Source organism: Oreochromis niloticus, linkage group LG3 (assembly GCF_001858045.2).
Source record: "Oreochromis niloticus isolate F11D_XX linkage group LG3, O_niloticus_UMD_NMBU, whole genome shotgun sequence".
Lineage (NCBI taxonomy): Eukaryota > Metazoa > Chordata > Actinopteri > Cichliformes > Cichlidae > Oreochromis > Oreochromis niloticus.
In genome coordinates this window covers 26,662,999-26,723,946 of record NC_031967.2, presented here as the reverse complement: position 1 = coordinate 26,723,946, position 60,948 = coordinate 26,662,999, and the positions used below count along the sequence as shown (strand labels likewise).

Genomic DNA, 60,948 nt, shown 5'->3' with positions numbered 1-60,948 from the left:
AGATTCAGTCTGTTTGACCCTGGCTCCCTTGAAGTCTGACTCCTCTGAACCAAAATATAAATATATGAAGTGTTACTGAAGACCTCTGCACTGTACTGTATTATATAAAAAATATATAGGAAATATGTATTAACTATTACCTATTAATATCTATATAGTATTTTATCAAGGGTAAATAATAGATTAGATCTTTATTGTCTATGTTAAAAGAACAATGAAACACAGTTTGGCATCTCTCTGTTAGCAACATGTAGATTTTTATGTTAAAATTCCTTTAGAATAAGAGAAAAAAAAGACTTAAAGTTTGAGAGGTATCTACACAGGGAATGTATGTAACAACGTAAGTATCTACACAGATATGTACAAGTTATATACAAGTTATATATGTAATAAAGGAGCACATGCTATATAAGGTGCAATATGATCAGTGGTAGTGCACGTTGAGTTCTTCCTATAAAAATTTTTGCAAACAACATTCCTTCCTCTAGTCCTACCGATTGGTAGGACTAGAGCAGGGGTGGGCACCGAGGGCCGGTGTCCCTGCAGGTTTTACATGTGTCCTTGAACCAACACAGCTGATTTAAATGGCTAAATTAGCTCCTCAACATGTCCTGATGTTCTCCAGAGGCCTGGTAACGAACTAATCATGTGATTCAGGTGTGTTGACCCAAGGTGAGATCTAAAACCTGCAGGGACACCGGCCCTCGGGGCCTGGAATTGCCCCCCCCGGACTAGAGGAAGGAATGTTGTTTGCAAAAAAAATTATACTACAATAAATATGGCTTATAAATGCAGTGTAAATGTCCATAAATATTAACAGCACAGTTAACCTTCACTCAGGGTGGAGAGGGTTGGAGGAAACAATGCACATTTTGTAAAAGTAGAAAAAAAACCCAAATCAGTTTCTCACCATCAGCATTTGTGTAGAAGTGTGCACTGAGAACTAAAACAAAGACTGGAATCTCATCAGACAGGTTTATTAAACATTTCCAACTTAGACAAAAACAGAGATCAGATAATACATTTCTTATTCATAAATGACTTGCTAAACATAATATAGGCATTTACAATCCTGAAAAAATAAATTTCAGAACATGTTCTTGGACATCTTAAATGTTGCAGCTCGTCTAGTCTGATTTGATGCACTGTATTTGTGATCCAGCTGAAATACAGTAAGAACAATTTAAGAATATCATAACCGAATTGCATGAAATCCCACAGTTTTCATTTATTACTTTCATGGCTCATCATTGTCATACTGTACCTGGTCCAGCATCTTCAGATCCTCTCACTGTCTCATAAACACAACGATCACCTGCAAGTTAATAACAGTTAATAACATCTCCAAATGATCTAACATTTAATCATTCTTTAACAGTGTAAGGTGACCGATCAGAGCACGTAAACAGTGTTAGACCTGACCGTGGGAAAGAGCCGAGTACACTTGTTGATTTTCTTCCTGGTTGATTGTTTCAGACTGTGTGAGCCTGAAATAAGTAAAATATATTATTATTAGTAGAATAAAAGTATTTTTTATATTACTGCTGTTGATGAGATTCAACTACTGTCACGTCTGCTGTGGCAGATGGCGTGGAGTGGAGAGAGTGTAGACCCAAATGCAGACAACGGAGATGGAGAGGAATGTTAACAGAAAGCAAAGAGAAGCTGATGGGAGACTGTGATAAACTAATGGAAACCTAAACTGTTTCAGTTCAGCGTTCAATACAATCCACCCCTCACAACTCATCAGGAAACTGACAGACCTGGGCATCAGTTCCCTCATCTGCAAATGGTTACTGGACTTCCTGACAAACCGCCCCCAACATGTCCGACTGGATAACCGCTGCTCATCTACAATCACAATGAACACCGGTGTACCACAAGGCTGTGTGATGAGCCCTTTCCTCTACTCCCTCTTCACCCACGACTGCAGACCTGCCAATGGCTCTAACACCATCATTAGGTTTGCAGATGACACCACGGTGATTGGCCTCATCAGTGACAATGATGAGACCGCCTACAGGGAGGAGGTGGATCGTCTGGCTGAATGGTGCGACACAAACAACCTGATGCTTAACACTGAGAAGACCAAAGAGCTCATCGTGGATTACAGGAGGAATGCTGACCCACATCCACCTCCACCCGTCTACATTAAGGGGACGGCTGTGGAGCGTGTGAGCAGCTTCAAGTTCCTGGGAGTCCACATCTCCAAGGATCTCATCTGGATGACCAACTGCTCCAAGCTGGTCAAGAAGGCTCACCAGCGCCTCTTCTTCTTGAGGACTCTGAGGAAGAACCACCTGTCCTCAGACATCCTGGTGAACTTCTATCGCTGCACCATTGAGAGCATCCTGACCAACTGTATAACAGTTAACAGAGCAGGTATGGGAGCTGCTCTGCCTCGGACCGGAAGGCGTTGCAGAGGGTCGTGAAAATCACCCAGCGCATCGCCGGAGCACCACTTCCCATCATAAATGACATCTATAGGAAGCGGTGTCTGAAAAGGGCTGGGAAAATCATCAAAGACCCCAGTCACCCATCACATAGACTCTTCACCTCTGGGAGGCGCTACAGGAGCCTCCGGACCAAGACCACCTGGTACCGGAACAGCTTCTTCCCTACAGCTGTCAGACTCCTGAACTCTGCCTCCTGACATCTGACCCACATTAAACTCATGGACTGAACATACACACACCCAGAACCACCTATAACTGAACACACACAATGGACAAAAACAAACAAATGGAAAACTATACCCTAATACACACAAAAATAACATGGACTGAACCACCACTACTGTAAATGCTGTATAGACAATCATTCTGTACAACAGAATAATTATAATTCTACAACTGTTTATAACTTGCATAGCTTATATTTCTGTATAGCTTTATATTTCATATTTCTGTGTAGTTTTCATATTTATATCCTGTTCATAGCCTGTACACTCACTACAGCCTGTACACACTTATAGTTATAGCATATTTATAACATACCTTCATACTCTGTACATTGCAACATACCCATAATAGACCCATATTTTGTACCCTCATACTTATAATAATATATATCTATATAATATACCGTATATCAAGGGCGTAGATATGGTTTTGGTTTTGGTGGGGACGGATGATTCAACCACCGAACCCTGCACGGCTCCTTTTTTTTTCCCTTTTTGTCTTTGCTTTTTGATAAAAAAAAAAAAAGCAGAAATATACTTGCCTACATATGCTATTCTACATGCTTTTAAACCATTTAAAATTACAATTCATAGTTTTTTTATGTGAATTATATAATCTTAAATTACTATTAAACAAATGACTGACTAAGTATTTTAGACTTTAGTTTACTTCAGCCATATTCCATATAAATCAGGTATCATACAAAAATAAAAATAGCTTCAAATAGAGTCATGACAATAAAAGAATATGACTTTAAGGACTTAACACCATTACTTCAGTCTTAGTACACCAGCATCTCTTATACATTAGCACTAAGGGAACACTGAATGACCTGCTGGGTTTTGTCCATAAAACTACTCATCTAAGATTACCACAAAGTAAAAGATCTCTCAGCAAAATTATGCAACATTTTAGGCACTATTGCCCCGATCAACTCAGTGAGCTGGGATTTTATATTCTAAACATGAACTACTGTTACAGCAACACACATGGCCTACTGGTGCCCCACACAACTCAATGTCCACTATGTGAAGGAGCCAAACACATGCCTTCTCCTCTCGTTAACTGAGATAAACTGCTGGCATATTTGTTTTACATCTATACTGTCCAGTCTCTCCTGGTGGACATGGCAACACGTTATTTATGGTTAAATACAATTTTAGACTGATGTGGGCCAAAAGCTAAAACGATGTGCTGGGAGTTTGCTGTTCTCGCCGGCTCAGATAGTTGAAGTTTACACAGCTACATTCTCGCCTGAAAATATGTTAAAAGTTTATTTTGCGACCCAGAAAGAGTAATAAGAGTAATATTAAAACTAAGTAGCTGCAGTAGTAGTAGCCATTGTTGGAAACTGGAATTGGCTGGGCCAATCTGGGATATGGTTTTTCAATTTTGTTGTCCGGGTGGAAAAACGGGAGAAATTCTCGAGAATGGTGGCTCCGGGAGATTTTCGGGAGGGGGACTGAAATTTGGGATTCTCCTGGAAAAATCGGGAGGGTTGGCATGTATGGCCTGGTATTGCCTGTAACGTTATTATGACGGACACATTTTATGAGTGAACTTGACTTTAAGTGACTTACAGGTTTCTTTGAAAAATACTTTCTTATATCCAGGTTCTTCCTTTGTGCTGCCATCCTCCTCTCCTCCTTGCAGGTCCTCGCAGTGCAGGATTGCCGCTGCTAAAACTAAACAGAGCTCCCTGAAAGGCACAGCCAATCACATTGGCCATATTTGTCACATGAGGTAGGACTCCAGTAGAGAACGTAATTTAACTCTTTCTGCACCGCTGGGTGAATGAGACGTTGATAGATCGTTTTTTTTCTTTCTATCGGTTTTTGTTTTTCTTTACTCGAAGAGATCAAATTATTGGTGGGGACATGTTCCTTCTGTCCATGCCCAATCGACACCCTTGCCGTATATGGCTAAAGCACTTTCTGGATGGATGCAAACTGCATTTCATTGGCTTATACTTGTGACATGTGCAATGACAATAAAGTTGAATTGTGTTATATTCTAACTGTGGAAGGTTAAACGTAAAAACACAAGATGCATAGAAAAACTACATAGAAACCTGAAACACGAAACCTGGAACTGGGAACGGGGAACTTGAGACCTGGTAAAACCTGGCACTTGGGAAACATGAGGGAGGTAAGCAGAAAGAGAAGAAAAAGGGACTAAATACATAAGAATAATGGGGGGATTGGAAACAGGAGGGAACAGAGCTCATACTAATCAGAAACAAAGAGACGGGGAGGAAGCAAAACTGAACATACTAAGGGAAAAACAACAGAATTTTTTATTTCGAACATGCAAATATAACTGAAACAACAAGAGAAAAGAAGAAAAAAACTTTTAAACCAACAGGTTTTAATCAATATCTCTATGTCTACACGATGTGTGTGCTCGAAAAGGAGTAGGATGAAGTTTACACTTTTTCTTTTCCTACCCCCTTAAAAATGAGGAACTATCAAAATAAAACAGGAAACATAAGACACAGCCTGAGACGTGGACTTGAACAGACATAAGAACGTAACTGGGTCGATGTGACACATAGAAAACAGGAGAGGCACAGTAACAAAATCTAAAGACTAGAAATCACAAAATACAAAAAATATGTAAGGGAGGTAGAAATACAGAAAACGGAAGCATGAAAAAACACAAAATCAGAGTATGAAAAAAACAGGAAAAATTTCATCCCCACACCCAGGACCATGACACTGACCTTTTGTGACATAGACCTGAAAAAAAAGTAAGAAAAAAGTATTATGAGATTAGGAGATTAAGAGAACGTTTTTAGTAGTAGCAACAAAAAATCTTACGCTTTATGCAGTAAAGCAGAAAGAGCAACAGTAGAGTGATCAATATTCCAGTAAACAGCCCAGCAATGAACATCACAAGAGAAAAGGATCTGCACTCTGAAATCACAAACAATATTAAAAAAGAATATTTAATTATTTTAATAAATTATTAAAACAGAACAGTTACATTGTATTCACAACTACAGTCACTTTCCACATACCTGTTTCTTTTCTGTGTGAATGATCTTTGCTGCACTTCACAGTTTGAAATGCAGACTTCTCACTGACATGATTGGAAACTGTGCAGGTGACATTGGTCTCTCCATCCTGCTCCCTGATGATGTATTGTTGACTGGGACCAGTTAGTGTTTGTTTTCCTACAGTCCACTTGTAGCTGACATCACCAGTTGCGCTGCACTCCAGCAGAACTTTACATGATTCATTACAAGCCTCCCAGGTAGAATTGATTTTTATGACAGGCTGTTTAGTTATGGGCTCTAATGAGAAAACAGAAGGAGAGAGAGAGTGTGTGTCACGTCACATTTTACATCACACATATCTCTGTGCAGAGTTCTACAAATGTATTATACAGTGTTTTATATATAGTTAGTCCAATCTGAACCCAAGTGATGTTTTGTTGTTGGACTTCTGTGCAAACCACAGTTTGGCCATAACTAACACCTTGTTCGAACATAAGAGTTTCCATAAGTGCACGTGGCACCAGGATGATCTAGGACGCAGGTCAATGATAGACATTGTAATCGTATCACCAGACCTGCAGCCATATGTTCTAGACACTTGGGTAAAGAAAGGGTCTGAGCTGTCAACTGATCACCACCTGGTAGTGATTTGGATCAGGTGGCAGGGGAGGACACTGGACAGACCTGGGGCACCTAAACATATAGTAAGGGTGTGCTGGGAACGCCTAGCAGAGGCTCCAGTCCATAAGGTGGTTTGTTATGCCTTTTGGTCAAAAGTCAGTAGTTAGTGCATAATCTGATTAAGTTACGTAAGCGAGGTGATAAATAAGTTCAAAGTTAAGAAATATTATAAGTGATTCATGCTAAAAACAGTTAAAATGTGTGGGTTTGAAATTTGCTCAGAGTGAGACATCCTTATTGCAAGCAATCTTTGTGTTGTATGTGCGGAAATGGGAGCGAGGGAGCGCTCTGATCATTAACCTATCTTTGACGTATTTTCTCCGTTAATGCTGTGAAAAGTACTTCGGCAGTATTAAAAGAGTGAATGAGTTCATGTACACGCCAAGAGTGCCCTACACGCTTGTACCTTGGAAAACGTTCGTCTTTGTGAGTATTAATGTGTTCCGAAACAACTTTTATATGTGTTTACATGGAGTTAACTGCGATGCTAATGTAACGCACGTGTTAAGCTAGGCTAACCATTAAGTTTGTCATTAAGATGTGTATTAGCTAGCAGTTTATTTTCACTTTCTGTATATTTCAGTTACAAATAAGAAATAGCAAGGAGAAGCCTTGAGAGAGATAAGGCTTTAAAGGATCTTCATTAAAAGCAAGAAAAGCAAGCGTTGTGTGGAAGATCTCGTCTATTTTGTTCGCTGGCTGTCTAGCTTCACATGGTCACGTGTCGTGAGGGCAGCACATGGTTGGTGCCTGTCCTGGTGGTAACCAACCAGAGGTGACACCAGAGGTGAAAGGAGCCACCAAGCTGAAGGAGTCCTTGGCTTGGTTAGCCCGTGAGGCAGCTGATAGGTACTGACAGGCCAAGTGGAACGTGGCTCAGCAGTGGCTGAAGCAGTGCTCTACCTGCACTGTGTATAGTGTTCCACTTGGCCTGTCGGTCAGCACTGCTGACTTCAACTGAGAACATTTTCTGGTGGTGGAAGGAATACTTAAGGACCTCCTTAATCCCACTGGCACGTCTTCCCTAGAGGAAGCAGAGTCTGCTGAGTGTAAAAGCGCTCAATTTACTGGTCGATCTACGTGCCTACCCTCACCTAGGGTCACGAGCTGTGGGTAGTGTCCTAAAGGATGAGATCACGGATGCAAGCAGCAGAGATGGGCTTCCTCCGAAGGGTGGCTGGCCTCTCCCTTAGAGATAGGGTGAGAAGTTTGGCCAACCAGAAGGCACTCAGAGTTGAGTTGCTGCTCCTCCACATCGAAAGGAGGCAGTTGAGGTTGGTTATGCATCTGACAAGAATGCCTCCTGGGCGCCTCCTGGGTGAGGTGTTCCGGGCATGTCCCACGAGGAGGAGGCCCTGAGGCAGACCCAGGACACGATGGAGAGATTATATCTCTCAGCTGGCCTGGGAACAAGTTGGTGTTCCCCTGGACAAGCTGGAGGAGGTGGCTGGGTAGAGGGAGGTCTGGGTTTCTCTGCTTAGGCTGCTGCCCTTGCGGCTTGGCCCCAGATAAGTGGAAGAAGATCGATTGATGGATAGTTCAATCAACAACAACAAACTTCATTAAATCCAGAGAAGTACTGTTTATTGCTGTGTCTGTTGGTCACATTTAGCCTAAAATGTGATAAATACATTTTAAAAAAGCAGAAAATCAAAAATCTGCTCATGCAGGGCAGCAAAGATGCAAACAACACTGCAATTTTAGAGCCACAAGATATAACAGGCCCACTGTTCATGTAGTTATAAATACTAGGGAGGACACATTTGCAACGAACAGTTAGGACAGTGAACATGAGACTTATTTTAATCAGAAAAACTAACACTCTTACAATATATAATCTTTAAAATGTTTTTATTTTTTCTTTGTGTAGATGTTCCAGTTTTAGAATTAACATATTTTTATGACTTTAAAGCCACCACTACCTTTAGTAATACCACATTTGAGAACCCACAAGAAAAATACACTGCAAGCCTCTTGACACGTCCCTTTCTTAATATGAGAAGCACTCCTGACCTCTACTCTACCCTAACCATGTATCAGAGTCAGTGAGGCAAACAAATGCAACATGTCGCAAACATGTGAAAACTCAGGTGGAGTTACAACGGAGGCAGAGCAGCAGCACAATGATGTGAATGAAGTAACTACGATAACATAGTAATCCACCAACCATCTCTGTGGAGAGAGGAACAACGTCTGTTTCCTCTTGTTGTCTGTCAAACTGTGCTTTCATAAGTAAGTGCAGAAAAAGAACTGAGAGGGTGGAGAGTGGGGGGAAGTTTCTATTAACACAGAAGCAGAACAAGATCCATCGCTGGTCTGATAGACACAAGATTAAAGAAGACACACTATTAATAATCAAACTAAAATGCTATAAATCTCTAAACTATAAACTATATATAACTAAGTATAACATAACTATAAAGTTACATACAAAACTGTATTACAACATTGCTTCTTATACTCTAAATTTTCAAGATCACCACAAAATGCTACTTGCATCGAACAATAGCAATCTTGACCCTAGTTATTAAAAGTCAGTCTTACTCTGCATTAACATTAGAAACTGTATTTAATGATCCAACTGTATGTGAGCTATGTGAAAGTAACCTCAGAGTTTAGAGTGTCTATCTATTAACATTTCAGAAGGAAACATGATTTTTTCTGAATATCCACCACCACAGATTCCTGTTTGTATATACTGTATGTACATACTGAGAATAACAGTCTGCAAAAGTGATGATAAGGTGGATAAAAATGACTTGCATGCAAGATGAAGTGGACGTCTCTTCCCCTAAAAAAGGGGTCATGGTTATGCATGGAGAGTAACAAGAAAATGTGCATGTTTTCTACAGTCTGTGCCTCTGCTTGCATGATGAGACTTTTAATGGCGTAGGTTGTGGTTTGTGTGGAGACTTAACACAGGAAGAAGTAAATTAGCCTGTCAAAACAGACAAATGATACCTTTTAAAGGCAATGTGCAAACTATCCTGACCTGCTGATCTGACTATCTTCATTTGAGGCAATCAAGGTAGAACTGTTTTATATGACAGGCTGCTTAACAGAAGGAGAGAGTCTGTGTCAGGTCATATTTTGCAGGTTAAAGTAGATGTTTGTGCAGAGCTCACCAAATTTAATGTATAAAATTAGGCCAGTTTACCACTGTGTCATGTTGTCATGGTCGGTGGGTTGGACCCGGGGTTGGGGTCTACTTGTGTGATTCCTATTTTTTCTGTGTCATGTTATATCCTTCAGCAGTCTGCATATTAAATATGCAGTTTAATTTATAAATCGCCAAATCACAAAAACAGCACCTCAATGTGCTTAATATTGTAGCGTAAAGACCCTACAATATAGATAATAATAGTTTTCCTTCTCTGGTTAAATTCTATGTGAGTCCAGGTATCTTTGTTTTGTTATATTATGCCTGTGTTATGTCTCTGTGTCCTCTTTTCAGGTTTATTTGCCTTTCTGTATATGTGTCCAGTTGGTGGTTCTGTTTCTTCCTGTTTTATTTTAGTGTCTGTTCTTCCTCGTGTCTTGTGTCTAGTTCTAATTCCTGTTTTGTCATTTGTAATTAGCCCTGGATGTACTCTAAGTTCTCAGCAGTAAAGCTCAGAACTTACAGAATTAGGAGATTACTCCTCATTTTCCAAAGAAGAAAAACAAACTCATAAGCCAACAGGGAATTCTTTTCATTAACAGTAATCAGGAAATTTGTTTAATAAGAAAAGAAAAACAAAGTCTCTTACCATGAACTTGCAGAGTGATGGTGACTGAAGGCCTTTGCTCATCATTCACCTCTGAGACTAAAGTGAAATCACCAGAATCTTGAAGAGTCAGTTTTCTCACTGTTAAAGTAAAGTCTGTGAGGTTCAGCTCTGATCTGTTCTTAAATGGAGATTTTTCAAAAACACCCACATCTTTGTCTGCAACATTTATTCCTCCATATCTCCACGTTGCCACGGTCACCCCTTCAGTTGGTAAGCCTGACGAAAGCTCCACAGTATCTCCAACTTTTTTGTGAATGACGCGTTTTCTACTGGAAGCCTCCACATCTGAAAAACATACAAACGATTGAGTATAATCCTAATTAAAGGTCAAAGGTCACAAACATGTGAGTGGGTCCAAATTGCCTGAAACCTTATTGTCGAAGTGTGATAGTTAAAGTAAAAACAACCAAATCAGAAAAAAAATAAATAAATCTCTTTACAGAATGAGAAGATCATAAGTGACATCTCTGATATGACTGACTTGGCACAACAAAAATGTAAACATAGCAAAAATATTTACACACTATCCATGATATGTTTTTAGGCGCTTCTCTGTGGACAAGCATGAATTCATAATGTTGTCATTTTCATATACATAGAACAGCAAATGAATTAAAAAAAATGAAATAAAGTATCAGGAGCTGTTTCCCAGGAATTCAAAAAATGTCTGTTAAAGATAATTGTTGATTAGTAGCGGTGAGAACAATAATAAATACTCTAGCACAACAATACTCAGAAATGGCAAAGCTGCAGCTATCTTCCATCTTCTGAAGTCACTCATGCACCAGAGTTCATGAGGCAACAAATACAACACATGTCACAAACATCTGGAAGCAAAAGGTTTACTTACAGTGGAGACAGACCCAGAGCAGCAGCACAATGCTGTGCATGAAGCTACCATAACGTCGTCCACCAACCATCGCTGGTACACAACCTCTCTTTCCTCTTCTCATCTGTCAAACTGTTTCTTTACAAGTAAGCACAGAAAAAAATAACAGAGAGTGGGGGAGGTTACCATCAAAATAGAAGCAGAAGAAGTGGTTATAACCTAGCCTGATGTACACAGATCAAAGCAATCACACACTTAATAATTCAACTATTAGACACCGAAGTCACAGTTAAATAAAATATATTTCAGAGGATTTTCTAAAACACTGTTAGGTACAGTTACAGAAAGTAGCCTAAATGTTCAAGGTAATCACTATAAAATCATATTTACATCAAACAATAGCCAGTTTTACTTTGCATTAACATTACAAACTCTGTATTTACTGTTACAAACAACTGCACCTGAACTAGAAGTAGAGGTCAGAGATTAGAATGTTTTAATATAATAACATTTCAGCAGAAAGAACATAACCACATCCTGTCATCAGATATTTTAAACAGGTGTCCTAAACTTTTTTCACTCCTGCATGTCCACAATAGAGTACAGCATGTACTGAGATAATGAAACAGAAAATGAGGGTGTTTATTGGTTTGAACTTGACTTAAACATTTAAAAAAGCAGCAGCTTTGCTCTGTCATACAAGAGGAATCATCAAGCACTGGCTGCAGCTGACACGTTTGAGGTGAATAAAGTTGCTCCCACCACAGTCACTGCTCTGTCTGTATATACTGCATGTTAATACTGAGATGCATGAAGAAATGACACAGATAAATATTAAAGAACAGTGAGATGCACAGACGGGGTGCTGCTCTCTTCAGGGGAAGCGTTTCTTCCCCTGAAGAGAGCAGCACATGATCAATCCTGTTTTTAAAGGAAAGTTTTTAAAGGAAAATCTGTAAACACACAAGCATTAAACATAAGTCATGATGCTATGTGTCAATCAGATAGCTGTGTGATGCTCACACAGCAGGTTAACATCATTGTGACTAGTGATCAATATGAAAAATGTAACAGTATTTTGGGTTAGTGATGCTAGCAGTGGTTTTATGGTTGGAAATGTTTGGTTAACAGGTCAACGCACACATATCTCACCAATTCTAACTTTGTGCCCAGTACAAATTTGTACTGACTGCATAACAATGTTCACCCACATGACTATTTTATTTCTATGCCAATAAACCGCTGATGGTTCTATTGCTCTGAAACATTGTACACCAATCCATTTGTCTCACAGGACAAAATGGCTAACTATTTTGAAATATGAAGAAGTGGAGAGAATGACACTATTTCTTTCTGCTCATACCACAAACACCCCCTTTCTCTTCTCTCTTCACACGATTTCCAACATCAATTTCAAACTGCTCTACATTAATTTAAAAATAGTCCTTGATCATTCAGCAGAATCATCTGAGTTGTTCGGATGCTTTTTTCAGGCCTTTCAGGAAAACACTTGTCGAAACCCTGAGACGTCACAGCACCATCTTTGGTTACATTTCCAAAGAAGTCATGCAATCCTGGTTTAAGTAAACTCCAGAGGACAGGACGTGATCGTCTGCTGCTGTAGGTGCATTACTTAGAGATGCACATCCCTCTTATTCACCATCAATTATGGATTTCTTTTCAGTTGAGGTTTCTTTTACAGTTAGTAACGCCCTTCAGATCACAGTTCAGTGTCACACTGCCCCCTGCTGGTACGGTTGTGCTGTCTGCTGTTACAGTGGCTCTGGTTTCAAGTTCTGTTAATAAGTAATTAAATGAACGAAAAAGTGTTGCTTCAAAGAATATGATGCAAAATAAGAAAATACAATACAAGCTTTTTGGAGTCTATCATCATAAAAAAAAGTTTAATTGGGTACATGCACATGTTGGCATTAAAGAAAATGAACTGGAAGACAGTGAGGCTGAAGAAGTTAAATGGGACAAGATGGAAGTTTGGGCGGCACTTTGGAAAATTGGAGTTTTGGAGCAGAGCAAGGCAGTTGGTAAAAACAGAAAAGGAGTCATACTCTCTAGACTAAGAATAGGTCATGATTTAAATTCTTTTTTTTTTTTTTTTTGTCTGTCCCATTTGGTTCTTTAGCCGTCAGAATTGTTGTCTGAAGACCAACAAGGATACCAAATGGATTTATTTTGCCAAATGGATCATCATGGCATTGCCGTATTGGTCCATTTGATCAAACTTTGTTGTTATTATTTACTTTATTTTCAGTTGTTACAGATGGGACAGACATGACTGGGGGATAGGAAAGGGAGAAAGAAAGAGAGGAAGGAAAAGAAAAACAGAAGGGAAAAGGGACAGTGAGAAAGGGCACTTACAAAGACAAAGAGAAAAAAAAAATCTCCTGGATCACCTGTTGAGAGAAAAAGAAGAGAAGACAAGCAAAAAAAACCAAACAAAAACAAAGCAACATACTAAACACAACACCATCACGTTAATCTAGCTAAGTGTGAACAGCAGTAAATACTAAATATTGAAAGTTGTTGTGCAGCACGCAGGACAGACAGCGCACAATGTGCTTTGAAGTAGCAGCTAAGAAAGGTGTAGTTTATGTCTACGAACAGTGAACACCTGTGTGCACACCTGTGTGGATCAACGCGCTTGTATACAAAAGGTTTCCCCATGTAACGGTCTGCTAGAGGGTGTGGAGGCCCATAGCCCCGTCCCCCAGGGCATGAAGCAGGCATGGAGGAGATCCAGGCTCCAGACATCCAGAGGCCCCAGAGTGCGAGAGCCCAAGGAGTACCACCGGAGGGGCATCCGTGCCACCCTCCTGGGAAGGGCTGAGGAGATCCCCAGACGAGGGGTCACCCAGTAGCCACGGAGCAGAAGCCAGAGGGGGCTGCACTGGCGTGCCCGCCGGCTCTGCCAGCAGCCAGCTGTGCCAGAGTGAACCGAGTTGCAGGCCCCGAGGCCGGAGGCCCGAGGGCCCCCTTTGCCCCGGAAGAGGCCTGACCGAGCGACAGGCACCAGGCCCCGCCAAGTAGCCACCGGGAGTGAGCTGGTGCATACCTGAGCGCCCAGCCCCGGACACCAAGAACCACCAATGCACCAACCCCTGAGGGCATCAGTTACCAGCAGGGAGTGTGGTGAGGGGAGATAGGCCTCCACACTTTGGAGGGCCTGGGAGTTCCCAGGGAGGTGGAAGCTAAGACCCGACCTGACATATAGACACAGACAAACAGGCACACACAGACATAAACATGCTTTCCCACCCTCATGCACACATATACAAACACTCAGCACTCACCCAACGTAGGGATAGACATACATAGACATGTACACACAATCATACTCCCCAAACATACTCTATGCCCCGGGTCCAGGTACCCTCGCCCCCAGAGGGGGAAACGGCACCCAGACCCAAGAGATGTGACCCTTTCCCCCGGGGTGGAGGCAAGCAGACCGCCCCAGGCTCCGCAGCAGCAGGGAGGCATGATTTAAATTCAACCATTAACCATTAAATTAAACTATTGAGAAACTTAAAAGATAAAATGGCAAGAAAATGAAACTGTGCAGCATGTGATGTCTGAATGTAATGATCATAGAAAAGCCAGAGAGATTTTCAAGATAAAATACAGAAACAAGATTCAACAGGAGTTAAGTTTAGGTATTTTATTGCAGAGGGTACGCATGATGGGATTACAGTACTTCTGAAAATGTTTTAAGCTAAAGAGAAAATCTAAATTGAGTCTATGGATAAAATGTAATACACATTGCTGGAACCTCACCACGTGACACAGGCGGAAGTAAACAAAGGAAAGGCTCCATTACTGTTACTGCCCCACGTGTGTTGTTGTGTGTGAGCTGTCGCAGTAACAATGCCTTCAGTTCAGTATCTGAGAGAGTTTATCGACGAGCGACTAACTGCTGCTGCTGAACAAATATTCTAGGAGTTTGAAAAAACGATCGTCCAGTACGAGGAAGAGATCAACCGTCGGCGCAGACTGCTGGATATCACCTTTAAACCCGAAATAAAGCTGCACAGGACAGACATCCCACAGCAGCCTGTCTGTAAGGAGAAGGAGGTTCTCCCTGAGCAGCAGCTCTGGAACCAGGAGAGGAGCTCCAGTCTTAACCAGGAGGAACCAGAACCTCCACAGATTAAAGAGGAACAAGGGGAACTGTGCAGTCAGGAGGTGGAGCAGCTGGGACTGAAGGAGGAAACTGATACCTTTATGGTAACTGCTGCTGAGGAAGGAGACCACAGTGAACCAGAAGCAGGCAGAGAGCAGCTCCTCGCTCACAGCTCTGCTGTAGCTGATAGTCAAGATCCAGGAGGAAACAAGAACTTGGATTCAAGATCAAGTAGAAAAAGACACAGAAAATCCCACTATGTCAGAGAGTGTGTGTAACTTTGATAAAAGTAGTAAGTCTTTAAAATTTGATGTTTTGGAAAAGCTTTTAAGTTTAATTATCTAATGAAGAGACATTATACAATTGGGGTGGCTGTGGCTCAGGTGGTAGAGCAGATCAGCTACTGATTGGAAGGTCTGTATGTCAAATATCCTCGGACAAGATACTAACCCCAAGTTGCCCTCCGATGCGTTCATTGGAGTGTGAATGTGTGTGAATGTTTGCACTTGTGTTTAGAACTGCTTGTATGAGTGGGTGTGAATGGGTGAATAATGCATGTTGTATACAGCGCTTTGAGTACTCCGAGAGAGTAGAAAGGCACTATATAAGAATCAGTCCATTTACATAAGGCTGGTGTTTGTAGTTGGGGGGCAGATTTCTTGTGCAATGAGAAGTCCTCATGCTGATTGCATTGTGAAGTTGAGTACGATCACCTCCAGCCTAATAGGTGGTGGTGACTCCGTAAAACTCATTTAAAAACACACCTTTTCTCTTTGGCGTTTAACCCAGTGTGAGTTGTCATCTGTGTTAAACTTCTTATCCTTTGTGTGACCCTTGTATTCTTGTTCTGTTATTTTTTTCTTTTTCTTTTTGTACAACACTTTGGTCAGCTGTTATTTTGTTTTAAAGTGCTTTAGAAATTAAGTGAAAGTTTGTCTGCATCATAGTTTTTTAGGCCTGCCACTTCTTTTATTCTCAGCTTGTCAGCTCATTTCCTTATTTATTTTTTAAAGACATGCTGCACACCATGCTGAGAAACACCAAGTGTTCCATTCACTAACTTAGACCACATTTTTAAAAACTGTACATACTGTATATTCTATTTATTTATTATTTTACTCCTATTGCCTGTTCTTATTGTCTTTATCTTCAACGTATGCTGCTCGGTTGCTTGTTAATTGCCCCTTGGGGATAAATAAAGTCTTCTGATTCTGATCTGATTCTGATCCTCATTTTAGGTTTGACAGCATTTCTAGTAGATATTGGCAGATGAGTTAAGGATGAATTTAGGCTGTGTATCATCTCTGTGGGCGTGTCCTGGTTCACCTTAGATTCCCAGATTACATGCGATCAAGTAGTACTCAATGTTGAGGAAGTATTAAGTGTTAAGGAAAGGTGCAGTAATACTACACAGCTGTGAACAACACATATTTCAAAATAAAACTCAATAAAACAGCATTATTAAAATTCATTGTGCTCATATGTAAATTAAACAGATTAATCAATTAATTAATGCATTTATTAAAGAGAGTGTTACTGGACTAATAACATAACACTGTTATGTTTGCACACTTTGCGGTTTCAAATACTGATCTGAAAAATGGTCACCCATCACATGTTGGAAAGTACAAAACTTTTCCTTCTCATAAAAAAAGAAGAAGAAGTACAAAAACCCTCCAAAACAGTTAGTCTACATGACGAATAGGTGACCCAGGTCAATATTAACTCAGGAAAGGACTCTGGGTTTAACATTTTAACATTAGTGGGCCTATTAAGAGGAATATCAGGAATTTGCAGCTTAAAAGTTTACCAGGAAGCAACCAGTGTTGGAAAGGTTACTTTAAAATGTATTCCACTACAGATTACAGAATGCATGCCCCAAAATGTATTTTGTAACGTTACTCAATGAGAGTAACGTATTCTGAGTATTTTGGATTACATAACATATTATCAAGCTTTTTACAACTACATGAATGTACTATTGCTGTGTGATTTATTACTATTCATGAAGGTTACTCGCCATACCAATACCAACTAGATTTTAAATAAAATGGTAAATGGTAAATGGCCTGTATTTATATAGCGCTTTACTAGTCCCTAAGGACCCCAAAGCGCTTTACACATCCAGTCATCCACCCATTCATGCACACATTCACACACTGAGTAACAGTAGGGTGGACATTAGGTAAGGCTGCACTTTTTGCAGTGATCTCATATAGAAAACTATTCCGCGCATATATAAAACAGGTCCGCGGCTCCGAACCGTAGTAAAGGGACCTCTGGCTAATACGTCGGGTTCGTGTCGGGCTCGTAGCTGAAAACTAACTTTACTTTGTTGTCTGGGTCAACTTTGCTAACGAGAGACAGAGAGAGGTGTTGAAAGGCTGCTCCAACCTAACTTATTGTTTCAGAGGAAAACACAATCACAGTGTACAGTCGAGTCTTAATAGCTTACTTACAACTGGGCTCATCAGGCACTCTTTTTGGCTGCAGTGGTTATTATTATATTTACATGGTCCCATCTGTTTCTGCTCGGTGACAACTTGTACTTTCCGACTCTCCTTTTTCTCCCTCCCTCGCTCACAGTCACATAACGGGTGTGGCAGTTTATGCTCCCTGCAGCAGGGACTACACTGCCCATGAGGCTACATTCTTTAGGGCTGTGCCTGTAACACTCTGCCTATTGCCTTCATAATAACTCCTTTTTTGAATGATAATTTTTAAAAATATTTCTTCACATCATTATGTGGGCCGCAGTAGGGGTGACATTGAGACACAGGCACTAGAGCCTCTTAATGCGTGTTCTGTTTGGGGTTCCACCAGTGTGGAATTACCAGAAATAAAGAGGGCATAGCCTAATATACGAAACAGGAAAATACCACCGTGTAATCTATTTATTTCAACAAAGTAACAAAGCAAAAATATAAATGTGCCTGTTCGATGACTTTGTTTAAAAGTCAAATTATGTAAATCAAATGTTATTTAACTAGTGTGTTGTGCCAAGTTTGGTGGTGTTTTAGTACTTTGTTGTGTTTCTCCACATAAAATGAACTTGTCTTTTTGTGTATGTATGTGTCTTTTCAGCATCAGTCACTACTGAAACAGCAGCAGAGATCCAACCACAGCAGATAAGTCTCCAGCACGAGGATGAAGATCAGCTGGAGTGTAAAATGTGTTCTCTAAGGGTAAAAGAAATAGCGCACCTGCAGGGAGAAAACCAAAAACTGAAACATGAACTACCCAAAAAGAAATTAGACAAGGACTTCCTGAAAGACAACAACTCCAAAGTGAAGTTCTACACAGGGCTGCCATATTTTGCTTAACTAATGGGGGTGCTACAACAAATTAGCCCCAGTTTACCAGATACTGACAGAAGAATTTCTCATGTTTAGATGCTCTTGTTGACTCTCATACGTTTAAGACTAAACCTACCACTGGAAACATGTTGCACACCTCTTTGATATTAGCTGGACAACTACATCCACTGTGTTTAACATTACTGTAAATGTACTGTACGCTCACCTCAGCCCATTGGTGCACTGGCCTGGAAGACATTGCACACAGGCCAGTATGCCACACCAGTATGTTGAGATGTTTGGTGACCATGTGACAGTTATAACTGACTGTTTTGAACTTTTCCTAGAGAGAGCACAAAATGTACGCGCTAAGGCAGAGACATACTCCACATACAAAAGTAGGCACACAATGACATATCTCACAGGCATCACACCACAAGGGACCATCTCTTTCATTTCTAAAGGATGGGGAGGGTGCACTCTAAAAAATATTCGTTGTGTTTGTCGGTAGAACTTAACAAAAAACCACTTTTCTGCTAAAAAAAGTAAGTTGTCTACATGTACACGTTTCAGTGAGTTGACTAATCAATGTTAAAAGTCAGTGCAACACAAAAATTAAAAAACAGCTCCTTAACTTAAATGTTTGAGTATATTGAATAAAATACTTTTGTCATCAATCAACAACAGAAAATATTAAGTTTGTGTAACATGTAAAAATGAGTTTCAACATCCTTCCTGTTTGAATTGAGACCGTTCAGACCGCAGAGGGCAACCCCGTAGCATATGTTCGTATCGTGCACAACAGTTTCTGGATTCTTGTGGCCTCGTGGGAGAAGAGGTGTGTTTGCCCTTGACTGTGTTCGGTGAATTAAGTAAGTACTGAATTTTAAATGGATGAATTAAAAGTTATATTTGTACACTTTAAAATGTCATCTTTAAAAAACTGAAATTTGATGGTTTTAATCGTAATTTAGCAGAGTAGAGTTGTTGTTGTTTTAAGTTTAGCTAGCCGTTTCTTTTAGCTAGCAAACGTTCCTCACAAATAAAAGAGTACAGATACAATTAAAATATGTGACTTGTCAGGGTACATTTGGTTAGCTGATAGACCATGCCGACAGCAGAGCATGTTCAATTTGAACCCGTATATGTTCAAATTAACCAGTCAGCAGCTGTCTGCATTTTTATCATGGTGTCAGAGTAAATTCGTGTTTCCACAAGATGGTCTCGGGTGAGGTAACTAATTACTGACAGAGTAAAATGTGGTGAATTTATCCTTGACTAAAAGTATTTATATCAATTGTGCTGATGTTCTAAGCTCGACTGGGAACTCTGCCTGAGGTTAAAGTTGGTTGACCTAGCAAAAAACCCCCCAAAATAATATTTTGTGTTTGTGTGCATACGACTTGCGTTTGCTTTCTGTAATTGTAAGCATAATGTAAAGTGTGGGATTGTGGCATGTCCACAGTGGTATTTAAATAGTTTAAAAGAAATTTCTCTTACACATTTGGATTTGACACCTTATTACAAGTTTAAACTGAAGTCTGTAGATGTACATTTTAAAATTCAATTTTGTTCAGTCTTTATGATTAATTTTTTTCAGTGTTGCATTGTAGTGTTTTAGAGAAGGTTTATACTTAAAATAGCTTGTTAACTCAAAAGCTTCAATAATTCTTTGCATTACAAAAGCTTGCAGTAAATTTCAAAATGCATTGGACTTGCAAAAATTGCAAATTTGAAACATCAAGAAGGAGTGAGCTCTTAAAGCATTACAGGCTTAGACATAGCCATGGTGGACTGTTTATGCCTTGCCTATACTGGGATTGTTACTGCTCATTTAAAACATGGAGTAGCCTCCGAAGCCATTTATCAAGAAGCCATTCATCCTCTGATATAGTGACATTTTCAGAGGTCTTATCTTTCAAATGTCCATGTTGCTCTTTAAGGACATTTTCGACTGAAAGGGAATATTTTAAGCATATTGGGCACCATTTAAAAAAACTGGAAACTGTTGCTTGTGTTTTTGAAAACTGTAACTTCAGAACAAATGTTCATGGAACATATGCTTCTCATAGGAACCGAAAACACACTCCTCACTCATTGGATGACTTCAAGCCTGAGCTGATACAGAGGTGTGTCAATCGTTTGAATACAGGAGATGATCCTCTTGAGGAACATATTGAAAATCCATTGAGTGAAGATGAAGCAAATGCAGAGGATGAAGAAATTGGTGAATTGCCTAATTTAATTGAGAAACATTTAGCCCACCTACTACTAAAATTGGAAAGTATATACAATGTACCTCGCAGGTGTATTGATGAATTAGTTGAACAGTTACAATTCATTTCTTCCTCTGCTTCAGGTCCTATTCTAAAACAGATTTTACAGTTAAGCCTAAAAAAGCATAATTGTGCTGTTGATGATTTAGTGATTTCAGATATGGTGGCAGACCTCTGTCAGTGCAACCCAATCACATTGGCTTTTGGAAATAAAGGTCCTCTTTCTACCTCTTACAAAAGAAGCAAATATTTCAAGGAGCATTTTTGTTTGGTGGAACCCACTGAGTATTTGCTTAGTGTTGGGGACCGGAGAAGTTTCCAGTATGTACCTGTTTTAAAGTCCCTGAATGAAGTCTTGAAAAAAAAGGAGATCCAAGATTTCCTCACACAGGCCTCTGAAACAGATACTAGCTCTGAAACACAATACACCTCATTTCGTCATGGCACTAATTTTAAAAACAATAAATTGTTATCAGAAGAGAGTCCAGCCATTTCCCTCATTTTGTATGTGGATGAGTTTGAAGTGTGTAATCCACTTGGCACCTCAAGAAAAAAGCACAAAATTACAGCAGTATATTGGGTTTTAGCTAATGTACCACCATTGCTCAGGTCCTCACTGACATCAATCTACCTAGCCATTCTATGCAAATCTGATGATATAAAACAATTTGGTTACAGTGCTGTCTTTGAGCCACTGTTGAAAGATCTTGCATGCCTAGAAGAAGAAGGACTTTACATTCCCTCATTAGGCATATGTGTCAAAGGAACTGTGTTTTGTGTTGTTGCAGACAACCTTGGTGCACACTCTCTTGGAGGATTTGTGGAGAGTTTCTCAAGTGCGTATGTCTGCAGGTTTTGTCTTGGAGAACGGTCCCAAATCCAAGTAAGTGATGTTCGAAGTGGAGCATTTAGTCAAAGAACAGTACAAGAACACAGGGTACATGTTGACACTGTAAAAGGAGATAAAAATGAGTCTCACTGTTATGGAGTAAAAAAACTGTGCCCACTGACCGAAAACCTAAAACATTTTGATGTTTTATCTGGCTATCCACCGGATTTGCTACATGATCTCTTTGAAGGTATTGTACCTTTGGAATTAGCACTTTGCCTTAGTACCTTAATCAAGGGAAAGTGTTTTACTCTAGACGAACTCAACAAATCAATTAAACAGTTTCCATACAGATGGGCTGATAAAACTGATGCACCACAACCAGTTCCATTGAATTTTGCAACAAAAAAAACAGTTGGAGGGAATGCGCATGAAAACTGGGCTTTGCTTCGCCTCCTTCCCCTTATAGTTGGGGAAAGAATACCAGAGAGTGAGCCAGCATGGGTGCTGCTTCTCAACCTTAAGGATATAGTTGAACTTGTCCTTTCATCTGTTCATACAGATTCAACAATTTGTTTTCTTGACAGCAAGATTTTTGAGCATCGGCAAAGATTTCAGGAAGTTTTCCCACAGGAAAGACTGATACCAAAACATCATTTCCTAGAGCACTATCCACAACTCATAAAAGCTTTTGGTCCACTTGTTTTTCTGTGGACTATGCGTTTTGAAGCCAAGCACAGCTTTTTTAAGCGTGTGGTGAGACATACCCACTGTTTTCGAAACATTCTGTTGTCTTTATCAGTGAAGCATCAGTTAATGATTGCCTACCATCTACATGGAAATCAAACAGCCCAGCCCTCTTTACAGGCAACAAAACTATTAACTGTGAATTTGACTGTGCTAAGAGAAGACATTAGGAAAGCAGTGGAAAATAAGTTCCCTGGGGAGTCAAATGTCCAGATGGCAAATACTGTGTCTTACAGTGGCACCAGTTACACCACTGGAATGATCCTGGCACATGGATCAACAGGTGGTCTGCCAGAATTTGTGGAACTGACTCAGATGGTTGTAGTTAATGGAAATGTTGGCTTCATTGTGAAATGCTTAAATGCATGGTATTCTGAACATTTCAGGAGCTTTGAGCTTGAAAACACAAGAAGTGTTAAAGTTATTGAGCCCAGTGATCTGTCTGATATCATCCCACTGGCAGCATACACTGTAGCAGGGAAGCGTATGGTGACCCTAAAGCACCACATCTATGTGCCGTAGAAGGCACAGTAGCCATTTCAATACAGTATTGTCAAAGCTGCTTTGTCTTCCTTATTTTAGTTTTTCACTATAGCTCAAATGGTATAATTTTGTGGATAGTAATGTTCAATCAATAATTAGACATTTAGTAGTACAACTACCTTGCTCTGCCTCAAGTCTGTTGCTCTGCCTGAAGTCTCAAATTCTGTTTCGTTTTTTGTTTTCCTTTTTTATGTAGGTATCTCAATGTCTCATCCTGCTAAACTTCGGATCATACTCAAAGACCATAACATTCGAAAATTGGACTTACCACATGGAATCCCTGGAACAGTGGAGGAACTTGAATCTATTGTGAAAGACACTTTTGAGGTTGATGGAAAGTTTACTTTGCACTATAAGGATGCTGACTTTGGAGAAGAATATTTTTCTCTGACATCAACAGGTGATATCAAGGACAAGGACACACTCAAGGTGGTTCAGATTATTGAACCCCCCCACAGTTACTCTGACATTTAGTGATGTAGACAGTTCCTTTATATCTGCATCAGAGACCTTGGTCAATGCTTCAGCAATGTCAGAGACTTCCAGTGTGTCCTGTGGCACCAGTTGCTCATCTGGATCTCAGGATACAGTAATTCTTTCCTCACCTGAACATCTGAGTCAGCGTTTACAGCGCTGGCCTACCAGTTTTTCTGTTCCTCGCTTTGCTTATGACACTGAGCTTTTACTTGCTTCAGGAAATGAAGCTTTCAAAAAGGATGGAACTAAACTCAACTTTATTCCAGTTCTTCCAGATATCCTTGAGAAATTGGCTGAAACGATCTTTCAGTATGTTGCCTACCCAACATCTGCACAGTTAGCAGATGTAGCTGAAGCACTTGTTCGACAGCATCCATGCCTTAAAGAACCAGGATCCTATAATGGATGCTATGGATGGCAACAAAGACTAAAATATAAAATGGGCAATTACAGAAGTAAACTCAGAGGGCTTGGGTGCCTTGAGCTGGATGTGAACTCTCTCAAAAGAAAGCAAGCACATGAGAAGACACCTTCAAAGAATCTTAAAAAGCCAAGAAAGGCTGAGGTGAACTATTTGCCACCTAACCCACAAGGAGAAACAGAGGAAAGTTTGGAAAAGGAAAGATTGCAACTTCTTGATGAAGTGAAGAAGAGGAACAACTATCGGATCATCAGTGAAAAAATGGCCAAAACATTCTCGAGTCGCAGACAGGAAGTTGTTAATCTGGCACCACCTGTCAGTGACTTCAAAAGTAGATGGCCTGCACTTTTTGATGCAACACAGGTGATTTTATTAAATAATTTAGAGTATAACTTGTAATTGGGAAATTGTGTATTACATTATCATGTTGTACTGATTGTCTTTTTTTTTTTTTAGATAAATGACGAGTTCCAAAGGATCACCACTGTTAACTTGGAAACAACATTCATGGCAAAACTGGACCAGTATTCCGCAAGAATAATGTCCCTGGCCTCTTCAAAAGCAGGTGCTGCAAAAATTAAGATCGAGCGCATCAGGAACATGCTGCAAGAGGTAAGAATCAAAAAAGTGAATATAACTGATAATCTTACACAACAAAAGTTAATTATCTAATTCATTATCTTAGGAGCATTGTTGGCTATCTTTTATTGAAGAGTGAATAAGTGAAAATCGGAGGTGGACAGAGTAAAAATTTGCTAAAATGCACATCACTCAAAACATGCTTTTTATTTTTTATTTTTGTTGTTTTTTGGGTTGTCCAAGTCAAGATTATAGTGATGTACTTGTAACTTAATGGTTAACTGAGCTTTGAGAGAAAAAATAAAACTTGCACCTCATAAGTGTGTTAAAAGGCCTTTAATATAACTTTTGGTCACATTATTGCAAACTGAGGTTGGTAAATTTAAATAGGTACTTTTCATGTAAGGTGACTTGGTAACTTGAGAATACATTAATGTAAGTATTGGTCATGTTGCAGATAACCTGAGGAGACTAACCTGAGTTAATAATTTGGAGTGTTACAAGTATCTTCATCAACTGCACAATGAATGTTTATGAGGAAGACAAGTTACACAAACACATTAAAGAGGGTGGATAGGAGCTTTTATTGCTTTATCACATCATTGCAAGACTCGTCCACAGGTACTTTTGCACATATTTTACATCTAACAATTATAGTTTAATCCTTAGAACACAACTCAACAAAAACAGTTTAAAATAGTCTCTACATTTAGGTTACATTTACTTTACTCACCTTATCCTACTGCTAGCAAAGGGTGCATTTAAAGCAGCATTTAAAACAGTTTAAATTGTAGTTACAAAGATGAAATCTTTAATTCTTTTAAAAACATATTTAAAATCAATATTTGGCACAATGCAAGTCACATAAATGTAACAGTTTTGACTTTTCACCTAATAAACTGTAAGTTTAAGTTTTGTTTTGCTTTTTTTATTCTCCAGAGTTCGGTGGAAATAAAGAGAGAGGTCGCAATCCGTTGCCTGATGGTGTATCTGAAAGAGAAAGAAGAGGATCTCTTCAGAGAACAGCTGGTAGGTGAATCTCGCATTCTTTTGTGTTTTATTTTTAAATGGCACATAAAATACTGACATGTTTCCATTTAACCTACTTACTTGCCAGGATGGTGAAGAACAGTTCCCAGAAGAAGTGGTAAAGATTGTAGTCACCAGACGTGCAGCAGTGTCTCTCCCAGCCATCGCTAAAATTGTGATTGAAGGAACAGCAGTCCTGGAAGACCTTGATGTGCCCAGAGCGTGTGCCTTAATGATGGGGCTTATATACGCTCTCAATCTGAGCTACCCAAAACAAGTAAAGAACACTCTAGAGGTATTCCAGAAGGTATTTCTGGAACTTGATGGGCTTAAAGCCAGTCCACGGGTAATGTCTCTTAAGTGCAAACTTCTGTTGTGAAACGAATGTGAATTGGAGTGTAGCATTCCGATGTGCCTCTTACGTTTTTGTATCCAGTCCTACATGAATGTAGTTTTGAGAGAAGTTCGTATTACATATAACCTTAGCTTTGGATTGTTCCATTGTTGAACATTAAAATCTTTTTTCATTTCCTTGATTCTGTGACAAGTTGACTAAGTTGATACCAATTTAAGTTAATGTTAATGTACATGAAGAACTTTTTTTTGCTTAGTCATTTATAATTAAAGGGCTGCGTAATGTTTCATTTATGTTGTATTGACACAGAAGTGTATTACTTTGAAAAAGTTTTGTAATAAAATAATAAATTGGAATAAGTGAAATGGCTTTGTGTGATTTTAGAAAAGTTACTATAGAAACCTAAACTAATTGGCATGGATAATTGTGAGTATGATATTTGTAAAAAAGTTAGTTGGTGTAACTCAACTAATGTAATTTCTCAACTTAATATTACCAGAAATTTTAAGGTTGTATAAACTTAAAATATTAGGTTGTATAAACGTAAAATATTAGGTTGTATAAACGTAAAATATTAGGTTGTATAAACTTAATTATGCTTTTGGAGGTCAAAGTAAATCATGTTGGTTTGTTAAACAAATTGAGTTAGCCAAACCTAAAAATTACTTGCTGGATTTACTTAATAATATGCAAAATTTGTAACTTAAAAAGCTGAGTGGAAATTGCTGCCTCAATTTTTTAAGTTGAGGCAACAAAATATTTTTTAGAGTGTGTACCAGTAATAAACGTATAGCTGAAACATCTGGCTTTCTACAGAAGCTAAAACCTGGGGACATAGTGCTTGCAGACCGGGGTTTTGATATTAAGGAAAGTGTTGCCTTAATGGGTACCATTTTAAAAATCCCAGGATTTACCCGGGGTCGTAGTCAGCTACAAACAAAAGATGTGGAAGAGACATGAAAACTTGCACATGTCAGGATCCATGTTGAACGAGTTAAAGGTTGTCTACGCTCAAAGTACACCATACTGAATGACACTATACGTCTAGGTTTAGTGGTGCCGTGTGAAGGTGAAAAAATGACTTTGCTGGATAAGATAGTCGCTGTTTCATGTGCTCTCACAAATATGTGCCCAAGTGTTTTATTGAAGCAATCAAGTGATGAATAACTGCTTTCCAGTATGTTGTTTTGCAATGTTTTTTTTGTTTATTTTGCAGTGTTGATTTGTTTTTCACCGAAGCAGCTAATAAAGCACAATGGAATACAATTTTGCCTCTTTCTTGTAAGATTCTATAATAAAATGAAACAATAATGCCAGGTATAAAAAAATACAATAAATGGAATGAATTATGAAACACTTATTTTATGTCTATTGAATCTGAAAATGTTATACTACAACCTGAAAAGACGAATAGATTGCGTTGGCCTGTACAGGAGAAAACATTTTAACGACAGCTGTAAAATGAAATAGTCCATCCATCCATCCATCCATTCACTTCCGCTTATCCTTTTCGGGGTCGCGGCGGGCGTTGGAGCCTATCCCAGCTGTCATAGGGCGAGAGGCGGGGTACACCCTGGACAGGTCGCCAGTCTGTCGCAGGGCCAACACACAGGGACAAACAACCATTCACACTCACATTCACTCACACATTCACACCTAGTGACAATTTGGATTTTCCAATTAACCTATTTTCTGAAATAGTCCAAATCAGAAAATAGATACAGCAAAGTAAACTGGACCTGGGCTTGTTGCAGGGATCTGAAGTTACTAAACACTCACACTTAGGACCATATAATTATAAATACGAGGGTGATGAAAGTCAGGCAGTACGCTAACGTCTTTGGCCCTCTCTGTATGCTCGTATGGGTCTAACCCTTTCACTCCTTTGATTTTTTTCCTTTTACCTTTTCTTTGCTTTTTCGTCAAGTCTGTCTTTGTATGGAGCTGCTGTGTTCTCCGTCCTTTTGTACATAACATTTTTGGGGCAAATAAAATGCAAGTAGGGATTAAAACCGCAGAATTAATGATTACCGGTGCTGGAAATGCTAACGCTTGATTCAGTGTTTTGATTTTGCTGCCAATCGTACCTACAATGCAACGCGCGCAAGTCACGTGGTCTGTCGATCTCTATTCTGAATGCCACCTTTTTAAACAGTAACTGTAATGGAATACAGATACTCATATTTTGTATTTTAAATACGTAACGCTGGGACATGTATTGCGTTACTTCCCAACACTGGAAGCAACAATAGGAATCAATCATGAACCCATTTTTTCACCGTGCAGATTGCATTCTGGAGTCTCGTACGATCAACTCAGCCCAATAAGTGACAGTGACAAACCAACTTCTTGGATTTAACTACAGAAGAAGAAGAAAAAGAAGAAAAACTGTAAATGCTGTAGTTCTTGTCTCAGCGCCCTCTGCTGGATCAGCAATTATCATATAAACATGAATAAAAAGAAAACCCATCTGTTTGAAAGCAACAAATGTCAGCACACACTTTTTGTCATGCCTGAATGGCAACGTTAATTACATTAAGACTGACAGCAAAGTAAGTTATTTGCTGTACTGTTCCAAAGTCTTGAGCCACCTCTCATTTGTGTGTCATGATAAGAAAAGTAGAAATAGGTGAAGCGATTTATTTAAACATGTTCAAACATACAAAGAAATAGTGTATATAAGACAAAAACAAAGCATTTTTTTAACATTTACATTTTTATTGGATTTTCAATTTTGGATGGTTTTGACTAAGCAATACTACTTTAGCCCAGAACAGATGAACAGCAGATATATATATATATATAATGCAGAAACGTTCCTAATTCTAATTTACATTTCCACCATATGTTGTCCTTCATCAGTTACATTCTATATAATCGCACAGGGGTATGATAGTATCTGAGTATGATATTGTGTTGTGTAAACTTCTCTTTCCTCTATAACAGGAGCTGGGAGCCAGGTCTTTCGTGCTGAAACATACATGTGTGTCCTTTCAATAAAAGCTTTCCAGCATAAACTATCACAGTGTGTCAGGTCAATTTCAACACTGCCAGCCACTTTTCTTATCCCATGTTTATCCCGAGGTCTTTTTGCCACAATTTAATACTAGTGGATTCGTCACCAGTTAAAAGTTTTGTTAATTTATAAAAATGTTATTGTGGTAATTTCTGGTAGTCTAAAATGGGATTTTCTAGGCAAATTTGGGCACTGTTTCTGATTTGTAAATATTTCAAGTGTCGTTTACCCTCTAATTAATATTTACTCGTTAATTCTTCATGAGATTAAAATTGTCAATTTTCATATAAGTCTCTAATGGTAGATATACCACTTGACTGCCACTGCTTTCAATATAATGGTGTTTTTCCAATAAAAATGGTGGGATTCAACCACACAGGGGGCATACCTCTGTGAGTGGTCGCCTCAAGGTGCTTTATATTGTACAGTAGATCCTACCTACAATAATAGATACAGAGAAAAACCCGAGATCATATATGACCCCCTATGAGCAAGCACTTTGGCGACAGTGGGAAGGAAAAACTCTGTTTTAACAGGAAGAAACCTCCGGCAGAACCAGGCTCAGGGAGGGGCGGGGCCATCTGCTGCGACAGGTTGGGGTATGTTGTGCTATCATTTGACACAATTTCACCTTTGGGCTAAATGGTACGCATCATTCGCTCTCAATATCCATTCTATCTGGTCTTGTATGTAATTGTTTCCAATATTTAGCTAGTTTAGTCATTTCAAATTCATACAGCATTGGCTCTGATTAACAAAATTAATCTCCTCTACCATGTAAACATAGCGCAATGGTGCCATTGGCATGGCCTTGGATTTGCTCCAGTTGATTGTGTATCCTGATAGTTTAGAATAGGACCGAATAGTATCCATTAGGCGTGGCAAGAATGTCTCAGGGTCTCTCACAATAGCTTGGACATCATCTTCACATTGTAATAACTACTGTCCCTGGCCCCCCACTTTGCAACCGCTTGATTCCTCCATTCTGCCTGATTTGGATCAGTGTTTTTGGGGAGACAATAACAGGTTGAACAGCCGTTTTTTTCTATGTCTATTATGTTTTATTCAATTTCCATTGTGTTTTGTTTGCTTCTGCAGCATCTTTCTGTTTTTTATTTTTCCATGTGTTTTCTTAAATTGCGATCTGTTTGACTCTGGCTCCTTTAAAGTCTGACTCCTTGGAAACAAAATCTTAATATACAACATGTTACTGAAGACCTCTGCACAGTACTGTATTGTATAAAAATAAATATGTATTAACTATTATCTATTAATATCTATATATTATTTTATCAAGGATAAATAATGCACATTTTGTAAAAGTAGGAACAAAACAAATCACTTTCTCATCATCAGCATTAGTGTAGAAGGGTGCACTGAGAACTTAAACAAAGACTGGAATCTCATCAGACAGGTTTATTAAACATTTCCAACTTAGACAAAAGCAGAGATCAGATAATACATGTATTGCTCATAACATACATCCTCATGCATGTATTTTTCTATAAACATGATATAGGCATTTAGTATAAAGTACATAAATTACAATCCTGCTGAGGAGATTATTACTGAGCAAGTATTTTTTCTGACATCCCAATATGTCTGTCTTTCGAAGTAAACATTGGGCTTGTTTGATCACAGAATGATATGATGCTTGAGTGAGGGAGAAAGGATTTTACTCTGAGTAAATGTGGTAGTGGAGTCATACTTGGAGCTGTCTGGAGATGAGGTGGAGGAGGCTCAGATATTAGAACAAGAAGGTAAAAGTTCAGATGGAGGACATACCAGGTCGTGAGGACCCTGACAGTAGGGCTCTGAAGCTGTGGGATTTGGTTTCTCTACAGGACACTGACCTGTGAAGGGAATCTTCCTGTTGCAGCCTTGTTACATTCTGTTTAAGAGTGTTCTTCCTTCCAGATGGCTTTATTCTTTTTCTTCTTATCAGAGACATCATGATTGTTTGTTACTTTAATGGACTGCGGTTTAATGGACTGCGGTGGTGGGGCATGGTCTGCGGTGCCATGCGGACGCACCTGCATGGCATCCGCAATCACGCCCGCCGAGTTAAAGACATGGGGATTTAGGGTTGTTGTTGTGTGTGGTGGCAAGGAGTCTGTGCGGCCTGCAGCTGAGAGCTGCAGTCGCACTGTGTGAATAAAACTGGCTCTCAAATCAAACCTCTGGCCCCGTCATGCGTCATCCTTGCCACAACTGCCTAATCTCAAATAATCTGTCTTAACTTGTTGAATCAGCTAAAACCAGAAACCAGTAAATTCAGATCTTAGGTTTCTGAATGATGTGGTGGCCAAATATATGCTGAACAATGTTTCACTTCCAGATTGTTTTAAGTTTTAATGCCAGCTTCAGATGTCCAGTTCACTCTTTTTAGTTAGATGATTTATTTATTTCTAAAACATGATTGCCTATTTTCTGTTTGATGGTTTTCAACAGAATTATCCTGCTTTTTTCGTGCTAAAGAACAATTTCAATTTAACTTTAAAATTAAAACCGAATTGATAAAGATGGGAAATGTACAGTTTAATGCACTTTTAGCAGCTGTATATTATTAACTACAAATCAAAAGATAAAAGAAGAACTTTTAAACTCGAAGCTGCTCTCTGTGTGTGTGTGTGTGTGTGTGTGGTCAACTGAAAATGTTCTTATTTCCCCTTCTAGATATCATAGTGACTAAAATCTCAGAGCCCTACATTAAACAGTTATTATTACAGGCGGTCGGTGTCATCAAGTTTTGATTTTGAAGAGGAAAAAATGTCTGCAATTATTGGCATCAATAGAGAGCCCAGGATGTCCCCTTGACAGCACAGCAGGAATCATAGATTGCAAGAGTGGTGCTTGATGCAGTGGTTGCAGACTGCTAGCCCCAATAGAGGACAAAAATTAATTACTGGGACTTATGAGGATATGTGTGAAAAGTTGAAAATATAAAGACTTCACACCACCAGAAGGAGCTTTCTGTTTACATTACACTGGGGAGCTAAAAAAAACAGTTTTCATGGGTTAATAAAAGTCTAATTTGTGTTAAATATGGAAACCTACTTTAATATTTAAAAAAAATTCACAGATTCTGTTTAACCAAAGCACATGATCTGTATAGTTTGCAACAACCTCACTAATCAAAAAATTGAGCCTACCATAGCATATTCTAATTAAAGATTTGAATAAGTATAATGTGAAAAAAAATCACCTTGAGTCACTTCAATTAAATAATGAACCTTTAAAACATCTACTATACTTTTCAATAGTTTTGTTGACAGTGGATTTTAACTAAATAGGCAGATGTTAGAGAAGTGTTTCCTCTCGACGATTCAAAAGAAAACCCAAACCAGGTCATATGAAAGAGACAGTCTTTCATACCATTTTATACATTAAAAACGGTGTTAAATCTTCAGTGTAACAATTAGCTGTTTGTAATTATACACTTAAATCATCGTGTATTTTTTTAAAACAGGATTTGACATAATAATCACATTTAACTTAAGACACCAAAAGGAAAAAAAAAATACCACAGAGATATGCAGAACTGCAGCTCGTCTAGTCTGATTTGATGCACTGTATTTGTGATCCACCTGAAATACAGTAAGAATAGTTTAAGAATGTCACAACTGAAATTCTTGAAATCGAAGAGTTACTATTTATTACTTTCATGGCTCATCATTGTCATACTGTACCTGGTCCAGCATCTTCAGAGCCTCTAACTGTCTCATAAACACAACGATCACCTGCAAGTTAGTAACAGTTCAAGTCACAATAATTAACATTTTCAAGTTATCTGACATTTAATCATTCTTTAATAGTGTAATGTGACGATCAGAGCACGTAAACAGTGTTAGACCTGACCGTGGGAAAGAGCCGAGTACACATGTTGTTGATTTTCTTCCTGGTTGATTGTTTCAGACTGTGTGAGCCTGAAATAAGTAAAATATTTTATTATTAGTAGAATGAAAGTATTTTTTATATCACTGCTGTTGATGAGATTCAACTACTGTCACGTCTGCTGTGGCAGATGGCGTGGAGTGGAGAGAGTGTAGACCCAAATGCAGACAACGGAGATGGAGAGGAATGTTAACAGAAAGCAAAGAGACACCGACGGGAGACTGTGATAAACTAATGGAAACCTAAACTGGGGAAAGTTAAACATAAAAACGCAAGATGCATAGAAAAACAGAACAGAAACCTGAAACACAAAACCTGGAATTGTGAACGAGGAACTTGAGACCTGGTAAAACCCGGGACTTGGGAAACATGAGGGAGGTAAGCAGGTAGAGGAAAACTGAGGACTAAATATACAAAGATAACGAGGGGATGGGAAACAGGAGGGAACACGGCTCGTACTAATCAGAAACAAAGAGACGGGGAGGAAGCAAAACTGAACAGACAAACAAAAACTGAGGAACTATCAAAATAAAACAGGAAACATAAGACACAGCCCGAGACGTGGACTTGAACAGAGATGAGAACATAACTGAGTCGATGTGACACATGGAACACAGGAGATGCACAGTAACAAAACCTAAAGACTAGAAATCACAAAATATTAAAGATAGCTAAGAGAGCTAGAATTACAGAAAACTAAACCATGAAAAACACAAAATCAAAGAATAAGAAAAAAAACAGGAAAAACAAACACTGAGTCCCCAGACCCAGGACCATGACACTGACCTTTTGCAACATAGACCTGTAGAAAAAAAAAGTATTATGAGATTAGGAGATTAAGAGAACATTTTTAATAGTAGCAACAAAAGATCTTACCCTTTGACTTTATGCAGTAAAGCAGAAAGAGCAACAGTACAGTGATCAATACTCCAGTAAACAGCCCAGCAATGAACATGAGAAGAGAAGAAGAAGAGCTGTCCTCTGAAATTACAAACAGTAATAATTAATTATATAAACAGAGCAGTTACATTGTATTCAGAACCTCGGTCACTCTCCACATACCTGTTTCTTTTCTGTGTGAATGATCTTTGCTGCACTTCACTGTTTGAAATGCAGACTTCTCACTGACATAATTGGAAACTGTGCAGGTGACATTGGTCTCTCCATCCTGCTCCCTGATGATGTATTGTTGCCTGGGACCAGTTAGTGTTTGTTTTCCTACAGTCCACTTGTAGCTGACATCACCAGTTGCGCTGCACTCCAGCAGAACTTTACATGATTCATTACAAGCCTCCCAGGTAGAATTGATTTTTATGACAGGCTGTTTAGTTATGGGCTCTAATGAGAAAACAGAAGGAGACAGAGAGTCTGTGTCAGGTCACCATTTGCATCACAGGTTAAAGTAGATGTTTGTTCAGAGTTCTGCAAATGCACTGTATAAAATTAGGCCAATCAATAACAATAAACTTCATTAAATCCAAACAATTATTGTTCATTACTGTGTCAGCTGGTCAAATCTAGTTTAAACTTAAAAAAAAAGCTGAAAAATAAATCATGCTATAAATAATAAAATCTAGAATACAAAGACAAAAATACATCATGTTATTATAAAAATCATCAAAAAAGAGAAAAGAAGGAAATAACAGTAATACATTTTATTTATAGGCACCTTTAAAGAGCCTCAAGGTCACCGTACATTAGAACAGCAAAATAAAAACATAAAGTATACAAATAAAATCACAACTAATCAAGGTAACAATAGACTAACATCAAGTTATAATGAAGAGTATGCAGTTCTGAACAGGTGGGATTTGAGACATTATTTAAAAGTTGAAAGAAAGTGACTTCCTGATCGTTACATAATTGGTGATGAAAAACAAATATTGTAGCTATAATCCACTGGATTTCCTATTGGATCAAATATATAAAATAGCTTTTATCTCAACATGTTTTTACTGTCATTATTATTTTTTAAGTAAAAGGATCATTGAAAGTCAAAAAGTGAAAAAAAGTATGACATTTTAAAAATGTCACATTGGATTTCACACAGATTTACAGGTATCAGTGTAAGGACTCAAAAGTCAAAATATAAAATAAAACAGTTTAAATAGCATTACACAGAATCAATATTTAACAATATCAGGTAACGTCGGCTGAGAATACACAGAAAAGAAAGCAAATAAAAAATAAAAACTAAAAAAAGGTTGAAGAGCCAGCTTCATAAGCTAATAGGGAATCATGTATTAATTACTCACAAATCAAAGTTATGAAAATGTTTTTTTAATAATAAAGAAATTTGTCTTACCATGAACTTGCAGAGTGATGGTGACTGAAGGCCTTTGCTTGTTATTCAAGCCTGAGATAAACATGAAATCACCAGAATCTTGAAGAGTCAGTTTTCTCACTGTTAAAGTAAAGTCTGTGAGGTTCAGCTCTGATCTGTCCTTAAATGGAGATTTTTCAAAAACACCCACATCTTTGTCTGCAACATTTATTCCTCCATATCTCCACGTTGCCACGGTCACACCTTCAGTTGGTAAGCCTGATGAAAGCTCCACAGTATCGCCAACTTTTTTATGAATGACATGTTTTCCACTGGAAGCCTCCACATCTGAAAAAAAACCAAGCATATCTTTGTGAAAAGACAGCAGGGTAGTTAGCACTGTTGCCTCACAGTAAGAAGGTCCTGAGTTCAATTCCACCATCAGGCCGGGGCCTTTCTGTGTGGAGCAGTGGCCAGGCGTACCCAGGCCACTGCGCAATTTATAAGTCAGGGAGTGAGGAAAAAAATGGCATGCCAACAACATTATCCTCTAGTTATAGTATGGAAAATGTGATTCTTAATCCAAAAACAAAAAAACAACAACAAAAAAGTATACTTATGGAATAAAAACATTTATAATATAAATGACCTGGCATAACATATATATTTAAATTTGGCAAAAATCATTACACAATATGGCTCTACTAATGATTTTTTTAATGTTGCTACTTCTATATGGAAAAAAATAACTAATAATCTTGTAATTTTGGCATAAAAATAGCACAACAAATGAATAACCCCCCCCAAAAAAACAGTAAATAAACAAACTGAACTTATGGAAATCAAATGTCAGACTTTCAGGAAGGAATTAGAAAAAATGTGTTTGTTAAAGTTGGTTGTTTATTAGTAGCAATAATAATATATATAATAACAATATATACTTTAACAGAACAATAGTCTATGTGATGGTCAAAGCTATAGTGATTTGAAAGAAAAAAAAAAATGGTGCAACCATAAATTCATGGGCAAAGCCTGCAGCTGTCCTCTGTGCTGTGAGCTCATCACTTTTTGCCAGTGCTGCTACTACAGTGGAGATACTCAGGAAATGCTTCTATTGCTAGTGTCATGTCTGACTCACAGCTTCTTTGATAGCACTATAATCAGTTACATTGTCCTTTCTAATGAATACATGATGTTGTTGTTTTTTCTTTTCTTTTCCTTTAATTTTTTTAAATATCTACTCTAAACAGAAGAGAAGCAACACTTGGATCCACACATCTACAAACACGTCCACGCCCCCATTCCTGTCAAAACAATTACTGCATAGAATTGTACTGTATGAGAAGCACTATAAGCCTAAAAGCATGTAAAAAAGTATATCGTACAACCAACACTTACAAAAAATAATAAATCAGGAAGTAACAGCAGCAGAAGGGGCGATCAGTCCTTCAGTTCCTTTAACAAGATTTTACAAACTCACATGTTATGCTTTAAAGCCACTCGTGCATTTAGTAATACTGCATTTGGAAACTCAACAAGAAATATACATTGCAAGCCTCTTCCAGCGAAGACATGTCACTTCTGAATAACAGAAGCACTCCTGACCTCTAGGTACTCTAACCATGTATCAGAGTTAATGAAGCAAACAAATGCAACACATGTCACAGAGATCTTAACAGCACAGGTGTACTTACAATGGAGACAGACCCAGAGCAGCAGAACTATGCTGTGAACGAAGTAGCTACAATAACAACGTTGACCACCAACCATCGCTGTGGAAAGAGGAACGACGTCTGTTTCCTTCTGTCAAACTGTGCTTTCACATGTAAGCACAGAAAAAAAAACAGAGACTGTGTTAAGTGGGGGAAGTTTCTATTAACACAGAAACAGACAAATCAGACATAAGCTGGCCTGATATACAAGATTAAAGTAGGCAACTAGAACACATTAAATCTCAATGTTACATATAATACTGTATTACAGCATTGCATCTTTACTGTAACAAATATATTACTTTGAAGAGACTTGCCTAAATGTTTAAGATAACCACAAAATGCTACTTGCATCAAAAATTAGCCATCCCTCATCTTTAAAAGTCACTCCTACTCTGCATTAGCAGTAAAACCTCTGTATTTACCGTATCTGAGCTAGATGTGAAAGTAACATCAGAGTTTAGAGTCACTATCTATTAACAATTCAGCAGGAAGCATTAAGCACCAGTGGCTGCTGAATATCCAACCTCACAGGACCCTGTTTGTATATACTGTATGTACATACAGTCTGCAAAAGTGATGGATAAGAGGAATAAAATGACGTGCACGGACAAGTGTGTGTTAATATCCCATCCCCTAAAAAGGGTCATGGTTATGCATGGAAAATAACAAGAAAATATGCATGTGTTCCTGTTTTCTGCAGTCTCAGTCTGTGCTTGCATGATGAGACTTTTAATAGTGTAGGTTGTGGTTCGTGTGGAGACTTAACACAGGAAGAAGTAAACTACACACAAGCCTGCTTAAAACAAACAAATAAGACCTTTTAAAGATGATGTTCTAACTGTGCTGACCTGCTGATCTCAGTATCTGCAGCTAAATGACCAAAAATCACATTCAAAAATGCAGGAACTCCTGTGTGCAAAAGCTATGCTTTGCCAGGACTAGATGTTGTTAGGGCTGTGTCATGCTAATATAAATCCTAGAAAACACCAACAAATTAAGAAAAGAAAATACAAACCTTACTTACTTACAAGTAAGTAAGTAAGGTTTCTGGGGCTTATTATTCATAATTCATAAGTTTTTTAATAATCCTCTCATATTGTGCTATTTCTTAATTTGCTCTACTAAGAGAGATGAGGTTCAGCAGCTGGCGTCCTGGTGCAGTGAAAACAACCTATCACTGAATGTGGACAAAACCAAGGAGATGATCTTTGACTTCAGGAAGACTCGCCCCACCCACACACCACTCAGCATCCACGGTTCCACGGTAGAGACTGTTAAGAGCACCAAGTTCCTGGGAGTTCACGTCTCAGACGACCTCAACTGGACTACTAACACCACCTCCATCACCAAAAAGGCCCAGCAGTGCCTCCACTTCCTGAGACGCCTGAACCAGGCCAACCTCCCTCCTCCCATCCTCACCATGTTCTACAGGGGCACCATAGAGAGCGTTCTGACCAGCTGCATCCCCGTGCGGTTTGGAAACTGCAAAAACCTCAGTCAGCTACATCGGATCGTCAAAGCACCTGCCAAGATCATCGGAACATATCTCCCTCTGCTACAGGACATCTTTCACAAGCGCTGCATCAGTAAGGCCTCCTGCATCGTGCGTGACCCCTCACACCTCTCACACGGACTCTTTTCCCTCCTCCCATCCGGCAGACGCTATCGCAGCATTGGGGCCCGATCCTCCAGACTGCAAGATAGCTTTTTCCCACAAGCCATCAGACTCCTGAACTACCAGCTCCCCCACTCCCCCTCACCACGCACCCCCACACAAACCAATAACGAACTCTATGGGACTCCACATACCACTGCCTTTGTAAATACAGATGCTGCTCTATGGACAGTCCTACTCTGAGGAATCCTGCTCATGTTGATCACTTTATTTCACATTATAAACTGTAAAGCTGCTATGTCGGTCATTTTAAACCACTTCAAAGTCACTTTAAATCTCAATTGTAAATTTTAGACTGCTATTAACCCTTATACCTCAAAATGTATATTTACTCCCTTTACCTCAGTCTCAAACTGTATATATATTTATTCTTCTTATTCTTACTCTTCCTGTATTTATTGTTGTTCTTTTGCACTGTATGGAACTGGAGCCTCGACCTCTCATCTCTCTATATACTGAACTGTATATAGCAGAGATGACAATAAATTTAACTTTGACTTTAACTTTGACTTAACAATAACACAGACACACCATGTAGACAGCAGAAGACAAATGGCAATCAGGAGGAACAAGAGATGACTACCCACAGCATGCATCACTAACAGATAGAGGAAGTGGTTCACAACAACAACATAAATATACCTGAGGCACAGAGGCTGTGATTATGTCGCCAAAAGAACAGGCCCTAAGCAGCATATCCACAGAGGCAGGAGTCAACCTGAAGGTTAAAGGGATGAATAAAAAATGCAAGCTGAGAGTTAAATGTGGATTACATGTAAAATGTGGGGTAAGGACACAATGTAGTGTTCAGAATAAAGTGAGAATCTTTTTATTTAAGAAAAACGTATTATATAATATATAATAATTAAAACTACATTTACTACAACAGGTATTTCTTCTTTGTTTATTCATTTCTAAAAAAATTTTTTTTTCTTCTGAACTAGTTCAAGTTGGTAATTGTTTTCTAACAGCCATCTTGGATTCAAGTGATGGTTTCAAAATGTTTCTGAACAAAACCCTGCACACATTTCTTTTTTTCTTGGTGTAAGTTGAGCTGTAGGTTGATGCATGGTTAATATTACTGCAACAATAAATACATAAGCAATTAAAATTTGGTTCTGCAAGTTTTGCATCATGTAATCTATATGGCTGATTCAGTCATTTATCTTCTTGTGGGTGTCTCCTGGTTCTCTTTACATTCCCAGATAACGTGATTAAATAGCACCCGGTGTCAATGAATTATCAAGTCTCAAAGAAAAGTGCAGATCCAGTACTGTGGTAACTGGCTTCAGATAAGTTGAAATAACACTCCTCTGTGCTGTGCTTAATCAGTCAATTAATGTATTTATTAAAGAAAGTGTTACTGGACTAATAGCAAGAAGTCATTATTTTACACTATTTGTTGTTTCAAATACAGATGTGAAAAGTGTTTAAACATCACATGTCACAAAATCCAAATTTTTTTTAATTAAAAACAAAACAAAACAAATAAGAGTTTCCCGGTGATGTTTGAATCCCTGTCCTTCTCCTTCCTTTCCAGCTGAACGTGGCTTCTTTAGATCAGATCGCTGTGATTCATTATCTTCTATGTCCTGCTGGTTCTGCTGTTTGTTTTCTGTGAGTAGTTTTGGCTTCAATTTCTGTGAAGTAGAAATAAAATTAAACTAAAAAACAAACACAATAAAAGTTAAGAAAACAAGGTGTTGCCATGGCATATATGATGGAAAATAATAAAATAATTCTCCAGGAAAATCAACAGCCTAGCAGAATATTTGTCAGATTGTTAAACACTTTAATGTTAAATGTGGCAGCATTATAAATGACACCAATTGACAATCTGATGAGACAGCATGGCATATTTATTTTGTATAGGACTGATGTTTATGAAAATCTCCAGGCAAGACTGCAGCTGTGACACAAGTTTGTATTTGTATTTGTTAAAGGTAAACATCTGCCAGGGTGTTATTGTATTTGCTCTTCCATACATATTTGAAAAAAGTTTGAAGTAATTTGATTGAAAACATTGATGCAGTGCTGGATAATATTCAGAACAGTGAGTGATCTAAAGTTGCATAGAATCAGCAAGGTCCTTTTCCCATTTTGCAGAGATTTTGCTTTTTTATTAATATGACAGCATCAAACAGTTGCTGTAGATTTTTCAGCTCAACCACATCCCAAAGCAGTCTATACTACAAGTACTACGTGCTAAATCTAAGTAGTGTATACATGTAGCTGATGCGTTTAGTTATGTGGACACAAGACTGATGGTATGTTTTTGTTGCAACGAGACCTCTTTCTCAAATATTTATTTATATTTATTGTAATTGAAGGGCAGTTTCACTGCTACCACTCACAGTGTTCTACTGGTTTTCATATACAGTGGCTTGCAAAAGTATTCGGCCCCCTTGAACTTTTCCACATTTTGTCACATTACAGCCACAAACATGAATCAATTTTATTGGAATTCCAGGTGAAAGACCAATACAAAGTGGTGTACACGTGAGAAGTGGAACGGAAATCATACATGATTCCAAACATTTTTTACAAATAAATAACTGAAAAGTGGGGTGTGCGTAATTATTCAGCCCCCTGAGTCAATACTTTGTAGAACCACCTTTTGCTGCAATTACAGCTGCCAGTCTTTTAGGGTATGTCTCTACCAGCTTTGCACATCTAGAGACTAAAATTCTTGAGAATTCTTCTGAGAATCTGTGGCAAGATCTGAAAACTGCTGTTCACAAACGCTGTCCATCTAATCTGACTGAGCTGGAGCTGTTTTGCAAAGAAGAATGGGCAAGGATTTCAGTCTGTAGATGTGCAAAGCTGGTGGAGACATACCCTAAAAGACTGGCAGCTGTAATTGCAGCAAAAGGTGGTTCTACAAAGTATTGACTCAGGGGGCTGAATAATTACGCACACCCCACTTTGCAGTTATTTATTTGTAAAAAATGTTTGGAATCATGTATGATTTTTGTTCCACTTCTCACGTGTACACCACTTTGTATTGGTCTTTCACGTGGAATTCCAATAAAATTAATTCATGTTTGTGGCTGTAATGTGACAAAATGTGGAAAAGTTCAAGGGGGCCGAATACTTTTGCAAGCCACTGTATATATTTGAAAAAAAGGTAATAATTTAATTGTAAGTAATTTGACAGAAGACAGAAATGCAATGCTGGGCAGTAGTCAGGAAAGTGAGTTGTGACTAACAAAAGTACAAAATGTTTTGATGATGTGTTACGTTCCAATAAGAAATGCATTGATGCAATACAAAATATCTTTAGCAGTGAAGTAAGCATAGAAACAATACCTGTGTGCACAAAAACAATGGGAAAGTCTAATGTGGGCAGGGAAAATACATTACTGAAGTGCAGTACTGCAGCACCTCATATCATATCATTGTCATACTGTACCTGGTCCAGCATCTTCATGGCCTCTCATTGTCTCATAAACACAACGATCACCTGCAAGTTAGCAACAGCTGAGTCAAAATCATAATAAAGTGTAAATGGTCTAACATTTAATCATTATTTAACAGTGTAATGTGACTGGTTAAACAGTGTTAAACCTGACCGTGGGAAAGAGCCGAGTACACATGTTGCTGACTTTCCTCCTGGCTGATAGTTTCAGACTGTGTGAGCCTGAAATTATTCAAATACATTAATATTCATGCAATCAAAGTATGTTATTATCAGTAGAACAAAAGTATTTTTGTACATTACTGCTGTTAATTAGTTGCACTAACCTGTTGCAACACAGAGCTGTAAAAAAAAAATAGATAAATAATAATTTTGCATATTATTTGCATTTGTATATTAAAAAACATATTTTACTAATGAACATGATAAGAGAAGAAGAAATTGACCGTGCAATAATAAACAGTAATCATAGTTCAGAGTTTCTTACCTGGATGTCTCTTATTGCAGAGACAAACACCCACAGCTGCACTGGATATAATGACAAGTATCAAACAGCCACCAGCTACACCCAGGAAAAGGATCAAGTCTTTTTCTGAAAACGATCACATTGTTCGTTAACAACAGCCCATAATTAAATAAAAATATCAGCATATCATCAGCATAATATAAATAAATCAGAGCTCTTCCACAGTTTCTACCACAGCATTCATGATCACTAATGTCATAATTTAAGGAAACATCAAAAGAAAGAAAGAGGGAGTAAATATGTACACTGCACATACCTGGTTCTTGTTGTGTACTATTGCTGCACTTCACTGTTTGAAATGCAGACTTCTCACTGACATGATTGGAAACTGTGCAGGTGACATTGGTCTCTCCATCCTGCTCCCTGATGATGTATTGTTGCCTGGGACCAGTTAGTGTTTGTTTTCCTACAGTCCACTTGTAGCTGACATTGACAGTTGCGCTGCACTCCAGCAGAACTTTACATGATTCATTTGAGGAAATCCAGGTAGAATTGATTTTTATGACAGGCTTAGTTATGGGCTCTAATGAGAAAACAGAAGGAGGAGACAGAGTCTGCGTCAGGTCACCTTTTGCATCTCAGATTAAAGTATATGTTTGTGCAGAGTTCAGCAAATGCATTATATAAAATTAGGCCAATTAGCAATAACAAACTTCATTAAGTGCAGACAAGTATTGTTTAGTACTGTGTCATGTTGTCATGGACCCAGGGTTGGAGTTTACTTGTGTGATTCTTATTTTTATGTGTCAGCAGTCTGCATAGTAAATTAAATTTTGTTCATACAGCGCCAAATCACAACAACAACAGTACATCAAGGGGCTTAATATTGTAGCATAAAGACCCTGCAATAAATTAATAATAGTTTTTCTTCTCTGGTTAAACTCTAGGTGAGTCCAGGTATCTTGGTTTTATTATATTTATCATGCCTGTCTGAGGTTTCTGTGTCTCCTTTCCAAGTTTGTTTGCCTTTCTGTCTTTGTGTCCAGTTGGTGTTTCTGTTTCTTCCTGTTTTATTTTAGTGTCAGACAGTGTAAATTACTGTTTGTCAGGTTATTAGCTCCTGCCTCATGTCAAGTTTATTCTGTAAGTTCTCAGCAGTAAAGCTGCTTTTAAGTTTACTTCTCATTCTCCAAAGAAGAAAGACAAACTCATGAGCTCACAGGGAGTCTTTTCATTAAGAGTAATCAGGAACTTTGTTTTAAAAAAGAAAAAACAAAGCCTCTTACCATGAACTTGCAGAGTGATGGTGACTGAAGGCCTTTGCTCATCATTCACCTCTGAGACAAAAATGAAATCACCAGAATCTTGAAGAGTCAGTTTTCTCACTGTTAAAGTAAAGTCTTCAGGGTTCAGCTCTGATCTGTCCTTAAATGGAGAATCTTTAGAAACACCCTCATCTTTCTCTGCAACTGTTATTCCTCCATATCTCCACGTTGCTGCAGTCACACCTTTAGTTGGTAAGCCTGATGAAAGCTCCACAGTATCTCCAACTTTTGTGTGAATGACGCGTTTTCCACTGGAAGTCTCCACATCTGAAAAGCATACAAACAATTATATAATTCTATATAATTATTATATAATGAGTATAATCCTAAAGAAAGGTAAAAGTTCAACATGTGAGAGGGTCCAAATTTTCTGAAACCTTATCGTCAAAGTGTGATAGTTAACGTAAAAACAACCAAATCAGACAATAAAAAAAATAAATCTCATACATAAGTGACATTTCTGATATGACTGACTTGGCACAAAAAAAATGTGCATCATGGCTCCATGAAATGTTTTTAGGTTGGTGTTTCTCTATATAATAATAATAACAATAATAAATACTTTAGCACAACAATACTCTGAAATGGCAAAGCTGCAGCTATCTTCTGTGTTCTGAACTCACTCATGTACCAGAGTTCATGAGGCAACAAATACAACACATGTCACAAACATCTGGTAGCAGAGGTGTACTTACAATGGAGACAGAGCAGCAGCACAATGCTGTGTGTGAAGCTACGATAACGTCGTCCACCAACCATCTCTGTGGGGAGAGGAACAACCTCTGTTTCCTCTTCTCATCTGTCAAACTGTGTCTTCAACAGTAAGCACAGAAAAAAAATAACTGAGAGTCGGGGAGGTTTCAAACAAAATAAAAGCAGAAGAAGTGATCATAAGCTGGCCTGATGTACACAGATCAAAGCAATCACACACTGAAGAATTCAACTATAAGACATTAAAGTCACAGTTAAATAAAATATATTTAAGAGGATTTTCTAAAACACTGTTAGGTACAGTTACAGAAAGTAGCCTAAATGTTCAAGAGAATGACTATAAAATCATATTTACATCAAACAATAGCCAGTTTTACTTTGCATCAACATTACAAACTCTGTATTTACTGCTACAAGCAACTGTATCAGGGCTTGATGTAGAGGTCAGAGATTAGAGTTTCTATATAATAACATTTTAGCAGAAAGAACATAACCACATCTTGTCATCAGATATTTCACACTTTAGCACTCTCTTTTACACAAGAGAGTGCTGTCCTAAACTTTATTCACCCTGGATGTTCAGAATAGAGTATGTACTGAGAAAATGAATCGGACAGTAAGGGTGCTCATTGATTTGAACTTGAACTAAACATTTAAAAAACAGCAGCTTTGCTCTGTCATGCAAGAGGAATCATCAAGCACTGACTGCAGCTGACATGTTTGTGGTGAATAAAGTTGCTTCCACCACAGTCACTGCTCTGTCTGTATATACTGCACGTAAATACTAAGATGCATGAAGAAATGACGCTGGTAAATATTAAAGAACAGTGAGATGCACAGATAAATGTGTGGAAGTGTTTCTTCCCCTGAAAAGAGCAGCACATGATCAATCCTGTTTTTAATGGAAATGGTTTTGGTCGAGAGTGATACTGGTGAAACTTTGTCCAGTGCATTGTCAAATGTGTTAACAGTTTTGTAAGTGCTGCTTCTTCATAGCTCTGCATACTATATAAATAGCTCTTAGTGTGGTGTTTCTGTCAAAGTCATCTGTGGTTAGCTGCAACTTTATTTCTCATGAAAATCAGAACAAAGTGTTTATCCGTAAACACAGAAGCAATAAACATAAGTCATGATGCTATGTGTCAATCGGATAGCTGTGTGATGCTCACACAGCAGATTAACATCCTTATGGCTAGTGAGCAATGTGAAAAATGCAGTACTTTGGGTTAGTGATGCTAGCAGTGGTTCAATGTTTGGTTAACAGATCAATGCACACATATCTCACCAATTCTAACTTCGTGCCCAGTACAAATTTGTACTGACTGCATGACAATGTTCATCCACATTACCTTTTTATTTCTATGCCAATAAACCGCTGATGGTTATATTGCTCTGAAACATTGTACACAAATCCATTTGTCTCACAGGACAAAATGGCTAATTACTTTTGAAATATGAGGAAGTGCAGAGAATGACACTATTTCTTTCTGCTCATACCACAAACACTCCCTTTCTCTTCTCTCCTCACATGATTCCCAACATCAATTTCAAACTGCTCTACATTAATTTAAAAATAGTCCTTGATCATTCAGCAGAATCATCTGAGCTGTTCGGATGCTTTTTTTAAAAAAATATATTTAAGAGGATTTTCTAAAACACTGTTAGGTACAGTTACAGAAAGTAGCCTAAATGTTCAAGGTAATCACTATAAAATCATATTTACATCAAACAATAGCCAGTTTTACTTTGCATTAACATTACAAAGTCTGTATTTACTGTTACAAACAACTGCACCTGAACTAGAAGTAGAGGTCAGAGATTAGAATGTTTTAATATAATAACATTTCAGCAGAAAGAACATAACCACATCCTGTCATCAGATATTTTAAACAGGTGTCCTAAACTTTTTTCACTCCTGCATGTCCACAATAGAGTATAGCATGTACTGAGATAATGAAACAGAAAATGAGGGTGTTTATTGGTTTGAACTTGACTTAAACATTTAAAAAAGCAGCAGCTTTGCTCTGTCATACAAGAGGAATCATCAAGCACTGGCTGCAGCTGACATGTTTGAGGTGAATAAAGTTGCTTCCACCACACTCACCACTCTGTCTGTATATACTGCATGTAAATACTGAGATGCATGAAGAAATGACACAGATAAATATTAAAGAACAGTGAGATGCACAGACGGGGTGCTGCTCTCTTCAGGGGAAGCGTTTCTTCCCCTGAAGAGAGCAGCACATGATCAATCCTGTTTTTAAAGGAAAGTTTTTAAAGGAAAATCTGTAAACACACAAGCAATAAACATAAGTCGTGATGTGTCAATCAGATAGCTGTGTGATGCTCACACAGCAGATTAACATCATTGTGACTAGTGATCAATATGAAAAATGTAACAGTATTTTGGGTTAGTGATGTTAGCAGTGGTTTTATGGTTGGCAATGTTTGGTTAACAGATCAACGCACACATATCTCACCAATTCTAACTTTGTGCCCAGTACAAATTTGTACTGACTGCATAATAATGTTCACCCACATGACTATTTTATTTCTATGCCAATAAACCGCTGATGGTTCTATTGCTCTGAAACATTGTACACCAATCCATTTGTCTCACAGGACAAAATGGCTAACTATTTTGAAATATGAGGAAGTGGAGAGAATGACACTATTTCTTTCTGCTCATACCACAAACACTCCCTTTCTCTTCTCTCCTCACATGATTTCCAACATCAATTTCAAACTGCTCTACATTAATTTAAAAATAGTCCTTGATCATTCAGCAGAATCATCTGAGCTGTTCAGATGCTTTTTTCAGGCCTTTCAGGAAAACACTTGTCGAAACCCTGAGACGTCACAGCACCATCTTTGGTTACATTTCAAAAGAAGTCATGCAATCCTGGTTTAAGTAAACTCCAGAGGACAGGAAGTGATCCTCTGCAGCTGTAGGTGCATTATTTAGGTATGCACATCCCTCTTATTCACCATCTATTATGTATTTCTTCTCAGATGAGGTTTCTTTTAAAGTTAGTGACGCCCTTCAGATCACAGTTCAGTGTCACACTGCCCCCTGCTGGTATGGTTGTGCCGTCTGCTGTTAGAGTGGCTTTGGTTTCAAGTTCTGTTAATAAGTAATTAAATGAACCAAAAAAGTGTTGCTTCAAAGAATATGATGCAAAATAAGAAAATACAATAAAAGCTTTTGGAGTCTATCATCATAAAAAAAGTTTATTTGGGTACATGCACATGTTGGTATTAAAGAAAATGAAATGGAAGACAGTGAGGCTGAAGAAGTTAAAGGGGTCAAGATTGAGGTGAGGGTGGCACTTAGGAAAATTTGAGTTTTTTATATTTGTACTCTATATAAGAAAAAGTGGAGCAGAGCAAGGCAGTTGGTAAAATCAGAAAAGGAGTCGTATTGCCTAGAGCAGGGGTGGGCAACTCCAGGCCTGGAGGGCCGGTGTCCTGCAGGTTTTAGATGTGTCCTTGAGCCAACACAGCTGATTTAAATGGCTAAATTAACTCCTCAATACGTCTTGTAAATCTCCAGAGGCTGGTAGTGAACTAATCATTTCATTCAGGTGTGTTGAGCCAGGGTTATATCTAAAACCTGCAGGACACCGGCCCTCGAGGCCTGGAGTTGCCAACTCCTGCTCTAGACTAAGAGTAGCTCATGATTTAAATTCAACCATTAACCATTAAATTAGACTATTAAGAAACTTAAAAGATAAAATGACAAGAAAATGAAACTGTGCAGCATGTGATGTTTGAATGTAATGAACATAGAAGAGCCAGAGAGATTTTCAAGATAAAATACAGAAACAAGGGTCAACAGGAGTTAAGTTTAGGTATTTTATTGCAGAGGATGCTCATGATGGGATTACAGTACTTCTGAAAATGTTTTAAGCTAAAGAGAAAATCTAAATTGAGTCTATGGATAAAATGTAATACACAGTAGTCTCTGTGTTTGTAATTGGGGGGCAGATTTCTTGTGCAATGGGAAGTCCTCATGCTGATTGCATTGTGAAGTTGTGTACGATCACCTCCAGCCTAATAGTTGGTGGTGACTACAACATCATCTGCAGTTGGGAAGAAGTAGTAGAAGAAGCAGCAGCATCAGAAGAAGAAAGAGAAGAACTACTGTGGTTGTTATCTTAGTAGCAGTGTGCTCTGCTGGATCATTTATCTGATCTGTTAGTACAATCATATAAAAGTGCATGAAACTTTGAAAAGCACGAAACATGAAAAGTTTGTCTGCATCATAGATTTTTAGGCCTGCCACTTATTTTATTCTCAGCTTGTCCTGTTTCCTTATTTATTTTTTACAGCCATGCTGCACACCATGCTGAGAAACACCAAGTGTTCCATTCACTAACTTAGACCACGTCCTCATTTTAGGTTTGACACCATTTCTTGTAGATGTTGGCAGATGAGTTAAGGATGAATTTAGGCTGCGTATCATCTCTGTGGGCGTGTCCTGGTTCACCTTAGATTTCCAGATTACATGCAATCAAGTAGTACTCAATACTGAGGAAGTATTAAGTGTTAAGGAAAGGCGCAGTAATACTACACAGCTGTGAACAACACATATTTCAAAATAAAACTGAATAATACAGCATTATTAAAATTCATTGTGCTTATATGTAAATTAAACAGATTAACCAATTAATTAATGCATTTATTAAAGAGAGTGTTACTGGACTAATTACATAACACTGTTATGTTTGCACACTTTGTTGTTTCAAATACTGATCTGAAAAGTGGTTACCCATCACATGTTGGAAAATCCGAAACTTTTCCTTTTTATAAAAAAGAAGAACAACAACAACAACAACCCCCCCAAAACAGTTAGTCTACATGACGAATAGGGGACCCAGGTCAATATTAACTGAGGAAAAGACTCTGGATTTAACATTTTACCTTTAGTATTAAGAGGGATAGCAGGAATTTGCAGCTTAAAAGTTTACCAGGAAGCAACCAGTGTTGGGAAGGTTTCTTTTAAAATGTAAAATGTAATTGCTGTGTGATTTATTACTATTACTGAAGGCTACTTGCCATGCCAATAGCAACTAGATTTTTAAATCTTAATATAAAATGAGTAACAGTTGGGTGGACATTAGGTAAGGCTGCACTTTTTGCAGTGATCTCGTATAGAAAACTATTCCGGGCATATATAAAACAGGTTTGCGGCTCCGAGCCGTAGTAAAGGGACCTCTGGCTAATACGTCGGGTTCCGTGTCGGGCTGGTAGCTGAAAACTAGCTTTACTTTGTTGTCTGGGTCAACTTTGCCAGCGAGAGACAGAGAGAGGCGTTGAAAGGCTGCTCCAACGGAACTTATTGTTTGGGAGGAAAACACGAGCACAGTGTACAGTCGAGTCTTAATAGCTTACTTACAGCTGGGCTCGTCAGGCAGTCTTTTTGGCTGCAGTGGTTATTATTATATTTACATGGTCCCATCTGTTTCTGCTCGATGACAACTTGTACTTTCCGACTCTCCTTTTTCTCCCTCCCTCGCTCACAGATACATAACGGGTGTGGCAGTTTATGCTCCCTGCAGCACGGACTACACTGCCCATGAGGCTACATTCTTTAGGGCCATGCCTGTAACACTCTGCCTGTTGCCTAAATATTAAATATTTTTTTGAATTATAATTTTTACAAATATTTCTTCACGTCATTATGCGGGCCGCAGTAGAGGTGACATGGGCCGCGAGATAGAGACACAGGCACTAGAGCCTCTTAATGCGTGTTTTGTTTGTTTTCCGCCGGCGTGGAATTACCAAAAATACAGAGGGCATAGCTTAACATATGAAACAGGAAAAGACCGCCGTGTAATCCATTTATTTCAACAAAGTAGCATTCTGAATGCCACCTTTTTAAACAGTAACTGTAACGGTATACAGTTACTCATATTTTGTATTTTAAATACGTAACGCCGGGACAGGTATTCCGGTATTCGCATTTTTTAACCATTCAAACTTTTATTGGATTTTCAATTTGAAGAATTGTTGGAAAAAATGAACAAATATAAATAAAACTTGATCTGTTAAAACAGGGTTCAGGGTGAATGTTTTAAAATAATCCTGTAAGCTGTAACTAAACCAACCATAATAACACAAAGTGTTCTTTTAGATGCATTCAGTATTGGGGTCCCTCTTTTCCCTAAAAACATACATCAGGAGTCAGGGGGATTGTTTTGCCTAAGCAATTACTCAAGCAATACTATTTTATCCCAGAACAGATGAACACATTTGCAGTCCCATATATAATGCAGAAACGTTCCTAATTCTAATTTACATTTCCACCATATGTTGTCCTTCATTAGTTACATTCTATGTAATCACGCAGTATCTGTGTATGATATTGTGTTGTGTAAACTTCCCTCTTGCTTCTATAACAGGAGCTGGGAGCCAGGTCTCGGGTGCTGAAACATACATGTGTGTCCTTTCAATAAAAGCTTCCCGGCATAAACTATCACAGTGTGTCAGGTCAATTTCTACACTGCCAGCCACTTTTCTTATCCCATGTTTCTCCCGAGGTCTTTTTGCCACAGTTTAATACTAGTGGATTCGTCACTAGCTAAAAGTTTTGTTAATTTATAAAAATGTTATTGTGGTAATTTCCGGTAGTCTAAAATGGGATTTTCTTGGGCAAATTTGGGCACTGTTTCTGATTTGTAAATATTTCAAGTGTTGTTTACCCTCTAATTAATATTTACTCGTTAATTCTTCATAAGATTAAAATTGTCAATTTTTGTACAAGTCTCTAATGGTAGATATACCACTTGACTGCCACTGCTTTCAATATAATGGTGTTTTTCCAATAAAAATGGCAAGATTCAACCACAAAGAGGGCATACCTCTGTGAGTAAGCCTCAAGGCGCTTTATATTGTACAGTAGATCCTACAATAATAGATACAGAGAAAACCCCAACAATCATATGAGCAAGCACTTTGGTGACAGTGGGAAGGAAAAACTCCCTTTTAACAAGAAGAAATCTCCGGCAGAACCAGGCTCAGGGAGGGGCGGCCATCTGCTGCGACTGGTTGGGGTTTGCTGTGCTATCCTTTGACACAATTTCTCCTTTGGGCTAAATGGTACGCATCACTCAGTCTCGATATCTATTCAATCTGGTCTTTTATCTAATTGTTTCCAATATTTAGTTAGTTTAGTCATTTCAAATCTATACAGCACTGGCTCTGATTAACCAAGTCTTCCTTTTTCCCCGGGGACACATAGTTTACTCAGTTTAATTCTGCCTTTTTTCCATTGCTATAAGAACTGTTTCATCAATATCTTTTAAAGATAGTGGGCTCTATTATGATATGTAGCATCATCAAGACATAACTAAATTGAGGCGCTGCTATCATTGTAATAATATCAGTCTTCCCTCAGAGAGTATGTTGTATTTTGCCCCACTTTTCTAAGTTTGTTTGGTTTTCTTTGTAAGGCCGGTTTAAAATTCAGGTCCTCCAGATCTTGGCTAAATTGGATTCCTAAATACTTCATGACTTTGGGAACCCATCTAAAATTAATCTCCTCTACCATGTAAACATAGCACAATGGTGCCACTGGCATGGCCTTGGATTTGCTCCAGCTGATTGTGTATCATGATAGTTTAGAATAGGACCAAATAGTATCCATCAAGTGTGGCAAGAATGTCTCAGGGTCTCTCACAATAGCTTGGACATCATCTTCACATTGTAATAACTACTGTCCCTGGCCACCACTTTGTAACCGCTTGATTCCTCTATTCTGCCTGATTTGGATCAGTGTTTTTGGGGAGTGTTTTTCTATTATGTTTTATTCAATTTCCATTGTGTTTTGTTTGCTTCTGCAGCATTTTTCTATTTTTTATTTTTCCATGTGTTGTCTTAAATTGCAGTCTGTTTGACCCTGGCTCCTTTAAAGTCTGACTCCTTGGAAACAAAATATAAATATACGATGTGTTACTGAAGACCTCTGCACAGTACTGTATTATATAAAAATAATCATGGGAAACATCTATTAACTATTATCTAATAATATCTATATAATATTTTATCAAGGATAAATAATGCACATTTTGTAAAAGTATGAACAAAACAAATCAGTTTCTCACCATCAGCATTAGTGTAGAAGGGTGCACTGAGAACTAAAACAAAGACTGGAATCTCATCAGACAGGTTTATTAAACATTTCCAACTTTTCCAACTTAGACAAAAGCAGAGATCAGATAATACATGTATTGCTCATAAATAACTTGCAAAGCTTTTTCTATAAACATGATATAGGCATTTAGTATAAAGTACATAAATTACAATCCTGCTAAGCAGATTATTAATGAGCAAGTATTTTTTATGACATCCCAATATTCCTGTCTTTTGAAGTAAACATTGGGCTTGTTTGATCACAGAATGATATGATGCTTGAGTGAGGGAGAAAGGATTTTACTCAGAGTAATTGTGGAAGTGGAGTCATACTTGGAGCTGTCTGGAGATGAGGTGGAGGAGGCTCAGATATTAGAACAAGAAGGCAAAAGTTCAGATGGAGGACATACCAGCTCGTGAGGACCCTGAGAATAGGGCCCTGAAGCTGGGATTTGGTTTCTCTACAGGACACTGACCTGTGAAGGGAATCTTTCTCTCAGCCTTGTTACATGTTGGGAGTGTTGTCACTTTCCAGACAGCTTTATTCTTTCCCTTCTTATCAGAGACATCCCGATTGTTTGTTACTTTAATGGACTGCCTAATCTCAAATAATCTGTCTTAACTTGTTGAATTGGCTAAAACCAGAAACCAGTAAATTCAGATCTTAGGTTTCTGAACGATGTGGTGGCCAAAAAAATGCTGAACAATGTTTCACTTCCAGATTGTTTTTAGTTTACTGCCAGCTTCAGATGTCCAGTTCACTCTTTTTTAGTTAGCTGATTTATTTCTAAAACATGGTTGCCTATTTTCTGTTTGATGGTTTTGAACAGCATTATCCTGCTTTCATGTTTCATGCTAAAAAACAATTTCAATTTAATTTTAAAGTTAAAACTGAATTGATAAAGACGGGAAATGTACAGTTTAATGCACTTTTAGCAGCTGTATATTATTAACTACAAATCACAAGATAAAAGAAGAACCATTAAAATCGTAGCTGCTCTGTGTGTGTGTGTGTGTGTGTGTGTGTGTGTGTGTGTGTGTGTGTGTGTGTAGTCATCTCAAGATGTTCTTATTTCCCCTTCTAGATATCATAATGACAAAACACTTCAGAGCCCTACATTAAACAATTCTTATTACGGACGGTCGGTGTCATCAAGTTTTGATTTTGAAGAGGAAAAATGTTTGCAATTTCGATAGACTTGTGCTCTGTTAGCCCCGCCCCCACAAATGTGGCATCAATAGAGAGCCCAGGATGTCCCCTTGACAGCACAGCAGGAGTCATAGATCGCATAAATGGTGCTTGATGTAGTGGATGCAGACTGCTATCCCCAATAGAGGACACAAATTAATTACTGGGACTTATAAGGATATGTGTGAAAAGTTGAAAATATAATGACTTGACACATGGAAGGAGCTTTCTGTTTATATCACACTGGGGAGCTAAATAGTTTGTTTTCACGGCTTAATAAAAGTCTAATTTGTGTGAACTATGGAAACCTACTTTAGAAGATTCTCTTTAACCAAAGCACATGATCTGCATAGTTTGCAACAAGCTCACTAATCAAAAAATTGAGCCTACCATAGCATAATTAAAAATTTGAATAAGTATAACGTGAAAAAAATACTTTTAGTCACTTCAATTAAATAATGAACCTTTAAAACATCTAGTTTTAACTAGTTTTGTTGACAGTGGATTTGAACTAAATGAGCAGACAGATGTGAGAGAAGCGTTTCCTCTCGAAGATTCAAAAGAAAATCCAAACCAGGTCAAACAGACACAGGCTTTCATACTATTTCATACATTGAAAACGGTGTTAAATCTTCAATGTAGCAACGAGCTGTTTGTAATTATACACTTAAATCATCCTTTTTTTTAAAAAGAAAATAGGGTTTGACATAATAATCACATTTAACTTAAGACATCAAAAAAATACCACAGACATGCAGAACTGCAGCTCGTCTAGTCTGATTTGATGCACTGTATTTGTGATCCACCTGAAACACAGTAAGAATAGTTTAAGAATGTCACAACTGAAATTCTTGAAATCCAAGAGTTTCCATTTGTTACTTTGATGGCTCATCATTGTCATACTGTACCTGGTCCAGCATCTGCAGATCCTCTAACTGTCTCATAAACACAACGATCACCTGCAAGTTCGTAACAGTTGAGTCAAAGTCACAATAATTAACATCTCCAAATGATCTAACATTTAATCATTCCTGAACAGTATAATATGACTGATGAAAGCATATAAACGGTGTTAGACCTGACCGTGGGAAAGAGCCGAGTATACATGCTGTTGATTTTCTTCCTGGTTGATTGTTTCAGGCTGTGTGAGCCTGAAATAAGTAAAATATTTTATTATTAGTATAATAAAATATTTTCTATATCACTGCTGTTGATGAGTTTCACTAACTGTCATGTCTGCTGTGGCAGATGGTGTGGAGTGGAGAGAGTGTGGACCCAAATGCAAAAAATATAGATGGAGAGGAATGTTAAGAGAAAGCAAGGAAAAGCTGACGGGAGAATGCAATAAACTAACAAAAACCTAAACTGTGGAAAGTTAAACATAAAGACATGAGGTGCATTGAAAAACAATACAAAAACCTGAAACACGAAACATGGAACTGGGAACAAGGAACTTGAGACCTGAAAAAACCTGGGACTTGGGAAACATGAGGGAGGTAAGCAGAAAGAGGAGAACATAGGAGTAAATACACACAGATAAGGAGGGGATGGAAAACAGGAGGAAACACAGGCATGAGAAAATATCTGACTCGATGTGACACATGGTACACAGGAGAGGCACAGCAGCAAAACCTAAAGACTAGAAATCATAAAATCCTAAAGATAACGTAGAGAGCTAGAATTACAAATACTAAACCATGAAAAACACAAAATCAAGGAACATGAAAACCAGGAAACACAAACGCTGAGTCCCCAGACCCAAGACCATGATACTGACCTTTTGTGACACAGACCTGTAAAAAAAAAAAAAAAAAACAGAAAGTATTATGAGATTTGGAGAATAGGAGAACATTTTTAATAGTAGCAGCAAAAGATCTTACCCTTTGACTTTATGCAGTAAAGCAGAAAGAGGAACAGTACAGTGATCAATACTCCAGTAAACAGTCCAGCAATGAACATGAGAAGAGAAGAAGAAGAGCTGCACTCTGAAATCACAAACAGTAATAAATAATTATATAAACAGAGCAGCTACATTGTATTCACAACCTCGGTCACTCTCCACATACCTGTTTCTTTTCTGTGTGAATGATCTTTGCTGCACTTCACTGTTTGAAATGCAGACTTCTCACTGACATAATTGGAAACTGTGCAGGTGACATTGGTCTCTCCATCCTGCTCCCTGATGATGTATTGTTGCCTGGGACCAGTTAGTGTTTGTTTTCCTACAGTCCACTTGTAGCTGACGTCACCAGTTGTGCTGCACTCCAGCAGAACTTTACATGATTCACTTGAGGAAATCCAGGTAGAACTGATTTTTATGACAGGCTGTTTAGTTATGGGCTCTAATGAGAAAACAGAAGGAGAGAGAGAGTCTGCGTCAGGTCACCATTTGAATCACAGATTAAAGTATATGTTTGTTCGGAGTTCCGGAAATACACTGTATAAAATTAGGCCAATCAAGAACAATAAACTTCATTAAATTCAGAGAAGTATTTTTCACTACTGTGTCAGTTTAAATTTTTTTAAAAAGCTGAAAAACAAACTAAGATATAAATAATAAAATCTAAAAAAAAGACAAAAGGATATCATGTTATTATTAAAATCATCAAAAAAAGAGAAAAGAAGATAATAATAATAATAATAATAATAATACATTTTATTTATAAGCGCCATTAAAGACCCCTCAAGGTCTGTGTGCCATGGATGTGGTCTCTGGCCGGCTGCAGAGGAAGGGTGGCACAGCGAGCCCCCGGGCGGCGCAGAGGCAGGGTGAACAGGTGTGCTGGGATGTGAATGTGATTGTGACTCTTTATATGTTCACAGTGACAGTTGGAGGAGGAAGAGAGCGGACGTGACAGCGGAGCGGGAGTGTCTGTGTCCCATTACAAACCACAGTAAAAGAATGTTTAATAACGAAGTCACAATGTCAGTGTCTTGTACGTGCGTAAAGGGTCCAACTTCACAGTCACCTTACATTAGTACAGCAAAATTAAAACAAAAGTATATGTGGCGGAGGTGTGGTCCCGGGCTCGGCTGCAGGGAAGGAGTGGTGCAGTGAGCTCAACAGGGCGGTGTTGGAGAGGCAGGTGAGAACACAGCTGGTGGCGTTTGGTCTGATGACGTTTTTTTCCCTTTTTTAGTGAGACGGGAGAGGAGGCTGGGAACAGCTGAGACCGGAGCTGTCCAGACTGTGGACTGTCACAACAAACAAAAACTAAAAATAAACGTGGCATCTCGCTATAAAGAACTGTGTGTGTGTGTGTGAAGTGCATTTCACAGTATACAAATAAAATCGCAACTATAAAAATAATCAAGGTAACAATAGACTAACACCAAGTTATACTGAAGGGTATGCAGTTCTGGAAAAGGTGGGATTTAAAAGTATAAAGAAATTGACTTTCTGATCGTTATGTAATTGGTGATAAAAAAAAATATTGAAGCTATAATCCACAGGATTTCCTATTGCATCAAATATATAAATGAGCTTTTATCTCAACATGTTTTTACTGTCATTATTATTTTTTAAGTAAAAGAATCATCAAATGTCACATTAGATTTCACACAGATTTACTGGGATCAGTATCAATAAGGACACAAAGGTCAAAATATAAAATAAAGCTGTTTAAATAACACTTAACACACAATCAATATTTAACAATATCATACAATGGTGGCTGAGAATACACAGAAAAGAAAGAAAAGAAAGAATATAAACAAAAGTAAGTTTGAAGAGTCAGCTGCATATGCTAATAGGGAATCATGTATTAATCCCTCACAAATTTATCAAAAAGTTATCAAAATGCTTGTTTAATAAAAAAGAAACATGTCTTACCATGAACTTGCAGAGTGATGGTGACTGAAGGCCTTTGCTTGTCATTCACCTCTGAGACAAAAGTGAAATCACCAGAATCTTGAAGAGTCAGTTTTCTCACTGTTAAAGTAAAGTCTTCAGGGTTCAGCTCTGATCTGTCCTTAAATGGAGAGTTTTTAGAAACACCCTCATCTTTCTCTGCAACTGTTATTCCTCCATATCTCCATGTTGCTGCAGTCACACCTTCAGTTGGTAAGCCTGACGAAAGCTCCACAGTATCGCCAACTTTTTTATGAATGACATGTTTTCCACTGGATGCCTCCACATCTGCAAATATATGTATACATATTTTTGTGAAAGGCCACAGTTCAAGTTATAAGTGAGTGCGTGAGAAGAAAGTGGCCAAACTGCATAACCTTATCCTCCAGTTAGAGTATGGAAAGTGTGATTCTTAATGCAAAAACAAAACAACACACAATTAAAGAAAGAAAAAAAAAAGTATACTTATAGAATGAAAGCAACAACTTATGTCAAGTAACATTTATGATATAAATGACCTGGCATAACTACAATTTAAATATAGCAAAAAATATTGCACAATATGGCTCTACTAATGATTTTTTATGTTGCTACTTCTACATGGACAAATAACTAATAATCTTGTAATTTTGGGATAAATAGCACAACAAATGAATAAAAAAACATAAAAAACCCCCCCCAGAAAATAAACAAACTGAAGTTATGGAAATTAAACTTTCAGGAAGGGATTAGAAAAACATGTGTCTGTTAAACTCAATTGTTCATTAATAGCAGATACTTATAACAATATATACTTTAACACAACAATAGTCTTTGTGATGGCCAAAGCTATAGATTTTTGAAAAAAAAAAATGGTGGAACCACAGAATTCATGGGCAAAGCCTGCAGCTGTCCTCTGTGCTGTGAGCTCATCACTTCTGGCCAGTGCAGCTACTACAGTGGAGAGTTCTCAGGAAATGCTTCTGTCGCTAGTGTCATGTCTGACTCACAGCTTTTTTGATAGCACTACAATCAGTTACTTTGTCCTTTCTAGTGAATACATGTTGTATTTTCTTTCTTTTCTTTTCTTTTTAAAAATATTCCTTTATATCTACTCTAAACAGAAGAAAAGCAACACTTGGATCCACACATCTACGTGTGCAAAAACACGTCCATTCCTGTCAAAACAATTACTGCATAGAATTGTACTGTATGAGAAGCACTATAAGCCTTTAAGTATGTAAAAAGTGTATCATACAACCAACACTTACAAAGAAAAAAAAAATCAGGAAGTAACAGCAGAAGAAGGAGTGATCAGTCCTTAAGTTCCTTTAATTAAATTTCAAAAATTCACATGTTATACTTTAAAGCCACTGCTGCATTTAATAATATTGCATTTGGAAACTCAACAAGCAAAATACACTACAAGCCTCTTCCCGGGAAGACACAGCACTTCTTATCTACTTCCCAAGAGGAGAAGTACTTTTGATCTCTAGGCACTATACTCTAACCATGTATCAGAGTTAATGAGGCAAAAAATACAACACATTTCACAGAGATCTGAAAAGCACAGGTGTACTTACAATGGAGACAGACCCAGAGCAGCAGCACAATGCTGTGAATGAAGTAGCTACGATAACAAAGTCGTCCACCAACCATCTCTGTGGGAAGAGGAACGACGTCTGTTTCCTTTTCTCATCTGTCAAACTGTGCTTTCACATGTTAGCACAGAAAAAAAAACTGAGACCGTGTTGAGTGGGGGAAGTTTCTATTAACACAGAAACAGAAAAATCAGTCATAACCTGGAATGAAATACAAGATTAAAATAGGCAACAAGAATGTATTAAATCTCAATGTTACATATAATACTGTATCGCAGCATTTACTTTATTTTACTGTAACAAATATATTACGTCACAGAGAGTTGCCTAAATGTTCAAGACAACCACAAAATGCTACTTGCATCAAACAATGGCCATCCAGGGCCCTAGTTATTAAAGGTTATTCCTACTTTACATTAACATTACAACCTCTGTACTTTTCTGTATCTGAGCTACATGTGAAAGTAACATCAGAGTTTAGAGTCACTATCTATTAACAACTCAGCAGGAAGCATTAAGCACCAGTGACTGCTGAATATCCAACCTCACAGCACCCTGTTTATATATACTGTACATACTGAGAATCACAGTCTGCAAAAGTGGATGAGGAGGGATAAGATAAGAGGAATAAAAATGACTTGTATGGGCAAATCTGTGTGAATATCCTTTCCCCTGAAAAAAGGGCATGATTATGCATGGAATATAACAAGAAAATATGCATGTTTTCTTGTTTTCTGCAGTCTCTGTCTGTGCTTGCATGATGAGGCTTTTAATAGTGTAGGTTGTGGTTCGTGTGGGGACTTAACACAGGAGGAAGTAAACTACACACAAGCCTGCTCAAAACAGACAAATGACACCTTTTAAAGATGATGTGCTGACCTGCTGATCTGACTATCTGCAGCTAAATGACCAAAACTCAAATTCAAAATTCAGGAACTCCTCTGTGCAAAAGATATGCTATTATTTCTACCGGGACTGGATATTGTTAGGTCTGTGTCACGCTCAGTGTTGGGGAGTAACGGAATACATGTACCGCCGTTACGTATTCAGAATACAAAATATGAGTAACTGTATTCCGTTACAGTTACCGTTTAAAAAGGTGGTATTCAGAATACAGTTACTTTGTTGAAATAAATGGAATACACGGCGGTACTTCCCTGTTTCATATTGCCGCGGGTCAGGACTGTTTGGGTTTGTTTGACAGCTACGGTCAGGCGGCAGCGTTACGGTTGCCATGGTTACAGGGTGACGCGCTCTCTCTCTGCGTGTTTCCTGGGTGAGAGAGCGCTTTTTTGTTGTTGTTGTTGTGCTAAGCTAAAAGGCAGAATGCTACAGGCATAGCTCTAAAGCATGTAGCCTGATGGGCAGTGTAGTCCGTGCTGCAGGGAGAATGGACTACCGTACCCGTTATGTGTCTGTGAGCGAGGGAGGGAGAGAAAGGAAAAGTCCGAGCTGTCACGGAGCAAAAACGGGAGCTGGAAGCATGTAAATATAATAATAACCACAGCAGCCAAGAAGAGTGCCTGACGAGCCCATTTGTAAGTAAGCTATTAAGACTCAACTGTACACTGTGTTCGTGTTTTCCTCCGGAAAAAATAAGTTCCGTTGGAGCAGCCTTTCAACGCCTCTCTCTGTCTCCCGCAAGCAAAGTTGACCCAGACAACAAAGTAAAGCTAGTTTTCGGCTACCAGCCCGACACGGAACCCACCGTATTAGCCAGAGGTCCCTTTACTACGTTTCGGAGCCGCGGACCTTCAGTAACAGTAATAAATCACAGCAATAGGACATTCATGTAGTTGTAAACAGCATGATAATATATTAAGTATTCCAAAGTATTCAGAATACGTTACTCTCATTGAGTAACGTAACGGAATACGTTACAGAATACATTTTGGGGCATGTATTCAGTATTCTGTAGTGGAATACATTTTAAAAGTAACCTTCCCAACACTGGTCACGCTAACTTAAACCCTAGATAAAGCCAACAAATTACAAAAAGATTATACAAACCAGTAAGTAAGCTTCCTGGGGCTACATTTTTATTATTAATAATTTTTAATGATCCTC

The 60,948-nt window shown here is 38.2% G+C and overlaps 4 protein-coding genes across 9 annotated transcripts; 1 reads left to right on the top strand and 3 right to left on the bottom strand.

The window, feature by feature from the left end:
* Positions 1-961: 961 nt before the first annotated feature.
* LOC112846233 (uncharacterized) lies at positions 962-36,624 on the bottom strand. Its single transcript, XM_025905673.1, has 8 exons — positions 36,514-36,624; positions 34,862-35,167; positions 33,619-33,894; positions 33,433-33,537; positions 33,343-33,358; positions 32,521-32,588; positions 32,352-32,402; positions 962-1,162 (listed from the first exon to the last, which is right to left on the bottom strand). The coding sequence occupies exons 1-8, from the start codon at positions 36,587-36,589 to the stop codon at positions 1,128-1,130; spliced, it is 933 nt and encodes a 310-aa protein (XP_025761458.1). The 5' UTR covers positions 36,590-36,624; the 3' UTR covers positions 962-1,127.
* LOC109198769 (sterile alpha motif domain-containing protein 3-like) lies at positions 18,891-26,011 on the top strand. 6 transcript variants are annotated; one of them, XM_025905660.1, is made up of 7 exons: positions 18,891-19,253; positions 20,463-20,519; positions 21,455-21,549; positions 22,982-24,046; positions 24,140-24,295; positions 25,202-25,291; positions 25,380-26,011. In XM_025905660.1, the coding sequence occupies exons 4-7, from the start codon at positions 23,315-23,317 to the stop codon at positions 25,668-25,670; spliced, it is 1,269 nt and encodes a 422-aa protein (XP_025761445.1). In that variant the 5' UTR covers positions 18,891-19,253; positions 20,463-20,519; positions 21,455-21,549; positions 22,982-23,314; the 3' UTR covers positions 25,671-26,011. The 6 variants fall into 6 exon arrangements, with proteins under 6 accessions (XP_025761445.1, XP_025761444.1, XP_025761443.1 ...); XM_025905659.1 differs by having other exon boundaries at positions 20,463-20,617; XM_025905658.1 differs by having other exon boundaries at positions 18,891-19,262.
* Positions 36,625-39,536: 2,912 nt separating the features above from the next.
* On the bottom strand, positions 39,537-49,654 carry LOC100698537 (uncharacterized). The gene is made up of 9 exons (XM_025905672.1): positions 49,528-49,654; positions 44,114-44,231; positions 43,380-43,685; positions 42,410-42,676; positions 42,115-42,219; positions 41,954-41,969; positions 41,782-41,849; positions 41,622-41,672; positions 39,537-39,849 (listed from the first exon to the last, which is right to left on the bottom strand). Exons 2-9 carry the CDS (start codon positions 44,175-44,177, stop codon positions 39,788-39,790), a joined length of 939 nt encoding a protein of 312 aa, XP_025761457.1. The 5' UTR covers positions 44,178-44,231; positions 49,528-49,654; the 3' UTR covers positions 39,537-39,787.
* A 2,631-nt stretch (positions 49,655-52,285) lies between these two features.
* LOC112841681 (uncharacterized) lies at positions 52,286-58,965 on the bottom strand. The gene is made up of 8 exons (XM_019354163.2): positions 58,864-58,965; positions 57,284-57,589; positions 55,518-55,793; positions 55,332-55,436; positions 55,229-55,244; positions 54,535-54,602; positions 54,360-54,410; positions 52,286-54,257 (listed from the first exon to the last, which is right to left on the bottom strand). The coding sequence occupies exons 1-8, from the start codon at positions 58,937-58,939 to the stop codon at positions 54,223-54,225; spliced, it is 933 nt and encodes a 310-aa protein (XP_019209708.2). The 5' UTR covers positions 58,940-58,965; the 3' UTR covers positions 52,286-54,222.
* Positions 58,966-60,948: the final 1,983 nt, after the last annotated feature.

Excerpts from the sequence above, each read along its gene's own strand:
- LOC100698537 (XM_025905672.1), bottom strand. The coding sequence starts at position 44,177 with ATGGTTGGTGGACGACGTTATCGTAGCTTCACACACAGCATTGTGCTG. Across the intron at positions 42,220-42,409 it reads TAGTACACAACAAGAACCAG|AAAAAGACTTGATCCTTTTC; the intron begins GTATGTGCAGTG and ends GATCGTTTTCAG. Across the intron at positions 39,850-41,621 it reads CCATGAAGATGCTGGACCAG|AAATTGAAGCCAAAACTACT; the intron begins GTACAGTATGAC and ends TCTACTTCACAG.
- LOC112846233 (XM_025905673.1), bottom strand. The coding sequence starts at position 36,589 with ATGGTTGGTGGTCAACGTTGTTATTGTAGCTACTTCGTTCACAGCATA. Across the intron at positions 33,895-34,861 it reads CATCACTCTGCAAGTTCATG|AGCCCATAACTAAACAGCCT; the intron begins GTAAGACAAATT and ends TTTTCTCATTAG. Across the intron at positions 1,163-32,351 it reads CTCTGAAGATGCTGGACCAG|CTGGATCACAAATACAGTGC; the intron begins GTACAGTATGAC and ends ACTGTATTTCAG.
- LOC109198769 (XM_025905661.1), top strand. The coding sequence starts at position 23,315 with ATGTCAGAGACTTCCAGTGTGTCCTGTGGCACCAGTTGCTCATCTGGA. Across the intron at positions 24,296-25,201 it reads TCAGGAACATGCTGCAAGAG|AGTTCGGTGGAAATAAAGAG; the intron begins GTAAGAATCAAA and ends TTTATTCTCCAG. Across the intron at positions 25,292-25,379 it reads ATCTCTTCAGAGAACAGCTG|GATGGTGAAGAACAGTTCCC; the intron begins GTAGGTGAATCT and ends CTTACTTGCCAG.
- LOC112841681 (XM_019354163.2), bottom strand. The coding sequence starts at position 58,939 with ATGGTTGGTGGACGACTTTGTTATCGTAGCTACTTCATTCACAGCATT. Across the intron at positions 57,590-58,863 it reads GCTCTGGGTCTGTCTCCATT|ATGTGGAGGCATCCAGTGGA; the intron begins GTAAGTACACCT and ends ATATATTTGCAG. Across the intron at positions 55,794-57,283 it reads CATCACTCTGCAAGTTCATG|AGCCCATAACTAAACAGCCT; the intron begins GTAAGACATGTT and ends TTTTCTCATTAG.